Source organism: Liolophura sinensis, chromosome 10, assembly GCF_032854445.1.
Source record: "Liolophura sinensis isolate JHLJ2023 chromosome 10, CUHK_Ljap_v2, whole genome shotgun sequence".
NCBI classification, from domain to species: Eukaryota; Metazoa; Mollusca; class Polyplacophora; order Chitonida; family Chitonidae; genus Liolophura; species Liolophura sinensis.
In genome coordinates, this window is record NC_088304.1 from 33,261,828 (window position 1) to 33,333,916 (window position 72,089).

General features: G+C 41.5%; 1 protein-coding gene across 2 annotated transcripts; it reads left to right on the plus strand.

The window, feature by feature from the left end:
- Positions 1 to 8,537: 8,537 nt before the first annotated feature.
- On the plus strand, positions 8,538 to 49,999 carry LOC135476690 (interferon-induced GTP-binding protein Mx-like). Of its 2 annotated transcripts, none has more exons than XM_064756800.1 (15): positions 8,538 to 8,644; positions 25,596 to 25,771; positions 27,774 to 27,905; positions 28,366 to 28,596; positions 28,691 to 28,846; positions 29,032 to 29,186; positions 29,725 to 29,863; positions 30,529 to 30,727; positions 31,113 to 31,188; positions 42,351 to 42,473; positions 42,656 to 42,797; positions 45,239 to 45,480; positions 45,856 to 45,973; positions 48,971 to 49,098; positions 49,652 to 49,999. In XM_064756800.1, the coding sequence occupies exons 2-15, from the start codon at positions 25,633 to 25,635 to the stop codon at positions 49,871 to 49,873; spliced, it is 2,202 nt and encodes a 733-aa protein (XP_064612870.1). In that variant the 5' UTR covers positions 8,538 to 8,644; positions 25,596 to 25,632; the 3' UTR covers positions 49,874 to 49,999. The 2 variants fall into 2 exon arrangements, with proteins under 2 accessions (XP_064612870.1, XP_064612871.1); XM_064756801.1 differs by having other exon boundaries at positions 27,774 to 27,899.
- The last annotated feature ends 22,090 nt before the right edge of the window (positions 50,000 to 72,089 follow it).

Sequence of the window (72,089 nt, forward strand, 5' to 3'; positions counted from 1 at the left end):
AGCACAGTTGTTAGCTGAACAAAACGGCATTGCTCCACTGTGACGTCATAAACAGTTTAGGGCTACTTTCACAAAAATTTGTAAATCAATTTTTCATAACTTTTCTCGTAAATGACGTCACCTTATGGCAGAATAAACTAGACAACGTCTTTTGCGAAAAAGTTACGAGAAATGTGACTTACCAACTTCAGTAAAAGTGGCCATGTATTTCAATGTTACAGATGTCAGTAAAATGCGTTTCCATACCAAATACGTTACGATCGGCGTATAGAACGTCAATTTATCTTTCATACCACAAGCATTAAGGTGTACAGTGCAGAGCTCAGAACATGATGGCAGCGGACCTGGGTTCCACTCAACATCTTCCTGTAATGAAATAAAGCAGTTTACAACAATATTGCTACACAATAGACACTAGGTTTCAGCGGATGGGCAGACTTTAGCCTAAATTAGTATCAACTAATGTAAGAAATAGTTCGATTATTTTAACTAGGTCATATGAGCTACAATGATTGCCTTTAGTTTGTCAAGTGATGTGTTATAGTACACTAAAAATTAATGTGATAAATTTAACAGAAAGTCTGTTATCGGAGTAATGCTAGAATACATTCTGTTCTTGCAGCAGCTTATTGTGTTAAATATAACACACATATTGTCTTAATTCAACACAACCATTCTATTAGACTAACGGATAATAGGCCTATATTGAATATGGCATACTATTGTGTTAAATCGCGCATTAAATCTTCCCTAGCTTAAATCGATGTCAACCGAGTGGTCCCCATAATCAGCTAACCTGTTCTGAGTCTCGCCCAACCAAAAACGATCCATAACAATTTCACAAATTCACAAAATAAATACATTTTCAGACGCTACACTATTCCGCAACTAGGAGGCACATTACATACACTCTAAAGACTCCTTCGTCGTCCTTAAGACTGAAAAATTATTTATTATTTATTTATTTATTTGATGGGTGTTTTACGCCGTACTTAAGAATATTTCACTTATACGACAGCGGCCAGCATTATGGTGGGGGGGGGGGGAGGGGGGAATTATTATGTACAACGTTAAACCCCACCTCACTAACTCATTTAACCTGTGGGTTTATTTGTGAAATGTGCACATTTGTTGATGTGTATGGTTTATTTTCCCAATAAAAGGTTTTGGTGCACCTTAACCGTCATTCTACCGACTGGATGCCAAAAGTAGGGAGCTTTCCACACACCATGCCAATATCAAACACCAAACAGGGATTGGGTTGCATTTGTTCATTCATAAAAGCCTTATCTAATGCATGAGCATCACTGAAAATCTCAAAATTCCAAATGATATGGAAATATAGTAGCAAGTTTCCTCCTGGGATCAGATCGAACCCCACCTGGAGACAAACAAATAGCCCAGAAGGTAAGGTTTGATGCATATAAGAGGCCTAAACTACTTTATCATTGTAGGAATAGAATGAAAAAGCTATCAATAAGCTTTGAAAACCCTTCATCTTGATGCAATTACACAGGTGAGATGGATCAGAGATATACATGTTGGGCATTTACATTTCTTTCATTTTGCGTTTGGTTTAGCTTTTTACTTTGTCTTTTTCCTGTTGTCACTTGTCTTCACTTTTTAAAACTTTATGGCTTGTGTTCAAAATCCGTTCTTCGCAACTTGCAGATGGTCTTGGGTTTCTCCCGGGCTCTGCCCCGCCGTCGTATAAGTGAAATATTTTTAAGTACGGCGTGAAACACAGTCAAATAAACAACTAATTAAATCCCAACGGTAAAGGGGAGAATACTCTCGCTGCGTTAAACGTTGACGCCATGTCTAGAGCTAGTTTACACACGCCATTTGTGATATAATACCCAAGCATTCCTCTTTACTTTTTTGAATATATAATGTAATAGAGAGGGGCCTTCGTGGCATGTTCGTGTGGTCAAGGTGCTTGCCGTTCAAACGCCAGGACACAAACGGTGCGGGTTCAAACTTGGCGTTGGACAGCAAATTTGTTGATTCGTCCGGTTTACAATCTTCTTGGGGACTTGGTGACAATAAACTGCCGATGCCTTGATGAGACCATTTTCGCAGTCTGTTGTTCATCGAAAACTCACCTGTCTTCAGTCAATGTTGTGTACGTGAGGTTGAATTTTTGTTACTTTACCAATTGAAAGATGCTAAGACACGATCATTATTACCGTAAAGCAGACGTACATGTGTCGTAATATTACCACAAACAATACATTTATCGTGGTTATCTCCCTTATACCGTACACCGACTCATCTCATTACAAGAGATTAAGCAGAGCAACTGTCAATCTATCCCACGCTGCGTTTTTTCAAGCTGTGGGACGTTTTACCCAAATTCTTCGACACAGTCAAAGAAACACGGTTATGAATACAGTGTATACTTTGTATACAACGACTTGTTAAGGAATACAATTCAAAATTACAATAGAAGGGTGTTCACAAATGCAAGCCTACCAAAGCCAATTCTGATGCAACGTATTGCACATAGCATTTTAAGAGGTTGACTGGTACGTACAGTCCATAAAGAACAACCAGTCAAGAGAACATACAAACAACAACCTACGACTTTCAAAAATGGTAAAGCAGAATCCCAGCGTTTTTTCTCCGTTTGCTTTTGACTTTCCTTAGGGAGGCCTGAAACGCAATTTCAAGTTAAGGCTTAAACGAAGGACGTTCTATTAAAAAATAACAATTACACGAATATTTTGATTGCCGTAAACACCAGTGGATGCATGTTATGTCTTCCAAAGGCCTCATCCGGCTTTATTACCAACCAACTACATGTTGTTCGTAAGATATATCAGATCAAAGCCTCCTCTAAGACAGAACTCGCAATTACATGAGATAAATTCAGGATTGGAGTTCTCTTTTATCCAATTTGTGTACTGGCAAATCTGTAATGGTCTTTAAACTTGTTAATAAAATTGTTATTAAAGCGCTTGTTCGTTGTAGCCATACATCAGACCAATAACCAAGATGTCGCGAGCTCGATTCGACCTCTTGTTGCTTAGACATTATCTTATTTATATATTATTCTGAATCATATTTTGTGCCGTTACACGACAGCGTCCAAAATTATGATCGGAGGACACCGGGCAGAGCCCGTTGGGGGAACCCAAGACCTTCCGCAGGTTACTTGCTGACCTTCCCACGTACGACCGGAGAGGAAGCTAGCATGAGCTAGACGAGTATCACATCCTAATTTAGTGCCATTAATATACTCAACAAATCCAATTAAATTCTAGCAAGGATATACCAAGTATTATGCAATACGTCCAGGTAATCACTGAGATACGCGTCTTACTTTACCTTGGGGCGATAAGTCACATGGTAATCACTGAGATACGTGTCGTACGTTACCTTGGAGGAAAAAGTCACATAGTAGCTTGATATACAACAGAGCTGAAGATCTATGCCTTCAAAATGTATCAATAAATAATTAGGAGTTAAGGTGACATTTGCAGAATTTCAGCCATATCGGTGGAAAGAACATGTCAAAACCAAGAAACAATGAGAATGAGAATACTCTAATCGAGAACAAATGAGAGACAGAAACATCTTGAACCTGTTAAAGTAAAATTTGAAAATCACCTTAAATAAATATAGTTGTTATAAAATGAACAGCAATACCAGAACAATGTTAAACAATTAAAATGCGTATATCACGCGACATGTATTTGGCGGCTTAGAACTATTGAGAAATTCTGATCACGCACACAGAAGAGCTCTAAGTTTGTCTCCTTTCACGCCGAGCTTGTCTTGAGTGGGTGTGTGAGTGCTTAGGGTTTAACGTGGTATTTAGCAGTTTTCATCTGATGACGAAAGAGTCCTCAGAGTGCATGTACGTGTAATACCTCCTGGTTTGCAGTACGGATTTCCAACGCTCTTATCCGGTGTTGTTTAACTGAGACGACTTACCGAAGGCAAGTAAGTGGCCCCACCCGTGCCATTATACTGATGCGCGTCAACAAGTTGTTACACTATCCCCTTAATGCTGAACGCCAAGCCAGGAAGTTACAACTACCGCCCCCGAAACGGACGCTCTGTCAACTGTGCCACCTGTGCCGATATAGCTTGCCGTTAGAGCTGAGGCCTCATTTTTATTCTAGACGGTCGGAACTGTAGAAATTAATTGGGAACAACCGATCTTGAATGTATCATTTGACAAGAATGTCCTGAGTGACCTCCCCTTGTAGGGCGACCTCGGGACTGTCACCTCTGGAAAGGCGCCACAACTTTCCTTTGTCGGCAATACCTCGTAATGGCGTGAATCTCAGACTATATTCAATCTTGTAGATAAGCTTTGTTTACATTAGACTCCACTGCAAGTTGTCAGTTAACCAGTTTGTCACGTTAATTGTTATTTTGTCAACACGTTATTTTGTTTAACCTTGTTACTTGCACTAGAGTACTGTTTCGTGTGTGCTTTATTTCTCGGTGGGGTCTGTGGACATCTCTACGGTCATTTGCCACTGTGACATTGTTTTAGTGTGCATACTGTTCTGTTTATACTGTAGTTCTTTAATTATGCCCTAAGGAAGTTGATGTGGCTGTAATAATGGACGGAAGTCATTATTTCAGTTGTACTATTACTGTATTTCTGGAATAAGATCCGGTCGTACCCTGTACACTGCGATGTGTGTAGAGCCACTGCGTTTGTCAGATTTACACATAGTGTGGATTATCTAACATGTACTTACAGATAGGTATATGTGTCTCCCCCATAGGATTTCCTGATTGGCTTGAGGTGGCGGTCGGGCCTTGTCACCGCTGACATACATTGGCACATTCTCCTGAGGTAAATATAACATTACTTAGGTTGAAATGAAGTTAAGGTGTGATATACGATATATAATATTATTCTAGGATATGACATTATACTGCCATCAACTCTGTGCAGTCAATACTCTCGTCTGTTGTGTATAAGATTGTTGGACATAGCATGTTCAAGTGAAATTAGTGGCGTTTGGTAACGAGCTGTTCAGGTGTTTGATTGTACACATCGAATGCTGCACTTTGTATGCCGTAGTTGATTTAATGATCATGTAAGTAATCTCTTCAGTTGAGGTCCTTGGATGTTGTTTTACGAGTTGCTGAACCATGCTTGGGGTCTGACTGAGATGTTTGGTGACCCTCTTCTTATAACGATGGTTACTGGTCATGACTTGTAATGTAACTAGTATTTCTGTTACTAATTAGTAGTAATTAGTGTAATTATTAGTGCTCCCATACACCCACTTGAAGAGTGTCTGACATAGTTACTTTTAGTTCACTTGAAGCTGTAATAATGTACCTATTGTTTTTTACCCACTTAAAGTTATTGTTATTGTTGCATAACAATTATCTATTGTTCTCGTGATATAATTCACAATTCCTCGACATTGATTACGTTGTTCGTAGGCCACCCTTATCATTGATTGTTCGCAGGCCAGCCCTATCAATGATTGTGCGCAGGCCACCCTTATCATTGATTGTTCGCAGGCCAGCCCTATCAATGATTGTGCGCAGGCCAGCCCTATCAATGATTGTTCGCAGGCCACCCTTATCATTGATTGTTCGCAGGCCAGCCCTATCAATGATTGTGCGCAGGCCAACCCTATCAATGATTGTTCGCAGGCCACCCCTATCACTGATTGTTCGCAGGCCAGCCCTATCACTGATTGTTCGCAGGCCACCCCTATCACTGATTGTTCGCAGGCCAGCCCTATCACTGATTGTGCGCAGGCCAGCCTTATCACTGATTGTTCGCAGGCCAGCCCTATCACTGATTGTTCGCAGCCCACCCCTATCACTGATTGTGCGCAGGCCAGCCCTATCACTGATTGTTCGCAGGCCAGCCCTATCAATGATTGTTCGCAGGCCACCCCTATCACTGATTGTTCGCAGGCCAGCCCTATCACTGATTGTGCGCAGGCCAGCCCTATCACTGATTGTGCACAGGCCAGCCCTATCAATGATTGTGCGCAGGCCACCACTATCAATGATTGTTCGCAGGCCAGCCCTATCACTGATTGTGCGCAGGCCACCCCTATCAATGATTGTTCGCAGGCCACCCCTATCACTGATTGTGCGCAGGCCAGCCCTATCAATGATTGTTCGCAGGCCAACCCTATCAATGATTGTGCGCAGGCCAGCCCTATCACTGATTGTTCGCAGGCCAGCCCTATCAATGATTGTTCGCAGGCCAGCCCTATCACTGATTGTGCGCAGGCCACCCCTATCAATGATTGTTCGCAGGCCACCCCTATCACTGATTGTTCGCAGGCCAGCCCTATCAATGATTGTTCGCAGGCCAACCCTATCAATGATTGTGCGCAGGCCAGCCCTATCACTGATTGTTCGCAGGCCAGCCCTATCAATGATTGTTCGCAGGCCAGCCCTATCAATGATTGTGCGCAGGCCACCACTATCAATGATTGTTCGCAGGCCACCCCTATCACTGATTGTGCGCAGGCCAGCCCTATCAATGATTGTGCGCAGGCCAGCCCTATCAATGATTGTTCGCAGGCCAGCCCTATCAATGATTGTTCGCAGGCCAGCCCTATCACTGATTGTTCGCAGGCCACCCCTATCAATGATTGTTCGCAGGCCAGCCCTATCAATGATTGTTCGCAGGCCACCCCTATCAATGATTGTTCGCAGGCCACCCCTATCAATGATTGTGCGCAGGCCACCCCTATCACTGATTGTGCGCAGGCCAGCCCTATCAATGATTGTTCGCAGGCCACCCCTGCCAATGATTGTGCGCAGGCCAGCCCTATCAATGATTGTTGCAATCTCTCACCTCTCTGTTTTAGGCTCTCACCATGTATCACTGCGTGGATCTTGCCATCAAACGTTAAAAAGTCTTGACTGATTCATCAGGAATGTGGATTTCGATAATTGTAATCAACGAGGGATTTAGATTTCGATAACTGTAATCAACCAGGGATGTAGATTTCGATAATTGTAATCAACCATTGATGTAGATTTCGATAAATGTAATCAACCAGCGATGTGGATTTCGAAACTTGTAATCAACCAGGAATGTGGATTTCGATAACTGTGATAAGGAATATTACCAAAGTCAACTTTCTGTATGATGTGTGACGAACGATGTGAATAACTATTGCACAAAAACAGATGCAAGCGTACCTAAACATACAATAGAGGCATAAACTTGATCATATTGAGAGAAACAGTTTATGTCGTTCCAGAAACCTTTACGATTCATATATGCACATTCTTCGCTTGTATGTATATATACCCTGTATATATATATATATACCCTGTATATATATATATATATATATATATATATATATATATATATATATATATATATATATATATATATATATATATATATATATACCCTGTATATATATATATATATAATATACAAGATTATATACAATAAATGTAGACAGTTCAGAAATTATTGTTGCATGAATCATTTCAAATTGCTCTACGTGATTGGTACATGATGTGGGACACTTGTATCCTTTTACATATAGGACACAATATCTTAAAAAAGTGTTGCTATCGGTGGTGGCTATCGCAGTGTTGAGTCCTAGCCAGTCTACAGTGTGACTCTGCATTCCACCGCGTATTGTCTGTGTCACCCAAGCTTCTCTACTTCTCTTATAAGGGCATCCCTCTCTGGAACACACAAAAAAGGAAAACAGACAAAGAGTTTTTTTATAATGTTATTTAAATTGTCTTAGTATCTTAACTTTCATATGCCAACCAACATTCAAAGCATCATTTGCCATTCGGAGTGAGCATACAAAGTAGTATTGCTGACATCGAGGGCCTAAAGTGTTACTTCACCTAATGATGTGTGAAAGTATATAAACTAACAAAGCACATGTATAAAGTTTAGAATGCAAGTTGTAGGAAAGTTTTAACAGATTGAATGCATCACTTGTGTTGCTTACAACTTCTGGCAAATCATCTTTCTTTGATGGCATGGTGATCTCACAGTATGTTCTTTCTGACTCCACATGCATAATTTAATGAAAATTGTTTACATATTAAACATGTGTAACAGCGGAACCAGATATTTTTTTCTTGTAGCTATATCTGAATTTAAAGTGTACACTATGTTAAAACTGTGTGAGGACATTTCCCGTGGCCTAGCCTTATATTATCGTCTCCACCTATACACTTTACCTCGGCCGTGTCGAATATATCTGTAAGTACAAGTTCTTGATTACGGCGTTAAACTCTAATCAAATTCTTAAATTATGGCAAAAATACTCTTATGGGATAAAGCCTCAATTGGCGTTTGTGTTACCCTGAGGAATAAATTAGAACGATTGTCAGGAGAACAGCTCGATTTACATGGCACAGTCGATAAAAGGCAAATAAACCTCACCATGTATATCTGGTATGTTGTCACCTGTATGTAGGTGTAATATGTGCTCATGTACAAACTTGACCAGATCAGTGTTTTAAAGTAAATATCAAGGTAGTGCCGTTCTATTTCCCAGAAGTGAATTTGCTTTCATTTTCGTTTTGCAATTGACTCAACAGAAATATTCCAGGTTCAGTGTATAAACGTGAACGATACGTCCTCAGTGCGGGACGTGTAAGGAGGAGACCAGTCGGTCGGGTGTTGATTTACAGGCAGCGGGCAAACGTAAGTGTTTGATATTTTATTCTATATGTGCAGCATTTCAGCGTCAGCGACGTTTGATGAACTCTATAGAGTTGATAACATAAAGGAATCTATTCATCTGAAGGTCGGAACAACAGACTACTCTTTCTATCCAGGGGCCTCCGTGACTCAGTTGGTTAGTGCGCTAGGGCAGCGTAATGATGCAGCAACCTGCGGATGGTCGTGGGTTGCCCCCGGGTTTTGTCCTGTTTCCTCCCACTATCCGTCGTATAAATGAAATATTTTTGAGTACGGCGTAAAACACCAATCAAATAAATAAATAAATCTTTCCATCCGTCTTAAGTCTTCATTGAGTTGCTGAATGGATGTTAGGTGTATTGAACGTGAACACGAAACACTGAAGCGTTTCACTTGAATGTATGTTTGAACGGTACGACCTTTAATTTCCCCTAATATTGTGGCGTTTGGTTGTTCCCAAGTGACCATGTCCTTAAAACGATAACTGATGTGTTATCAGGTCTCTCCGCCTGTGAGGCTTTTTCTCTTGAATGTATGCTTGAACAGCACAAAGTAGTATACACAATGCCGGTTCTGGCACACCCTCTCCTTGGTAAATAGAGGCCCCTAGCCCCTATTCCCGGCGAGGTCCAGAAGTTCTAGTATACAGAGTATAGGTTCTGGCGCACCCTCCCCTTGGGGCCCTCCCCATAACAAAATAGAGGATCCCACCCCCCTTTCCCTGCTTCCCCCATAACACCCCCCCCCCCCTTAGGCGCCTCCCCAGCCAAGGCGTACACGCTTATCTAGTCTACACATACACATTGATATGAGGCGACCTAGTTGGCATTTAACAGATAAGGCCTATAGCCTATATATAGGCCGGCTGTGTTGCACAACAGGGTGATTCAGCTGATTTTCTCCCAACTATAGGGCTTAAACCACTGATTTTTATGAAAAATAAATGTGACAGCTTTTTTCAGCGTGTCTTGTTTGATAAGATCCAGTATTTTTTTAGGAGGAGTGGAGAAATTTTGTTTATGCGTTTATGACTTTCCAATTTAGCCTATGTTTCGTGGGTCGTGGGATATAGCTCAGTCGGCTGACAGAGGTGGGAAAGGCGCTGTGTGTAAGGGGCGTATTCATGTACTACATGTATAAGGGGATGTTTGCTAGCTCAAATCCGGATTTGGTCTCCTGTATATGTAGTATATGAATGCGTTACCTGCATATGGCGCCGGGCTCTACGCACTTCTAAGGAATCTCTGCAACTTTCGACAGTTTCGGGGGCAGAGAGACCTTACCAAGGGGTGTTGTAGATGGCCCAGAGGTAGTGGGATGTGTCAGCCCCAACTAACCCCCCTAACGGTGGGTCGCTAGCGCAAAAAAATCCGGAGCCAGCCGTTAGGGTGGTGATTAATTGGTAAAAGGCTGAGCTATAAACCAGGCCTTTTGCTTTTTTTGGACCATGGGTTCAAAAATCCACACTGGGCAGAAATTTTTTTACCCCAGGGCACCAGGCTAGCCAGACATCCGCCCAACCTGACGGGCAATCCAGCCAAAGGGGGTATTTTTGACGGGTAAAATTTTGAATCAACAGCCCACAGACCAGTACACTGTTTCAAAGTGTATTAATATTATATGTATGTATACTAGTAGTATACAGAATAGGAGTTCTGGACCACCCTCCCTCTGGGGCCCTCCCCAGAACAAAATAGAGGCCCCAGCCGAGGGTCTGATGGCTATCGAAATTTCTTATTAGTATACAACGAATACAATGAATAATCATGGGATCTCGCACGATGGAAACGACCAGCCAGCCTATTTGGGCGAAGTTAGTCGGCACGATGCAAGACTTGCGAGGCTACAAAGAAGTCACCCACAACATGTTTGAAGACGGACGCGACAACGCGGGCCGGCTGCTTGTGCTGAAGCTCTTCACCAACGACGTGTGCGCTTCGGTAGATCACCCCGAGCCAATCCGGCAGTATTATGAAAACCGGCTGCTGCCCGAGCTAATGAGGCGACAACCCTAACCCCCAGAACATCATTCGGAAAGAGCGTTTTTCAGCTCTTGCCGAGCTAGTTTTCGGCCGCGATCTATAAGCTGTTTTTTCGTGCTTTCATCGATCTCTACGGCGTTGAATATCTTACGAGACTTAGCGCGTATCTCCTGCTTCAGATCAGAGTAGTTCTTGAGCTCCTGAACGACTTGCTTGAACTCTACGTCCGAAATAACACCATCGGATAATGCCGTAGACACCTGCGCACGGATGCTGTTAAGTTTGCCCTCGGCTAACAGCCGTATATCGTTATGTTTCTTAGCCTTTGCGTGAAATCGGCGGCTAACGAATTAACGACTGGAGTACGAACTGACGTTCAACGATTTCAGTCGGGTCATCCAGGCAACAGACGATGCCGACGCGACTTACACCATCGACAACATCAACCTGGAGTTCGATATGGTCACCGAAGAGGAGCTCGCTAGACAGATCCGCACCCAGTTTGCCGGGGGCGTCTCCATTCTGTATGATCGCGTCCTCCACCACCGAAAGTTTGTGAAGGACAAGTCTGATACTCTCTGGACCATAAACCTGAACATTCCCGCGAGAGCAATGAAGGGCATCCTCATGCTGTTCGAGACTAAAGGAACCCCGTGGAAGAGGAGGTCGGAATCCTTCTACAACCCGAAGATCACCAAAGTAGAAGTCACAATAGAAGGGGTCCCAAATCAGCTGTACAGCCAGGGCATGCGGGCATACCAGCAATGGGGCGAGGTCCAGAGGTTCTTCGCCAGCTCACCCCTACGAAAGCGGGACCCTGAGGTGGCCAGGGTCGTTAAAGACTTAGGCCTGGCAGACGTTTCCCTGGAAGAGTTCTTGACGCACAAGCACGCCTTCTGGCTTGACCTTCGGCCAAGCGACGATGACGAGCTGCATGGCAGTGGGAGGCGCGTTCTGAACGCCAGCGAGGGGATCACGATACAGGTGACAAAAGAGAGAGAAGCTCCCGGCGTGTTGAACGTATATCTCTATGTGATCATGGACGCAAAGCTGCACATCCAGAATGGTAGATTCGTTAGCGCGCTTTATTGATGACGCCCACTGCGCGATTATCTGTGGGCAGACGAACTGCGGCAAAACAGTCTTCGTGCTGGACCTGCTTGAGGGCCCTTTCCGCGGTTTCTTTCATCACATTGTGATCCTGTGCCCCACTCTTAAGCATAACGAGGCGTACCGGCGGCGATGGATACTGTCTGACCCTGAGGTCTATTGTTTTGACCCCGGCGAGCGGCTCAACGACTGCCTGGGAGCTTTCTACAGATTGTTCGAGGGGGAGCCCACCCTATACATCATCGATGATTGTAGCGCGTTGGAGGCGATGAAAAAGAAACAAAAAATGCTGTCATTCATGGCTTTCTCGCGCCGTCATGCAAAGCAAAGCGTCTGGGTCCTCACTCAGAAATACAACGCCGTCCTCAAAGACTTTCGCGAGCAGACAAGGTGGGTGGCTTTATTCCACTGCAAAGATCGGCACTCGTTCAACGAATGCCTGGAGGAGAACCACATCATCGAGGCCGAGAGCAAAAAGGCAGAGGTTCGACAGAAGCTCAAGAACAATCCGCATTCTAAGCTCCTGCTAATGACTGATACGCCCGCCACATCTAAGATTATATATTAGACGTAGGCGCCCCTACGTCTAATAAACGTATGAAGCATGGATACCGACGAGCTTATAGACGAGATTCTGGGCGCAGAGGAGGAGCCCGGCCCCAGCCAACAGCCCGGCCCCAGCCAACAGCCCGACCCCAGCCAACAGCCCGTCCCCAGCCAAGAAGATGATGCATGGCGGCACAGGGATAGGCTGGCGGCACTTGCGGCGGGTGGGCAGGTTAAGCGATATCTGGGAAAAGACGTAACAGCCGCTGAGATCGACGCCATGAGCGACGAAGACGTTAAAAGGCTGTACTCCCGGTACGAGACTAAGCTCGGTGCGCGGATGGTTGACGGTCTCGGAGGTATGTTATTGAGATCATATGTAAGGGCGGCCAGCTGGCTCCTACTTATCCCACCCGAGAATCGACCAAAGCTAATGGCACAGCTCGCCACCGACCCATCTGTTGAACAGGCGATTAGCAGTGCCAGCTGCTGGCTGCACTACTGCTATGGAAAGTACTTAGCTCCCTTAACCATGGCGTTGATCACTGCTGAGGACTGCTCATTTAAACACAACTGCAGTCCTAGAAATGAGCCGAATGATCCAGAAAAACATGAGCACAACGAATCCGGAATGCCCGAAGGAAGAGGAGAGGGTGACAGCGGATTCTACGAATGACGGCCCTGCGAAGAATCCCCAAAAAATCGCTGCGGGTCGAGCGGGTGCTGCAGCGAGAAAGGCCAAGGCTGAAAAGCTCAAGGACGAGCTTCGCGAGGCAAACGCTGCTTTGCTTGGCGCAGCTGATTCCACCAAGAAACAGCCGAAGGAACCGGATTCTACGAAGGAGGGGGGAGCCACAGATTTTGCGAAGGAACCTGATTCTACGAAGGCACACCAAATCACCCACTGGAGGGCGCCCCTGGCGTTATTAGGCGTTGGCAGCCTTGCAGTGCTGGTGTTGCTACGCGTGTGGCGCAGCCGCTATACAGCACATGCACGAGGTGCAGATATTACGCCGCATGCACGAGGTGCAGATATCACGCCGCAAGAAAAGAACCTCCATTTGAATACACGTCGCGGCCCTTTCTATATAGAGCAGCATGTCTACTCCACCCAGTGACGGAAAAGTGCTAGTCAAAGCGGCCTACCACGCCGCTGTGGTCTCTCTCCTGGCTACTGGCTACTCGTCTCGGCCAGACGTTCCTGAAAGGAGCCCTCCCGAAGCTGGACTTAACTCCCCGTGACGCCGGCATGGTCATTGCAGATGTAGGCCTGGCCATGTTTTCGATGGAACTGCTAATTAAACAAGGGCTCATTCTTCCCAATGTAATCCAGTAGTAATGGCCTCCATCGCAATGATGATGGGCGGCGCCCTCGTAAACGCTTTGGCCTTCAGTGGGAGCAGCTATATGTTTTCGATGCTGAGGAGGTCCGGTGTCGACGAAGAGCGGAGGCGCCATGACCGCGCTGTAGAGCAGCTCCAAGCCGCCCAGGAAAAATGGGCCCGAAAGCGCACTGAGCGCTTGGACTGGATCAACGATGAACTCCGCCGCCAGGGCCACGCTGTCCAGGATGTCGACGCTGCAATCCGCGAGTATTCTAGGGTCACGGGCAAAACTCTTACACGCGATGCACGCGAGGCGCTGCTGGGCTCAGAGCCACAGCTCTCCGATTTCTATGTGCCTAGTGAAGATCAAAAACACCGCGAGATGACCTTCGTCATCCTGGGGATGTGTGTGGTTGGGGGTGTGAGTTACGGGATCGCAAAACTCACCAAGTAATCCGAACTGACTGTGCCGGACTCGCCATCGAGCTCCTCGCCGTATGATCTTAGGCACGATCTTAGTAGTGAGGTGGTTGTGCGCGCGCAAATACGCCGCGACGATTAACATCTTTTTCGTCTACAGCCCTCGTTCATGGGTGCGGTGAGCCAACTGCTGGCCAAACACGATGTCACAGTCCTCCGAGACCGCGTGAATATCCACCGAGACCAAGGCATAGTGGAGCGTTTCAACCGTACTCTGGCTGAGCGGCTCTTTGGACATCAGTACGCCCAGGAGATGCGCCCCCCCCCCCCCCCACCCCTCCCCGAACATCGGTCTACTGAATGGGTGGCTCGGCTGCCCTCTGTTGTGGCCCCTCTGAATAACGAGACAACGAGACTGGTCGGTAAAAAGCCGAAAGACGCAATCAAGACACAAGAGGTGCCACATAAGCTTTCCTCGACGGTTCCAGGTCGCCCCGTTGGACTTAATGAGCGGAAGATCCCCGAGGGTGTTGGCGTTCGTTATCTCTATCAGCCTGGAGAGCTGGAGGGCGGTCGCCGTCGCGCAACTGATCCTGTGTGGTCTCTAGAGATATATCGGCTGGGGCGCTCTGTCACAAAGCCTAATGAGACCGTGCTGTACTATCTAGGACGATACGTCGGATGGCCCGCGACGGGGCTTCGGTCGTGAAGAGTTGCTTATAGTGCCCTCTCGATACTCAGCTTCCCCGGATGGGGTTCTACGGCGTCAGTAGTTCCTCGATGAGGACGTCCATCCCAGCCCACCCTGCGGGCGCCGCATCTCTATGGCCATAAGCCAAGGTGTGAACACCATCTTCGGCGGTCCAGCGCTTACTATCGAAGGGGGGACAGTGAGACCTTATTCAGGTGCTGTCCGTAGATATGGTGGCGCTCTGATCGCAGCACGTCCATACCGTGACGGAAGATCTTTTTCTCGAAGAGGGCCTCTTTGTACTGCTTATGGCGGATGTGCTTTTCCACAACACCCTTTTTCACGCCCTTGGCCTTCTTAATGTTGGCTCCACCGGCCTCCAGAAAGGAGTACATCTTGGGGCGCACACCATTTTCCCCCAAGACCTTCATATTTGCTACGCTGTGCAGGGGGTGGTCTTGTGGGGTAATCTGAGGTGTCGTACAGGTTTGCATTCTCAGCCATATCCCTATAAACATCCTCAGTCTGAATCTCGAGGTAGCAGATTATCCGTGTCAGTGTAGAGGAGCTGGCAGCGCTCTCCGTACTGGGCCTTCATGTGATTGTAGTAGAAGTCGTACATCAGGTGCTTTCAGAGATCTAGAATGCTCATGCCAACATAGATAGGTCGGTTCAGGACTAGACGGGTGTTGTGCATCTGAATCGCTGCGAGGTCATCATCAAATATGTTTGCCCGTGCGTCAGATCTTGTCGTCTTCTCCAGAGCAAACCAGCTTGACGTCCACACGCGTCGAAGGTTCTCCATAGTTTTTTCCGAAGACCGAGATGTTCATTAGCTTGTACAGGTCCTTCTCGAATTTATTCGCGGCCGTTTTTCGGAACTCGGTGTTCATCCTGATATAGGGGCTCTATCCAAGGGCTCTGGGCGAATCTCAGGGCCCGGTGAACCTTTGTCAGGCGCATTCCCAGAGATAGATACAGCTGTAGGTTCCGGTAGTGCAGGACGTACCGTTCCTTGTTGCGGAAGTTGGGGACCAATTTTTCGACCTCGGTGGGCGCTTTCTTGCTGAGAAGACCGTGCTGATAGTTCGACATCCACTCCTTCTGGACCACCAGACGCTCCGGGGCTAATGGGTAGCCGTTATGTGCGTTATGTAGGCCGGCCGGATACTCTAAGTCGACCTCGAGGATGTAACTGGAAGGACTGTCGTGGGGGTGGGTAGCAATCGTTTCACCGAGACGCCGTGCGTCATCTACCCCGCCCGTTGAAGGAACTGACTCATAGCTCAGCCATATAGATTATTGGCGTCTAGGTATTGGATGTAGCTGTTTGGACTTTCGGGGTTGTATCCCTCCACCTGCGGATTATTGGCTTTGGCGTATCGCTTACTTACAATGGAGATACCCCCTCGCAACCCCTTCTCAATGAAGAGATGTTGGTCATAGTCCGTCAACAGCTCCAGCTCTACCCAGGTCTTCTTGAACAGCGCATCTCACGAGAGACCTGGGCTCGTAGTGAGCTGGGCCCAATCCATACTGCTCTAAACAAGTCTTCCGGAAGGCCTCAAACATATCAGCCAATAGGAGCACGTCTGTGCGGCAGTAAAGGTCTGTGTCTTTACTTTTTCTTCTGCAAAGTCTCCCAGATTGGTGCAGTCAAATACCTCCCATACCTGTTGAGCGTGGATGTAGTCCTCATCGCTAATGCCTCCGGCTTTGAGCTTACTGTAGAAAGCCTCTTTGGGTGGGAGGCTGGACTCGTCGAAGCGCTCCCAGGAGTCCATATACTCATAGGGGTAGACACCCTTGCGCATGAGTAGCTTTCGTTTTTCTTCGGCGGGCTCATACCGGGCTGTGATGTGGAAAGCCTCAGGTTTGTTGGCCTCAACCAGATTGTCAAGGGAAGTCGGTAAGAATTGAACGCTGTCGATGAAGCGGAGCTGCCCCAGCGAGAAGATGTACTTTTCCGTGTTGTTGGGGATGCAGGAGATGCGGCTCTCCACCTTACTTATGGCTTGCATCAGGAGGTGCCCGTCGTAGCCCCGTAGGTATGGAAGACTACTGGTATGGCTGTCTTGGGACCCAGCCGCAAATTTAGGTTGCATACGTTATGGGCCGCGCCTCTGTACTTGCCGGTGATATGGCAGTGATCGCGCACAGAATCGACGCCTAGAGGCATCTCACACACGTGACAGGTTGTGGCGTTGTTGTGGGCCTGCCAGTCCTGGGGAGTCATCCTCATGGCTATAGGGTTAGCTAGAACATTTTGATTTCCCGCTCCTCCTGTTGGAGAGCTCTGAGGAAGTGTTCCGTCACGTTAGGGCCTCTGTATTCCACGGGGCGTTTTGTGCGGCCGTCGCAACGCACCACAACATAGCAGTAACTGCAGGGCTCGTGGTGCTGAGTATTTTGAGTGCTGCTCTCTGTGGGGCTGTGCGGCGGGCCTTCAACCTTTTTGGTCAGAGCCTCGAAGTCGGCATATATGATGAACGGAGCCGGTAGCTGTTTTGTGATGGTTCTGGAAGGAGAACTTGTTTCCCCCCTCCTGGGGCATTTCCACCCTCACCGCCGTCTGGCCAATCCCTCGGCATTCCGGCTTATGCGCCTCGAGCAGGTCCTCCCTTGTGTAACCGTGTAGACCACGCTCGCAGAAGTGTTTACGATGTTGTGTCTTACTTTCTTGGGACAGGAAACGATCGAGGTCTTTTATCCACGTATAATTTAATTTGCCTCAATCATTTGTCTCAATCAGCAGCAGATTGATTCGGGGCGTGTCGCCGGCTGCTTGCTGAGACGATGCACGATCACACCCTTCTCCCACCCGAGACACGTTGATGGCGAGGCCGTTATTTCCCTCCGCTTTAGGGATCTGAGAGATGGGCGCGGAGGCTATTGTCTGAGCAGCTGGATTATTTTTTCAAGAATTCAACACTTAAGAGTTTATGGTTTAAAATGGTGACGATTTTTACCACATACAGTAAAGCGGGATCCGAATCCACCGCGCATAAGGCTCTAAAACATTCCTATATCCCCACTGAGCTATCAGGGAATACCATACAACCCTCTTCTTTTAGACGTTTGTTGTGACGTCAGTCCTTTGCTTAACACCAAACTGCATACTGCCCCAATCTTTGCAAGGGACAAACAGCCATCAGGCACCACCTACAATTCAAACCCCTACAGAACATGTATTAACAACAGAGTGAAAACAAGAACAGTTATGAATCCGTGGTTGCCACCGTACGAAAGATAATACAACGTATTTCTCACTTATTTGTGCCAGTACGCCAACAGGTTGTATCAGTCAATTGCTTTGCTCAGCATTGTTGTCAATACTGTCATAACTGTTTCTACCAATTCCTGATCGTGTATGGATACAGAGTAAGAGCATACATTCCAACGCCATGTAATAAACGACCGTTGTAGAATTATGACCAGTCGAAACAAATCCGCTGACGCACAGATGAGTTGTACTTCTTTGCGTGCTAAAGATCATTCGCATTTTTAAGAAATGAAGAATGTATTATTCCCCGTCCAAGTCACTGTACATAATCTTACACACCCAGTGTTTGCTCATGTAGTACCTTTGTACGGTGCAACCGACTGGACCTCCACTGGCTGAAAACTGCTATTGCACTAAAACTTCATGTAACACCGTCACGAAAGATCAACCATGGTTATACATGCCACTGAGCCGGCACGAAAGAGCATTCATTGACGCTAATTTTGATGCAACTTTTTTTTTATTTGTTTGAAATGATCCAGTGCGATTCTTGAAAAAAAAACCCGATAGTTGCTACATGACTATAAACACGTTTAAGTTGGAGGAACAACTCGGGGCAGTTGATTCTTGAAAAAGAATCGACGCGGCGCGACTGTTCCTCGTTGTTTCTCCACTACATAAACATTACACGGGCTTTTCTCTGGCCCAAAAGCAGGCGTTGCTGTTAAATTCGTCTTCGTGCACTCTACACATTACATGAGTAAAGCTCCAAAGAGATTTATGTAAACATATTCAACATAACGGTGCGTTCACACCATGCGATTCGTGGTACAGACATGAAAATATTCATTCAATTATTTGACTGGTGTTTAACACTGTACTCAACAATGTTTCACTTATACGGAGGGGGGCAGCAATGGTGGGAGGAAACTCGGCAGAGACCGGGAGAAACAGAATAAAAATGTAGGGCAAGTCTATTTCATAAACCGCACCCAGGAGACACAATTTGTATTTTCGACTCGACGAATTCGACAAGTGGAGTGAAATAGAGTCTGTCATATGCCGCATCCCGGCGATACAATTTGCATTATCGAATCGTCCAATTCGACAAGAGATATAAAAAAGACGAGTCTATTTTACCACAATACGAATGGCCATATTGGTATATCATCGTATAGTCCATATTTTTGTCTTACGCGATCGATATACAACCATATAATAATTGTGTATTTTAATAACCTCGTGTAATTTGGAAAATATATATGTCATATTGTTTACACTTTCTGTGCAGGCTACTTCTGCAGTTGAAACACACCAGTCCAAATGTGTTTTGTGCAAACACGACAGAGAATGTACACGTGCAGTAACCCAATATTATACATCACATCCGGGGCATTCAACTGTGTTATACACTTGCATTTATTTTACATTTACACGGCCATTAACACCGAATAACCGCATGCTGTACCACGTGACTCCTTTTATTAGTCAACCATTATACGGCAATAACAAATATCCAACTTGCTGGTTTCTCAGTATTTTTGAAACCTATATGCGCATTTCATTTAAATTACAACTCTTTAATATAGCCTTGCGCCTGTGCCTTATAAGATATCCTTTATGGAGATCTATGAGAAGTAAATGTAACTGTCACAATTCAGCCAGAACACAACACATTTTGACAAATTTCCCGGTACTGTTTTAAGTCAGAAATGACTTTGTGGAATCGGCTTTTATTTCATTCTTCCCAGCTTACCTTAGCTAAGCCAACCGATCTCAGGACTGAGTAACTCTGACATGCCATGGCTCAATTCTAGAGGTAGGGTTATCCCATTCCATTATCTTTTCAAGTCGACAAGCAGCACCTATAAGAAGCAAAGGTGCATATGTATGTCATACAGAGTAACAGCAGGGCCCCGTTTCACAAAACACATGTAGTGCAATGTTCACGCAAATACCATGGCGACCTAATAATACCCACAATATTGCTCGCCGCCATGGAACTTACGTGCAGGTAGCACTATGTGGACTTTGTGAAACGGGCCCGGATCGTGGGCCTACAGCGTACGTGTACCAGGCAGTGTAACCCTTTCCCGCGTCCTATGTATCATTCAACAAAACAAGCTAGGGCCTGTTGTTCGGTGAGTAATTACCTCTCACTCTTCAAATAAACAACCGGATTCTTTCGCAGTTTCTGTCCCCATTTTTAACGACCACTATGCAGTATAAATATCTCCATGGGCAATCTTTCGGAGAAAAACAAATGGTATTGTACCACCATATTTTTGGAGAAAAACAGGCAGAGTCGTACCACCGTAGAATGAGGTAGTACTCACTGCGTGCACATTTGACAGTCAGTTATACGCACTGTTTGCTAGACGACGGTCCGTTGAGCGCATTAATATACAATGTTAAGTTTATCCGCCAGCCCAGAATTGCCGCTTAAGAAGGAGTGTCTTATCATAGCAAACTGAATCTCTTCGTGTAAGCAGACGTAACATGGAGAAGAGTAGTGTTCTGTTTCTATGTCTATATGTTGTAATTCTCCTATACCCGAATCCCGTACAAGCTGGTGCAGGTAGGTCTGACATTTCTAATGAAGCTATAGATAACCAACATAGTTGCTTTAAGCAAGGGCTTCTGTGTTTGTCAGTTGAAACATAATCCTTGAAAATACACTGTGTAATTCTGAAATCACCCAAAACTGAACGCCGACCATGAGTCTCATCGAGACCATGCACCGACCACATTGTGATGTATTGTTTCGTTTCTTCTGGACAAGGGATGAAATGTTATCTTCATGGGGTAGTTGTCACTGATGATGTGTTAAGTGAGTGACGGTTGGCGTGAACACGGGTATACACGGGAACATCGGGAACAAAGGGGAAAACAAACGCTGTAGACATCGGGATTCGATTCCACATATGGCGAATTTTGACCTATATATATCAAAACTACAGGTCAAAACTCAAGACCTTGACGAACTATACACTTCCTGTCCCCAAAGGCTAAGTATTAGACACATTTGTCTCAATGTAACACTGTTAAGTTTTTCTAATTTTAATTGATATGATTTAGAAATAAGCGTTTAATTCACATTTCAAATTTTGACTTCAGCAGTACGCTTACACTAAGAAACACTTAAGGCATAATTTTTTGCTTCTTCCAGAGTTGTTCTGTAGATAATACTTTAACACTGCCACACAAAGAAGTTTTATTACAGCTTGAGCTGTGTTCGACCAATGTTTTCTAATTCTGTGAGAACCCATTTGTCTGGAGTACCATCCTGCCGTTCAAGATCACGTGCCTATTTATGTGATCTTACGATACCGAGACAAGGCTGGTGTAGAGATGGGCGCCATCAGCACAGTGATTTCCCACAAAATTTAGGAATAAATGTTCATAGAGGAACATCAGCGAATTAATATGTATTTTGACATCCCTTGGGCCTAAATCTCTACTAATTGCATAAATATTAAGTTATTTAACATGGTGGCGCCCACAGAAGACGCCATGAAAGGAGAGTTCGAAAAAATAATCGCGTATGTCAAGAGAAGCGGTAGCCTTTCTGTAGAATTGAAGGCATAGCAGATCACCGATGTTCGTGCAACATATGACAAAAAAAAAGATGTGACAGCAGTCTAATTGACTGGGTTTGGTGAAAGTCTTGTATATCAGGTTATGTCTTGGGTCATTCAGCGTCGAGAACACAGTTTGGAACCCACGATAACTATTGTGGTATCCCCTGTGAATTCTGTTTTGTAAAACAAGTGGTAAGTGTGTAAATATATTTAAATTGCCATGGTTCAGCTTGAGCACGGACGGAGATGAGAATAATACCCACGAACGCCTGTAAATAGCGCACTGCTCAACAGTTCGGTACGTTCACCATCACGTGCAGTTGTTTGCATTTTTTGCGTTGAATGAGGCAATGCCTTCTACTAAGGGATATCGTTTATACATAGTGTGAAATGATCTGAAAACTTAAATACATCTTTTCTGGGCAGAGTTTAAACTTTTCATATTAGAAGATTGATTGGTCATTTTCTGTGTTCCTTAATTCATATATTCTTTATTATAGTAGTGCCCCTAGGTTTTCTTTTTACATTGCAAACTTTCTAACACTGGATTCTTCAGTGGCATTTGTAAGACCACGCAGGCAGCGTATGACAGGCGTCCCTGATGACGTCAAGGCCCTATCGTGAAAGCTGGGAAGAGCTGGGGCTTTTATTATTCTTTGTCATTGTAAACTGACAGATCCGTGTCGTAGCAGTAAAGTTCAAACAAGGTTTTAAAAAGAATCAGGCGACAGCTTTGATCTACATTACGTAACCTGGTGTGTTTATATTAGCTGCTGTGCGTGTTTTTCTACTTATACATATATTAATATTACGATATTGATAATACGATCTCAGTCTCCTTCAGTCTTCACGTAGGGCATAAATCCATTTGGATTCCATTTTGCTATTGACGTATATGTATGTATGGACAAGCTTTTGCCAATCGGAGTTTAACTGATATGATTAAAGATCGACATGAAATGTCGTGTAAATCTTCCATATATACCGAGGCCAACAAGAAGACGTTTTGACATCAGAGAGCTCGCCGTAACATCAACTTGTAACATAACATTGTAATTGAAATCGATTGATTTACCTTTGGTATAACCCCACAAACCTGTTCTTCATGGTTATGTTGATATTTTTTGTCTGCTATCTAAAATAATATAATTATTAATTTATGTATTTATTTATTTTTGTCATTGATGTTTTACGGCGCACTCAAGAGTATTTCACTCATTATGAATTATAGTGGTAGGAAAAAGGGGAAAACAACGACCATCTTCAGGCTGCTAACAGACCTTCCCGCGACCGGTGGGGAAGCGAAAGCCTTCTCTGAAGGTTTCTGGCGGCTGGAAATAAGGTAGACCGGAGTGCCCATCGGAGGCAGTCGTCGTCTTTGTTCTTCACATTGATGACTGCTTTCTTATCACTCACAGGTAGGGGGATGTAGGACCCGCCTCTCAGTGGCTGATACCTTGCAATGTCAAGCCAGAGTGTTTGCACGCCATTTACAGACTACCCTGACCCTCGCTGCGTCCATTTTTCTAGCACCTCCTAGATGGTGGGGAAGGCCTTATCTAGAGCCCCGTCAATGTCACCGACCTCTAGGAGGGCCTCCTGTTTGCTGCGGAGTACTGGGCTGGTATACTCTTCACTGCCATCGGCGTGGGCCTTTCGCAGCTGAACCCTGAGGCCTAGTTGGAACTTAACCCCGTTGAGTGCCAGGATCTCTTCTTCTAGCTTCTGGCGAATACTAGCTCGAATTTCTTCTAAGAAGGCTACGGGGTCCGTCCAAACACCTTCGGGTACGCCCATCTGCCAGGCCCGGAGGAGATTTCTTATGGCCCTGCGGGTGTTAATGAATTCTAGTTTCTTTTCACCCTGTATTCCACCTAGCAATTCATCCAACTCCTCGTTACTGAGGAAGTTCTTGTTGTCTTGCTTCAACTCGTTACTTCGGGAGTTCTTGCTGTCTTGCAGCCGCTTCCACTCAGCCACAGCCGTTTTATACCTGTCGAGGATCCCCTGCAGTTCTTCCAAGGCAATGCGGGACCGTGGGTACTTGGGCCGCACACCTAGGAACGCCTCAAACTCCTCTCTTAGTGCTCGCGCTTTTTGATGGTGGTTCATTGTACGCGTCGTATACCTGGTGGTGCTGTTTCTCTAACTCTAAATTTCGAGCGCCGATATCTGCCTGGTGGTGCTGTTTCTCTAATTGTAAATTTCTATAGCCGCCAGCCGGTTGAACTCCTCCAAGAAAGCCTTGCGCCTCTGTCGCCTTTCCCGCATCTGGGCATTATGATATCCACAGGCCATGCAAAGCCGAAGTCGGTTTTTAACACCCCGACCACAGCTAATACATGACTGGGTGCCAAGACCCTTCCGCAGACTGGCTAAATGAATCCCTCAATACTCCCCCAGACAGCTCTTACCACAGAGCTCCGTTCAGCCGATGGGTAGCCACCGGCACTTATTGTAACCCCTTGGCATGTTGTATACACAGTTGGTGTAAAAGCATACCTGGTGCAATTGGTATGTCTAATAGAACCCGAGAAGGGGCTGGGAGCCTCTATTTTGTTATGGAGAGGGCCCCAAGGGGAGGGTGCGCCAGAACCTATACTCTGTATACTAGAACTTCTGGACCTCGCCGGGAATAGGGGCTGGGGGCCTCTATTTACCAAGGGGAGGGTGTGCCAGAACCGGCATTGTGTATACTACTGCACAACCTTTAACTCCCCGTAATATTGTGGCGTTTTATTGTTGCACAACTGAAAAGATTAACATGTTCTGTCGTTTCTGATAAGTAAAGCTGGTTTCGTTTTTGATTTGCACGAGACTCAGTAAATATACTGCAGATCAATTTGAATGAACTGCCGTGTAAGGCGCGGTTCAGTGAGAAGTAGTCAGTCTAGATTTGCGCAAATAGATGGAGAGTTTTTATTCACTTGGTATATATAATGAGGGGAATATAACGATTAGCTTCCTCTGTTCGTCTGTCAGTCCGTCCTTCCGTCTGGATGATCATTTTACCTTGGCAACATACTGGCAATTCCTCTCAGATCTCCAATCGGATTTTTATGAACTTTGCATTGTACTGGGGACAATATTTAGATTTGCGGGTGGATGAATTACCCCCCAAGCTATGGCCATTTGAAAATAGAAATTTACGAACTTGACGTAAACCCAGGACAACGTAACTACTCATAAAGTTAAAACCGTGCCATTCATTTCGTATTAGAAGGTGAAGACAGTGTATCTATTTTCTTGTCTAATGATTGTTATGGCAATGCTACACCTATCATTACTTAGATCTAAATACACTCATACACACATAATTTGCTCAAAATAATAATGATGTTTTTTCATCTACGTTTATAAAATATACCAATATAAGTTATTTCTCTTCTGCTTCTTGTGCCTGACAGCTCTAACACTAGATTTTTACATTTTTGATGTATGAAAATGACACATAATAGTAACATTTATACATTGACTCGAACTCTAGAGGAATCCATGTTTTCATAAGCACACCGGACACCGGAAGAGCTCATTTGTGTGTTCGCAAACCATGGCGTTCAATTGGAAAGTGTCGTGTATTTCACCAGGCAAGCTTCATCACACTACTTTATATGATAAATTAAACTAAAACTTCCATTTTTGTATAGATTTCGCAATATGCATGAGCTCATCGAAGTGAATAAATATCACAATCTTCCTCATTTCATGAGGACTATTCCGTAGACCTCATTATGTCGGCTTCTACAACCGTGAGCCTAATCATTGATCAGAACACGTTTAGCAACACAGAGAAAATTAGCTAGCAGACACGCACACAACCACATGGCCAAACTAGCCTTCATTATATAGCGAGCTAAATGCTGCAATATTCAATTTCAATTTCCCTGAATATAAAAAAATATACTTTCAATGTGAACGCTTCAGTGTTCGAAAATCTTTTTCAAATTCAGTACATTATAAAATGTAATCAGTGACTGAATAGAAAAACATTTTATACCATTCGTCGGACTGTCAGGGGACAGTTTGGAGGTGATATCATTATATGATAAAGTTTTAAAGTCGTTTATTATTTACAGCTCAAGCTTCGAATACAGGGATCGACGTTTCCGTCAGATGATGGGGCGATCCAAACAAAGTAAAGGTGATGACAAGGCAAAGAAAGTGTCCTCCTCTCCATGGGCTCAGCTGAAGGAAGAACAAAAGCAGCCAAAGCTTGCAAAACCGGTCCAAAATCCACAAGGAACCTTTGAAAGTAAGATTATTTTTTCAATAGAATTTACGCAACGCAAGTAGTGAATGAAGTTTGATTATGATCAAAATTCAGATTGAACACACTTGTTAGTTGAAAAGATCAAATTCTAGTGTGAATATATTTATTAAACAGGTGTTTCATCCTTATTTATAACATTATTACACAAAGAAAAAATAAACCAAAAGGTGTTCAAATATCCACCATACAGACATTATTTCCAAGTGTATTTTTTCTCTTTACAGAAAATTAGCAAACAAAATACTGAAGACTTGACTTACTTTTCACACACTTTCTGAACTGTATGTAATTTTTATGTTTTTTTTCACTCTTTAAGCATTTGCCTGATAGTTGTAATTTAACTGTGCAGCTGCTGGCTGTAGTTAAAGTAAAATTGTACAGCTATAGGTCAAACCGAGGTTGGTTATATATGCTGTAGAGCTATGAGTGAAACCGAGATCCGACAGTGGTTGTAACTGCTGTAGAACTATGGATCAAACCGAGGTCTGACAGTGGTTATACTTACTATAGAGGTATGGATCACACAGAAGTCTGACAGTGGTTATAGTTGTGGTAGAGCTATGGATCAAACCAAGACCTGACAGTGGTTATAGTGCTGTAGAGCTATGGGTCAAACGTGGATCGGACAGTGGTTGTAACTGCTGTAGAGCTAAGGATGAAACCAAGGTCTGACAGTGGTTATAGTGCTGTAGAGCTATTGGTTAAACGGAGATCGGACAGTGGTTGTAACTGCTGTAGAGCTATGAGATAAACCGAGGCCCAGCAGTGGTTATAATTGCTGTAGAGCTATGAGTCAAACAGAGGTCTGGCGGTGGTTGTAACTGCTGTAGAGCTATGTATCAAGACGAAATCTCACAATGATTATAGTTGCTGTAGAGCTATAGGTCAAACCGGGGTCTGACAGTGGTTGTAGTTACTAGAACTATGGATCAAACCGAGGTCTGACAGTGGTTATAGCTGCTGTACAGCTATGGATCAAACCGAGGTCTGACAGTGGTTATAGTTACTGTGGAGCTATGGATCAAACCGAGGTCTGACAGTGGTTATAGCTGGTGTACAGCTATGGAACAAACCGAGGTCTGACAGTGGTTATGGATCAAACCGAGGTCTAACAGTGGTTATAGCTGGTGTACAGCTATGGAACAAACCGAGGTCTAACAGTGGTTATAATTTTGCTTTAAAACTACGGATCAAACCAAGGTCTGACAGCTGGACAGCTATTGGTTAATCAAGCACTGGTCATAATTTTCGTGTTGTGTTCTTGGGGTAGGCCTGCAATGTCTTCGTGAAACTATCGGTCGTCATATTGCTGAAATACTGTTCAACTCGTTTGCAGTCGACCTAAACATGTTCTTGCGTTGCAAAACCATATCCTAATGGATACTGGGATCGTTGCTGATTGGCTGGAGTAAGACACAGGTAAATCAAGGCTATAGGCTGATTGGCTGGAGTAAGACACAGGTAAATCAAGGTTATAGGCTGATTGGCTGGAGCTAGACACAGGTAAATCAAGGCTATAGGCTGATTGGCTGGAGTAAGACACAGGTAAATCAAGGCTATAGGCTGATTGGCTGGAGCAAGACACAGGTAAATCAAGGTTATAGGCTGATTGGCTGGAGCAAGACACAGGTAAATCAAGGCTATAGGCTGATTGGCTGGAGCAAGACACAGGTAAATCAAGGCTATAGGCTGATTGGCTGGAGCAAGACACAGGTAAATCAAGGTTATAGGCTGATTGGCTGGAGCAAGACACAGGTAAATCAAAGCTATAGGCTGATTGGCTGAAGTAAGACACAGGTAAATCAAGGTTATAGGCTCAGCTGAATTTTATGTATTTTATGAATTTATCAAATGTGACCAATGCTGTAATATTGCACCCAAGGATCAGATCTCAACTCTCAGCCTATAAGAGTCGATTCAGTATACCTTAGAATGAGGAAAGTGTGACTGTACTTGTCAGATCTTGTTTCGTGTGTTATTTCAGCTGCACGTGGTGCCTCAGCATTGCAGAACAACGACCAGTCTGAGGAAGTATATGATGTACACGATAACGAGGGGCCCGTGGTCCATGGAGCAGCGTCAGAAACGCAGAGTGAACTGGACAAACTCAGTACTAGTAATATGTCATCTTCGAACTATGGTCGCTACGATATGGCTGAAAATTGCCAATGTGGCGTTAAGCCATTATCATTCGTTCATTCATTCATTCCATTTAAATCTGCTTTCATGTCTCAGAATAAACAGTGGTCACATTTTCATTTCACTAAAATTTTAGAAAAAGCAATATATAGTTAACGACGCAGTTAATGATGAGCCATCGTGGCAAGTATGAACATGGTCATCAGAAAAGAAGATATACATCGATTGTAACTCGTTTATCAAGATGAAAATGTTTCGGAAAGAATGTCTAAAGTTACAACGCAAAGCCCTTTACCTTCCCTTTAGGTCAAACAAAGGTGTAAGTTTGGCCTCCAAGAATAAAAAGTGATGCCTATTATATAAAATGAAACCAGTGACGAATAGTGCCCTATCACTTGAAGTCAGTCTCCTGTAAAAACATCTACAATTCATTATAGGCAGAGAGTCGATTGACTCTACTGATCAACATGAACAGGGAATTTCGCCATCACTGACGAAAGAATTTGATGCCCAAGTCCGTCCATACATTGACCTTATTGACAACCTGCGGGCCTATGGTTTGGACAGAGATGTGGGACTGCCGGCGGTGGCAGTGATCGGGGACCAGAGCTCGGGGAAAAGTTCTACCCTAGAGGCCATATGTGGAATTCAGCTGCCGCGGGGCTCCGGTGAGTACAGTTGCAATCAGCCATTGGTATTACTAGCTTAAAATGGGTTATAAACTGCTTATATATAACCTTCTTTTCCATCCCAATACCACAGGTATCGTCACCCGATGTCCTCTAGAGTTAAGAATGAAATGCCAGCGGGAAAAGTATCTTAACTGGGGTGGGAAGATCTCTTACAAGGACAAACATGGAAACAAGCAATCTAAAGACATCGACACCTCTGAGTCTGTAGAAGAAGCTGTCAAAGAAGGTAACTGTATAGACTCTCCTAGGAAGTGCGTGGTTGCTACTGGACGTTAACAGTCATTTACCATTATAATACCTGCACAACCAAAACGAGGCCGCAAAATCATCCTTTATATCGTTCTCCAAGCACCATCTTTTGTTAACATTACTTTCAAGTTTCTAATTGCAAATTTTGTGATGATATAATAGCCCAGGATGCCATGACCGAGGGTGAAGTAGGAATAAGTGAGGAACTGATCACTTTGGAGGTGACGTCGCCTAATGTCCCCGATCTTACACTCATTGATCTGCCTGGGATAGCCCGTGTGGCTGTGGAGGGACAACCCGCGGATATAGGCCGACAGGTAGACAAGCTGGTTTTATGCATCGGTTTTTTTTTCAATGATTACATGTTGATAACGGGATCAAGCCCAACAAAGCAGGAAAGGCTTGTTCAGTGAGTGTACAATTTATAAGAATTACAATGAGATACAAGATGTTATATAAGTGCAGGGGGGAAAAGAATGGAATGTAGATAAGCTGTATAGATATTGTCATATTTAAAAAATAACTATGATATTTTTATCAGCATCGCCTGCTATATCAGGTAGCACTCGATCAGTAATGGGGTATTTATTTGTTGTGTTTCTTGTTTTTTTTCAGTATTATTGCTGCTTATTAGGACGTGCACATAACAGAGACACTTTCATACGTGTTACGCTCTTGTTAATTATTTCAGAAAACAGCATTGTAAATATAATAGTATTTTTAAAATGAAAGGCTGAGGTTGTTTAAAACCAGTCTTGCTGAAAACGGTGGAAAGCAAACAAAAGCTGACATGGGCCACGTCTTTACATCGTATGGTTTCATTGATCATAATCCACAGCACATTTGATTTTACAGATTAAAAAGCTGATTAAGCATTACATCCAGAAGCAGGAGACGATCATCCTGGTGGTGATTCCCAGTAATGTGGATATCGCCACCACAGAGGCCTTACAACTCTCACAAGAGTTTGATCCGGATGGTAAACGAAGTCTAGGTAAGAAAACGTGATACAAAGATTGTCAGGCTAAATGCTAGGACACTTTAGAACCAGTGTTAGGCTCATCTTTGTTTGTGTGTCATTCTCAGTTAGGCCAGACTATTTATTTGAAGATATGTAGCTTAACTGAGCTCGAAATCAAGCACTGAAGACATTTGACATCTTGTTTACAAAAATTTATTTGTTCTGTATACGTAAACACTGGTCATATTCTTCAGTTGCCATTCACACGTAAACACTGATCATGCTGTCCAGTTGTTGTCGTCTCTGTTGAGGTTACCCGGTTGCTATCTTCCCTAGTGAGATTGTCTGCAAGGTTGTAACCGTTTTTAATGAGGTTGTCCGTTTACTATCATCCCTTGTGAGATTGTCAGCATGGTTGTTCTTCTCTCTGATGAGATTGTCTCTTTATTGTCCTCTCTGTTAAGGTTGGCTGAGTGTTAATGCCTGTGGTGAGGTTGTCTGGTAGTTATTCTCTCTGATGAGGTTGTTTGGTTATTATTCTCTCTGATGAAGTTATTTGTCCGGTTTTTATCGTCTCTGATGAGATTTTGCTGTAGTTATCCTCTGTGATAAGGTGTGGTTGTTATCCTCTCTGATGAGAATGTCTGGTTCTTATCCTCTCTGATGAGGTTGTGGGTTTTTTTGTTTTTTTTTAACAGGAGTCCTCACCAAGCCAGACCTCATCGACAAGGGCGCTGAAGCTCAGGTGCTCAAAGCTGTTAACAATCAGGTGATACCCTTAAGGAAGGGCTACACCATGGTTAAGTGCCGTGGACAGGCGGCCGTGGACGAAAAACAAACCTTAAAGGAGGCAATCCAAGATGAGAAGGATTTCTTTGAAAATCACGACAAATTCAGGTAACTCGTTAACGATGTAATCATATTCAGCTGCCTATCTAGCAAATGATCAGCTGCCTATCTAGCAAATGATCAGCTGCCTATCTAGCAAATGATCAGCTGCCTATCTAGCAAATGATCAGCTGCCTATCTAGCAAATGATCAGCTGCCTATCTAGCAAATGATCAGCTGCCTATCTAGACAAGCTAATGAACTTTACCTGTAAGCAATTCTGCAACAGGATTTATTTTGAAACTTCTTAATCGGTGATTCTCTGGGAAATTTAACAGACATCGTGGTGGAGTTGGTTCATTGATGCCCTTGGGATTTTATCATGTCGCTACCACTTAGATACCACTTAGTTTATCCGAGAATTAATAACAAAAATTTTTCTCCTTTCTAAAAGAGTCCTTCCTCAGGACCAGCGAGGGATTCCTAGTCTGGCAAAAAGGCTGACAGTGGAACTGGTGGAGCAAATCAAGGTTCGGCTTTTACATTATTCAAAGTCTCTAATTAACACGTCAGAAAATAGGCTTGTAAAGGATTAAAGCATGGAGAATAAATTCAGAGCAGCGAAAACAGAGTGATGGTTTGCAAATGGTTGGACGTAATGGCAGTCACATGTATATTCAGTGCTTCGCACTCGTGAAATATTAATTCTCTCGAACTGGCCATTCCTGTAAAGTTGTGCACTGCCAGATTATTTTTTCACATTTTGTAGTGGGCGTATGGTATGATTATGTCAGATAAAGGCTTCCGTAGGATGAAGCAACTTATAGATGCTCTGAGTGGTCTCCATGGTTACACTGCGTACCTTGAGTTTCTACTCTTCCGAAATCTGTAGATTTTTCTGAGTATAGTCTGTAGCTATTATTTGCTTTCATAAGCAATAGCTGACTGATGTTGCGCCCTGTTCCTGTGTTGCGTTGTTACGCTGAAATGGTTATAAAACTTTGATACCCATGACGCTCCGAGTGGTTGATAAGCGGCCATATTGTTTTTACTGGCAAGAGTCTCTCCTCATCCGAGAAAAATTTTGAAAGCTTTCACTGTGAGTATTACTCTTCATATATTGTGATTTCTACCACAATCTGTTACTAGCACAGTTTACTTCTGTTAGATGCTACACATGCCGTTTCAAAGCTATGAGTGGTGATAGTTCAATTCTGAATTTACGGTGGGCAGTTTGTGTCATTACTGTGGGTAAGCATCATAACTTTGATGAGTTGTTATAGTCTAGAATACCACCCAAGTACTGTAAAACTCTTTACTTTGTTTTGTTTCATCTATAGTTCATAGCTCATGATGTACTTCAAACCTTATAATATTTCAATGTTCATCGTTTGGTTACATAACAAACTGAGGGATATCTTTCCTTGAGGTGAACTTCTGAGAGCTTCTGCCTCTTGCCATTGTTATGTATGACTATTTAACGTTTTCATGTACTGTTAGTCTGCGGACCTTTGTGAAAGCATAACAGGCCCTGTTATATATGTACAGTGCGGACCTGGCCGAAAGCACCTTGTTCAAGGCTCTGTTTATTTAACTGGCTGTTCATTGGCTGTTAAACTCTGTGTTTAAAAATAGTTGAATCCACCTGGCACGTATATAAGCCGTGTTTTCTGTGCAGAGGGGAGGTATTTTTGCTGCATCCACTGGGAGCCAGGAGAGAGTGCGACGCTCTCGTATCGAGTCCATTGTGTTTATATGAGCTGGTGATGCCAGTTTCATTTGGGAGGACATATTTTTATGCCGGCACCGTTTGTGTACCACAGTAGTACTGATGTCTGGTTTATGTGAATTTCTGCGGAAGTCACGTTTATTGGTGTTCGGATCTTTATTATGATTATACAGTGTTGACTGTGTAGTTTGTTTAACACGCTGACCTCACCTGACCGACAAGGTCGTCAAGGACTCTAAACTGAAGTTTTCAGTTTTGCAAAGGACGTTCGTTCTGCCACAAGGTGACATTACTCTACGTCTCTGAACGGCTCGTTTGTGAGCTTCTGCGGGAGCTGTGACTGATCTGAAGTGGATTATACCTCCATGCCTGTATTTACCCTGTGTTGTGCTCTGCGGGTGTGACGTCATTCAAAGGCTTGACTGTTCCAGTTCTGTGTAACCTGTGTACTGTGTTCGTGTTCGCTAACCTGGCGAAGTACCTGTCTAGGACAATTTGTGACTTGTGTGAATTGTGTGTTTATCCCATGGCCTTTACGTTGGATTTCCTGGAATACATTCCTTGGGATGCAAAGGTGAACTGGAAACTTGTAAAGACCGGTAATACTGATGTGTATGTTGTTGTTGTTGTTGAACTGTCTGTAAAACTGTACGTCTCATTTTTATATATATATAAAGCATTGTTTACACTGTAATATTGAGTCACTGAGTCTGTTTTCTGTTGCCGTTTTCAATACCGTAACAGAAATTGGGGGCTTGTCCGGGAACTGATTGTTTCCCTTTGTTTTGCACCAAATATTTGAAGTTAAACATATGTGAGAAGCGATTGCTTAATTTTAACGGTGAATGATTCAGTGGCTGAATATTTACAATGGGAGATTTTGATCCTAAACAGTTTGTTAATGCGCCCGATCAGGATGTTTTTGAGAGTTTAAAGAAGGAAGACTTGGTTAAGTTAGGGACATTTTTAGGTTTGTCCATAAAGTCTTCATGGAGGAAAAGAGATATGCAGCATACTTTGTTGAAACATTTAGTGGAGATAGGGAAGTTTGATAGTTCTGCATTATCTGATTATGAGTTCGAGGGTCAGTCTGATGTCGAGCTTAAGTTTAAGCAGTTAGAGTTAGAAAAGTTGAGATTGGAGGAAAAAGAGAAAGAGAGGGAACATGAGATACAGTTAGAAAAGTTGAAAATGCAGAGAGAGAGAGAGGAGAGAGAGAGGGAAATGCAGAGAGAGGAAAGAGAGAGGGAAGTGCAGAGAGAGAGAGAGGAGAGAGAAATGCAAGAAAGAGAGAGGGAAAGAGAATTGGAGTTTCAAATGAAAAAGTTAGAATTAGAGAGAGATGAGAAACCGGGTCCTTCCGGTAGACAGGGTACAGGATTTGATGTGACCAAATACATTCGGTTAGTTCCATCCTTTCAGGAAAAAGAGGTGGATAAATATTTTCTGCATTTTGAGAAAATTGCATATAGTTTGAAGTGGCCTAAAGAGTTCTGGACTGTGTTATTACAGAGTGTGCTAATTGGAAAGGCCAGGGAAATTTACACTCAGTTAAGTGTAGAGAATGCTTCCAATTATGACTATGTGAAAGAGGTAGTTTTGAAGGGTTATGAATTGGTGCCTGAAGCTTACCGCCAGAAATTTCGTAACTGTGAAAAAGGTAGAGATCAGACATATGTTGAGTTTGGTCGAGCTAAGGAGCAGTTGTTTGATCGCTGGTGTATAGCCAAGAAAATAGGCAGGGATTTTGAAAGTTTGCGTCAGCTTGTGCTGGTAGAAGAGTTCAAGCGTTGTATTCATAATGATGTAAAGGTGTTCGTTGATGAGCAGAAGGCGAGTACACTTGAAGAGGCAGCCAGTTTAGCTGATGATTATTCCTTGACACATAAGGTTACATACACGGGTAAGCCATTTAATTCATTTACACGTAGAAATACCCAGTCACATGCAACAGGTAGAGGTAGCTCTACACAGAAGAGCTCTACACCAGGCTCCAATGGTTCTACAGCTCATGGTTCACGTAGTTCAGATTGGAATAGTAGTCCTCGAAATAGGGTCACTTGTAATTTTTGCAAGCGGGTAGGTCACGTGATGAGTGAATGTTACAAGTTGAAAAGGATACGGGAAGCTCAGAATGAGTCTAAGCCCACAGGTCTTTGTGTTGCAATGCACAAAACATTGCCGGAGGTTACATCAGCAGTTAAAAGCAGATCTGAGTTAGCTGATATGGGATTGGATAGGATTCCCAAATGCTCTATGGATAGCTTCGCTCCGTTTATCAATTCTGGTTCAGTGTCGCTTAGAAGCGACATGTCTTGTGCTACCCCTATAAAGATATTAAGGGATACTGGGGCATCTCAGTCTCTGTTGTTGATGAATACTCTGCCCTTATCTGAAGAGTCATACTCTGGGGTTCGTGCCCTTATTAGAGGTGTAGAGTCTAGTGACTTTGTCAGTGTTCCCCTTCATGATATTTATTTGTCATCAGATTTGATATCTGGACCTGTCAGGGTAGGCATTAAGCCTTCATTACCTTTTGAGGGTATTCATTTGTTGTTGGGAAATGACTTAGCACATGATAAAGTTACTGTTGATCCCTTAATGGTTGATAAGCCTTCTCTGAATTCAGTCACAGAGCCAGTTGAAAGCGAGATAGCGGGTTTATATCCGTCCTGTGTTGTTACAAGAGCTATGTCTAGAAAAGTCAGTACAGACCAGGGTAGTTCTGTTGATTTGAGCGAGACTTTTCTCAACAACATGTTGGATGGTGATTCTTCCAAATTAGACAGCCAGCAGGAAGTAGATACTAATTTTGTTAGTGGTGATCAGCCATTTTGTAGGACTGAGTTGATTGCTGAACAACACAGTGATCCAAGTATTTCTTGCTTGTTTAATGATGCAGCTAAAGATGGTGAATCTTTACCTGACCCATGCTACTACTATGTCAAGTCTGGCATATTGATGCGGCAGTGGAGGCCTCCCGATGTTTCTTTGGAGGATGAATGGGCAGTTAAGCATCAGGTAGTTGTGCCCAAGTCTTATCGAAAAGACATACTGACCATAGCGCATGAAACGCCGTTAGCAGGTCATTTAGGTGTTAATAAGACCTATCATAAGATTCTCAGTCATTTTTATTGGCCAGGAATAAGGAAAGATGTTACTGAATTTTGCAGGTCTTGTCATACATGTCAGTTAGTGGGGAAACCTAACCAGACAATCCCCAAGGCAGCCTTGAGGCCTATTCCTGCAATTGGTGAGCCATTCAGTAGAATCTTAATAGATTGTGTTGGTCCGCTACCTAAGACAAAGTCTGGAAATCAGTATATGTTAACCATAATGTGTACTTCAACTCGTTTCCCTGAGGCAATTCCACTAAGGAATATTACTGCCAAGACTGTAATTAAGGCTTTAGTTAAGTTCTTCACCATGTTTGGTCTGCCTAAGTCAGTACAGTCAGACCAGGGTTCAAATTTCATGTCTGGTGTGTTCCAACAAGTTATGCATGAGCTAGGTATTAGGCAGTATAAATCCTCAGCTTATCACCCACAAAGTCAAGGAGCACTAGAGAGATTCCATCAGACACTGAAAAGTATGATAAGAACTTACTGCTTTGAGACAGGGAAAGATTGGGACGAGGGTGTACCTTTGTTAATGTTTGCTGTAAGAGAGTCTGTACAAGAGTCACTTGGATTTAGTCCATTTGAGCTTGTGTTTGGCCATACTGTGCGTGGTCCACTACAGTTGTTCAAGGAAAAGTTTGTGTCTGGTGATAGTGACAATGTTAACCTATTACAGTATGTGTCAAGTTTTCGTACTAAGCTCAACAGAGTATGTGAGTTAGCCAGAGAGAATCTTACAGCTTCTCAGAAGAGTATGAAAACTAAGTATGACAAAGAGACAGTAAGACGCAGATTTGAAGTTGGTCAGAAGGTATTGGCCTTACTTCCAGTTAGTGGTAAGCCACTTGAGGCTCGTTATTTTGGACCTTATGTAGTAGACAAGAGGCTAAGTGATCTTAATTATATTATTTTCACTCCTGATCGGCGCAAATCTAGACAACTTTGTCACATTAACATGTTAAAGCCATATGTAGACAGAGATAGCACTGATCTCAATGTTGTACATCCTAGTGGAGTTGTTACCTCTAACTTATGCCCTGATTCAGCTGTTAGGGATGATCAAGATTTTGACTTAAGGTTCCGGTCAGCCAAACTCCAGAATTCAAGTATTCTTGAGGACATTGATTCTGTGTTGGGTCATCTGGAATATCAGCAACGCCAGCAGTTGAAGGATTTGGTTCGTCGATATGAACATTTGTTCCCTGATGTTCCAACCAGGACTGAGTCCATCTATCATGATGTTGAAGTTGGAGATTCCAAGCCGATTAAACAACACCCATACAGACTGAACCCAACTAAAACTGAATACTTGAGAAAAGAAGTTCAGTATTTACTGGAAAATGATCTGGTCGAGCCCAGTAACAGTAACTGGAGTTCACCTTGTATTCTTGTGCCAAAACCAGATGGGACGTACCGTATGTGTACAGACTATCGCAAAGTGAATGCCGTCACTAAAGCAGACAACTTTCCCATTCCTAGGATCGACGACTGTATCGATGCCGTGGGAAAGTCCAACGTTGTCTCCAAGTTTGACCTATTGAAAGGATTTTGGCAAGTACCGCTCACGCAGCGCGCTCGTGAGGTGTCAGCGTTTGCTACCCCGGATGGTTTATACCAGTACAAAGTCATGCCCTTTGCGATGAAGAACAGCCCTGCCACCTTTCAAGGACTTGTGAACAACGTTACATCAGGCCTTAAAGGGTGTCGTGTTTACATCGACGATGTAATTATATTCAGTGACACTTGGGAGGAACATTTAAATATCATGGAGGCATTATTTGCGAGACTGTCCCAAGCCAATCTTACAGTAAATTTGGCCAAGTGTGAGTTTGGTTGTGCTTTTGTCACATATCTAGGGCATGTTGTCGGACAGGGTCAGGTAAAACCTGTTAATTCTAAAATCAGTGCTATCTCTTGTTTTCCAGTGCCAAGTTGTAAGAGAGAGTTAAAGCGTTTTTTGGGCATGGCAGGTTATTATCGTAAGTTCTGTAGGAACTTTTCATTTGTTAGTGAGCCATTAACTCAGCTGTTAAAGAAAGGTGCTAAATTCTTGTGGTCCATTGAGTGTCAGAGATCTTTTGATAGATTAAAGGCCATGCTAAGCAGCGGCCCCATACTTGTAGCACCTGATTTTAATTTACCATTTAAGCTAGCTGTTGATGCTAGTGATATATCTGCTGGGGCAGTTTTGTTACAAGAAAATGAAACAGATCACGTTGATCACCCTGTATGTTTTTTCTCTCGCAAATTTGACAAGTGCCAGAGAAATTATTCGACCATAGAAAAGGAGTGTCTGTCCTTGATTCTAGCATTACAGCATTTTGAAGTATATGTGACTTCGTCAAGTTACCCCATTGTTGTGTATACAGATCACAATCCCTTAACCTTCTTGCACAAACTAAAAGGTAAAAACCGAAGATTGTTACGGTGGAGTTTGCTTTTGCAAGAATTTAATCTAGAGATTAGACACATAAAAGGGAAAGATAATGTGATTGCTGATTGTTTGTCACGTGTCTAGTTGGTTTTCTGCAGCTTTGTTTTTAAAGACTGTGGTAAACGTTATTATTATTATTCATGGTTATGAATATGTTAAAGAAAGTTTTATGCAAAACTTTCTTTCCCTGAAGGGTGGGGGTGTTATGTATGACTATTTAACGTTTTCATGTACTGTTAGTCTGCGGACCTTTGTGAAAGCATAACAGGCCCTGTTATATATGTACAGTGCGGACCTGGCCGAAAGCACCTTGTTCAAGGCTCTGTTTATTTAACTGGCTGTTCATTGGCTGTTAAACTCTGTGTTTAAAAATAGTTGAATCCACCTGGCACGTATATAAGCCGTGTTTTCTGTGCAGAGGGGAGGTATTTTTGCTGCATCCACTGGGAGCCAGGAGAGAGTGCGACGCTCTCGTATCGAGTCCATTGTGTTTATATGAGCTGGTGATGCCAGTTTCATTTGGGAGGACAGATTTTTATGCCGGCACCGTTTGTGTACCACAGTAGTACTGATGTCTGGTTTATGTGAATTTCTGCGGAAGTCACGTTTATTGGTGTTCGGATCTTTATTATGATTATACAGTGTTGACTGTGTAGTTTGTTTAACACGCTGACCTCACCTGACCGACAAGGTCGTCAAGGACTCTAAACTGAAGTTTTCAGTTTTGCAAAGGACGTTCGTTCTGCCACAAGGTGACATTACTCTACGTCTCTGAACGGCTCGTTTGTGAGCTTCTGCGGGAGCTGTGACTGATCTGAAGTGGATTATACCTCCATGCCTGTATTTACCCTGTGTTGTGCTCTGCGGGTGTGACGTCATTCAAAGGCTTGACTGTTCCAGTTCTGTGTAACCTGTGTACTGTGTTCGTGTTCGCTAACCTGGCGAAGTACCTGTCTAGGACAATTTGTGACTTGTGTGAATTGTGTGTTTATCCCATGGCCTTTACGTTGGATTTCCTGGAATACATTCCTTGGGATGCAAAGGTGAACTGGAAACTTGTAAAGACCGGTAATACTGATGTGTATGTTGTTGTTGTTGTTGAACTGTCTGTAAAACTGTACGTCTCATTTTTATATATATATAAAGCATTGTTTACACTGTAATATTGAGTCACTGAGTCTGTTTTCTGTTGCCGTTTTCAATACCGTAACACCATCCAGGCACCTTTTTATGATAAGTATAACAAACACATGATACTTTCACTTTGTTATATTTATACGGTTCACCTCTGTGCTCTTTACATGGTGTCAAAAGTTTGATTGTGTCAAGACCATGCCCATCGATGATGGAAGTTCAAGTCGTTATTCCGGTGATGTGCTGGTTCCTGCCTTCTGGTACAACCATAGGTACAACCATAGCGCCAGGCAGCATCCTTTGCAGATAGACAGAGTGTTCTTGAGAAACAGGGTTGTTGGACGACAAGATCACTGGCACTCGGAACCCCACAAGGTCATTGGCAAATCCAGTCATAACGTATATGTCGTTGAACCTCAAAGTGGGCCAAGGGAACCAAAGGCTTGTTATAGACAAGATTTATTGGATGCAAGGGATCTTCTGAGAGACACCATCCCCGCTGAAGAAGACTCACAGTAGGCCACAATAGGAGCCCTTGCAAAACCAACCTATGGAGGAAGATTGAGTGAGTGAGTGAGTGAGTGCTTGGGGTTTAACGTCTATGGAGGAAGATGATTCAACGGAGTATCAGATGATCATAGATGTACCACCATCGCAAACATTTGTGTCTGCGGATGCCTCCAGTCCTTCAGAGCCGGGTGGTACGGCTGATAGTGCAGGAGGGGAGGATGAGACCTTAAATAATGATCCATAACTTAGACGAAGTCAGAGATCTAATGGTGGACAGCACGCCAATCCAAATGTACTTCCCAAGTCAGCGATTGCCCAGGAATGCGGAGTGGGAAAGAGAGCAGATCATCAAACCTTGGATAGTATGGTGGATACACAGCTAGCTAAAATGTTAACCAGACACATTGTAACCCAAAACATTAATGGGTGATTTTATGAATATTATACCTTGCAAACTGCTGAGACAGCAAGTTTTTAGTAGGGGAGTGCTTAGGGCGTATGGTATGGTCATGTCAGATACAGGCTTCCCTAGGATGAAGCAAGTTACAGATTCTCCGAGTGGTCTCCATGGTTACACGCCATACCTAGAGTTTCTACTTTTTCGAAATCTGTATTTTTTTTCTGAGTATGGTCTGTAGCTATTATTTACTTCTTATAGCAATACGTTGTAACTGTGTTGCGTTGTTACGCTGAAATGGTTGTAAAACCGTGATACCCATGATGCCCCGAGACTGTGATTGATTGTATAAGCTGCCATATTGTTTTTACCGGCAACAGATTCTCGCCATCCGAGAAACATTTTGAATGTGAGTTTTACTCTTCATTACTCTTCATCAGTTATTGTGATTTCTGCTACACTCCGTTACTAGTCATCTGTAGCAGTTTATTTGAGTGAAAAAAGCGTTATGTTTTGTAACTTCAAATTTATTGTGACACGTTCGTGAGGCATTGCTGATTCGTAAAAATGCGCCATTCCCTACACGTTTATAGTTTGTACTGTAAATAGTCAAGTTTCTACAGCACTTAGTTACTATCGCTCTATGAAGATAGGGAGCTGTTTCATTCCCTTACTTGTGTTTTGTAACCAAAGGTTATTGCTGATCTGACAAACGCAAATAGCCTTCTACCGTGTACATTCCAATGTATGGGAGCCCGTTAAAGGCATTGTCCTCTTGTCCCTTTTGGTAGGTTGAGTGTATACGTGATAATTACTCAATTGTATTTGTATTGTTCACATCACATGTAATGTGTTAATGTATGATAGGCCTTATGCACAACCTCAAAACAGATACCTGACTTAGGATAGTCGTAATCTTTACAATATTGTTGTTGTTTTGTTGATTAAATATGAGTAATTAACTAGTGATGTGTTAAGTTCAAGCAATGGATGTTTGCTCGTATTCCACAGTACATGCATGTTATTAATACATGTATTTGAAAAGTGTGAAAGAACAGTTTGTTACTTTTGCAAAATATGCATTAAGCATTGGAACTGTATAGCAATTGGTTTCTCGTAGTACAGAAGGTTCACTTTACTTCTGTTAGATGTTACACATGTAATTTCAAAGCATTGAGTGGTGATAGTTTCATTCTGATTTCACGGTGGGCAGTTTGTGTCATTACTGGGGGTAAGCATCATAACTTTGATGTGTTGTTGTAGTCTAGAATACCTCCCAAGTACTGACAAACTCTTAACTTTGTTTTGTTTCATCTATAGTTCATGCTTCATAGTTCACAATGTATTTCAAACCTTATAATCTTACTATGTTCATCGTTTGGTTACATAACACACTAAGGAATATCTTTCCTTGAGGTGAACTTCGCAGAGCGTCTGCATGCGTAACTTTAAAGCCAAGTACATTAACTGCATGAATAGCTATAAAGTGTGTTGGCCTTGTCTCTTGCCAGTCATACATCTTTTTATGATAAGTATAACAAACACATGATACTTTCACTTTGTGTATCTATTAGAAACATAATCCATGATGAAATTGTGTATTTCACAGGATTTACGGGATACCGGGTGTTCCCTTTGGTCACAAAATAAGGGGCACATCTGAAAAACCTCACAAATGGGCGTTGGTGTTCGTTATTAGAACCGTTGACCTCTGCCCTCTTTACATTTTAGACCTGTTTTAGGAGTTGCCCTTGATATGTCAGAGGAAATTGGTGCGAGTCATATCTCAGCTATTACTTGGCAAAAGATTCATTCATTCATTTCAATCTGTTTAGGATTAGCGCATATATTTTCCATTCCACCGAGTAGCAATCTTGTGCCGGACACATTTTAACGATTCTATGGGGCATAACTGGCGATATAAGGCGATTGCTGTAACCTCCCACCAATGAGGTCAAAGCTACTTGCACACAAGTACACTCAATCTCTTAAAAATATATTAAAACTCTACAATGGCTAATTGTGTTTATAGTTTTGTGGAGGGGAGGAAGGACATACGTCTTTGAAATCTCTGCACTCAGAAACTTAATCTGTTAATTTTAAAAGAAATTCTGCTACTTTAGTGATGCTAGAATGCATTTTATTATTATTACAAAACTTTGTCATATCCAACATAATAAGCTGAGTCTAATAGAATATTTAGGCCTATGTTGAATTAATAGAATATCCGTGTTATATGTAACAAAACAATCCGCACATTCTAGCATCACTCAGACAACTGACTTTCTGGTAACAGATTAATGTTTTGAGTGTGAATGCTTTCTTGTTTCATTTTTTTTTCAACGTTCAACATTATTCCGCTCGTACAGAATGTGGTGCCAGATTTGAAAACCGACGTCAGAAAAAAACTTGAAGATACACGAGAGGAACTGCGGAATCTTGGAGACGGCTTACCTCTTACGGAGGAGGGGCGCCAAGGCGTCTTGCTGGATGTGAGTATGTATGTTGGATTCTAATGCTGTGAAAATAAAATTTTAAAAAAGATTTCTGATGAAGTGCAACAACAATACTTAAAACCCCTTTATTTTATGCCTTTGTGTATTGTAGAATATTTTCCGTAACCAAACATTTATTTAATATCTCATATTACATTTCTATACCGTTTAATACAAAGATCGTGTCAAGATTCAAAGATGAGCTGAAAGGCTTGGCCAAAGGAGAGTATACTACAAACCTGGGACAGGAACTGAGACTGCTAACAGAAGTTCGAAGAAGGTTTGACACATTCGGGACTGCTGTGGAAGGAATGGCCCCCAGTGAGTATTGGAAAGAACCGATTTTAAACGAGAAATAAGTTTACATTCAAACAGTAACGTGCGGACAGCATTGTTTGTAAACGATCATGCGATAAAAGGAACGTACCAGTACATGCATAGGTTTTAGATGCGGGCTGTAAGATACGATAAATTCATTGAACGCGGGCTGTAGTATTCTATACAGGTAGTTCCTGTAATCTATTAGATAATGAAACACTTCATTCTATATTTGTGTAACCGATTATCTATCATAATGTAGGCCTATATAGCATACAAACAATACATATGGCATAGTTATTAGTGTATGTAAAAATTAATAAGCGTTCATCAGAAGGATGGCTCCATAGAAATGCATTTACACCTGTCACTGACATTTCCCCGACATTATCGACCTAGATAAATCGATGTTATTTCAAAATAAAGTTTAAGCTACCCGTCAGCGAGCAATGAGAACGATTTGTGCGCGTGAGGCATGCGCATTCGTGTCGTTGAGATGGAAAACTGTAAGTTACTTGAATTACAAGAGCTGGGCCCGTCAGGTAAATAAGACAATTGATATAATAAGACAATTATATTCTCATTATTCGCTGGTGATATAAATACTTCTTGGCTTGTAAAAGCGAGATGTGGCGAGACCTAGATTTACCAAGCGCTACATTAAACACAAATAATGATGACGTTACCCGTTACTCGTAGGTGGTTCACGAGTTGCTTAACCTGTCTGATAAGGGGATGCATACTATGGCAGTGCCTACATGTATGACGTCACTCATTCGTGTTATGCACTCTTCGGTCAAGAAGATACCGACAGTATCATAGCGCGGGAGATCTTCCGACAACTCAAACATTGCATGTTCATAGCTTGAACTTCACGAGCTTGTTTTAAGCTGCCGCATTTTATCTGCAACTTACTCATTTTCCCGAAAAGAGGTTGTAGAAACGTGACAAGTGAATACGAGTTAAAGGTAATGCACCGACCAACACATTGGTTAGATAGGGGTCAGTGGGTTTAGACAGTGTCTGAATTGAACGATGCACTTACCGCGGTTATACCGCAGCTCACGGGTACGTTAGATATGGAGCAGTGAGTCCATGTTCTTCAAATATTTAGTGACAAAAGTGGTACCTGAACCTACTGGTAACATAGAGAGGGACCTTGGGTTAGTGATGTGTCTGTATTGGGTGATTGTAGAGTTATATGTTTGAAAGGAGGCAGTGGGTTTACGCTATGTCTGTATTAAGTCGCTGTATTTGCCGTGTTCTTGGGAAGTAAATTTATATAGGCTGTTAAAAACCCTCAGTGGGAATCCACTGGGGGTATTGTGGAGAAAAAGTGAGTTCATGTAGAGGTGTACTGTGCTATGTCAGCATTAAAACATGAACCCACTGGGCTATTACGGAGTGACATGCAGCTACCCAATGTAGAGATGTACTGTGCCTTGTCAGTATTAAATGTAACCCAAGGGGTATTAAGGAGTGAGAGCTGGTGAGACCATGTAGAGGTCTACTGTATTATGTCAGGTTAAGCATAAATTCCAACATTAATTGGGTGTCAGAAAGCCACTAAAATGCTTCTTGCAACTGACAAACCATTCCTTGTGTATGAATGATTTTACCTGTGCGGTGCTGTAAAAGAATGTCAGTAGTACCGCACCGCAGTGATATTCTACTGATAAACACGATACTTGCTAGTGGTGAAAAGTTTAAACAATACAATGATGTAACGCAGGCTGACCAGTACACACCAGTAATTTATTCCTATTCAACATCGAGAGGGGAATGTATGGTGTAGTCTCCAGCCCAACGTGATTCAGGGAGTACGTCACCGCCAAGGCAAGCCCCTTGACAGATCTACTCTCCTGGTTTTTATGTGGAATCCTGACGAGGACATCTCGCCCCGCGCGCCGAGGACGCTCGAATGGTATATCGTTCTCATTGAGGCGCGAGGCGAACGAAGGAGCACGGTCACATTTCGCGCTCGTCCTCGTCCCCTTACCTCGCGCCTCGAGCCCGCGATTTACCCCATGCTCGTAAGTCGTGTGTGTAGCTGTTTCGAACGAACCACCACATATTTTGGAGCGACTATAATAGAATTATTAAAGGAATCATCACTGTGCGAGCTACATCCATTTGTAAGTCCATTTCTTAAGATAATGCCTGAACTTTGGTTGAAGGTTTAACCAACAGCTAATAACACGAGTCCGTTCATAAGCTCATAGAGGATGCCGTCCTCGAATCATTCGCGCACAGCTGCGGTGATATCAGTACGTTAAACGGCATATGCTCCTGACGTATATGTCTGTAACAGAACACACTTTTCGTGAGAAGTAGCTCGTCACACAGCGATTAATTAAATTTCAAAACGAAAAATTAAATCAACCAGCACATCTCGCACTTCTATGTTAGCAACGTTAAATCACAGATATTAACTTGCATTATAGGTGAAGATGACCGCTATTTGATGATCGACATAAAAAAACAGGTTGCTAATCATCGGGGGCGAGAACTTCCCAACTTCATCATGTACCCTGTGTTTGAAGCACTTGTACGGAAGGTGATTCGAAATATGAAGGATCCTGGTGAGTTGTGTTTGAAGGACGTGGACAGGAGTATCGACATCGTCCTGGACAAACTGTGTAATAAATGGTTTTCCCGATTTCCTCAGATCATGGGTGACGTTAAGGTATGTATATAACATGCTATAGTCTTATTGTTTATTCATTGTAAGTGGGATAAGTCTCTCAATGATTTGTGTTCTACCGTCTAGCTTTAGGCTAATGCAAACATCCTTATTCCGTGTCGTTCCGTGACCACTTCAGGTTATCAGAATATTTCAGATAGAATCATTGTAAGTTTCCTCTGCTCCTAAATCTGACAGACGTCGACTAAATTTTGTATGTGGGGAATTCTTTCAAATGTGCTTTGTTCTCTGTGTGTTTCTATATCTTGTTGTAAATGCAGCTGTTATTATTTCTTCTGGGTGATTAAATTATTTAATGTTTGTTGTGACTGAAGTGAGAATCTTATAAATTCTGTTCATTTTGTCGTCTAAATGTAGACCATTGTGTCTGCTCTGAGAGTGGCCGCTAAAGCTACGTGCGAGACAAAACTCGACGAACAGTTTGATATGGAGGACCTGATTTACACCCAGGACAAAACCTACCTGAGAGAAATTGGTAAGAGATCGGTGAAAAAGTCTTTTATTTTTATATAGTTCTTAATGAGTCCCCTGTTGGTACTCGGGGCGGTGAGATAGATTTGCATTCCGTTTGTCAGTCCGTCATTCCATCTCAAAACAATTTTCAGGACATTTTTTGAGAACGGTTCTCCGCTTTGTATTGGAACTTGGTACTGACTCAATATGACGAGTTATCTCCCAGCCTACATACCGCGCAGAAGACAAAGGACTGGAGGGGAAAGTTATATTAGGTTGGTTCGCAGTGTCTGCCAGAAACTTTTCTTCCAAACCAAAATGAAAGTGGAGAGTTGGTCGAGCCCGGGTGGTGATAAGTGGCCTGCCTTACAATCGCTTTGATGTAGGTTAAAACTATCCTCGGTGATATAATTATCTAGAATTCTCTGCTCCCGTACATTGCTCTTCCATGAGGGTCTCTCACACCCATTTTCTCGTGTTTAATCTTGCATGGTCTGTGGAACCCACTCTCACATGTAAAATCTTGCAAAAGGGTCAGTGGAACCCATTCTCTTGCATGAAGGTTTGTGGAAACCACTCTCACCTGTATAATCTGGCATGAAGATCTATGGAACCCACTCCCACGTGTATAATCGTGCATGAAGATCTGTGGAACCCACTCTCACGTGTATAATCTTGCATGAAGGTCTGTGGAACCCACTGACTTGCATAATCTTGCGGGGGTCCTCCGTGGCTCAGTCGGTTAGCGCGCTAGCGCAGCGTAATGACCCAGGAGTCTCTCACCAATGCGGTCGCTGCGAGTTCAAGTCCAGCTCATGCTGGCTTCCTCTTCGGCCGTAGGTGGGAAGGTCTTCCAGCAACTTGCACATGGTCGTGGGTTTCCCCCGGGTTCAGCCCGGTGTCTTCCCACCATAATGCCGGCCGCCGTCGTATAAGTGAAGTATTCTTGAGTACGGCGTAAAACACCAATAAAATAATAAATATAATCTTGCATGAAGGTCTGTTGAACCCACTGACGTGTGTAATCTTCATGAAAGTTTGTGGAACCCACTCTCACGTGTGTAATCTTGTATGAAGATCCGTGGAACCCATTCTCACGTGTATAATCTGGCATGAAGTTCTCTGAATAACTCTTGCCCTCCAACAGTATGAGTACGACGTTAAACCCTAAGCACTCACTCCAACAGTATGACATAATGTCACACTCATAAAACGTCGCCGAACTCGCCAAAGGTCGTTGGTTTATTAGTGAAATTCTGGTTTCTTCTATCCATAATATACTGGTCGCCATTGTATAATTGAAAAGTTCTTGAATAGGACGTAAAACAAATATTTAAAAATATATCTGATTTGTCGTCTGCAATAAAGTCAATGTCTTAGGCAAATGAAAACATTTATATTGTCATTTTGGGTAGCAATGAGTCCTTCAAAGATATTTTCCCTTTCAAAAAAACGACTCCTCGCACTTTGATATGCACGTATAGTCTCAAATCGTCAGGTAATAATTTTTATCTTGTTTATCATGTTATATAAAGTAACTTTCCCTTGTATTAATTAGCGGTGTTCCGCCAGCATTACTCTATAGAAGTTGGTAGAGCGTCCGCTTCGGGAGCGGTAGATTTAGGGTCAATTCTGGGCCGAGTCACACCTAAGACTTTAAAAGACTAAGTTATAACTTCCTCACTTGGCGTTCAGCATGAAGGGAATAGTGCAACGACTGGTTGACCCGTATCAGTATAATGGCTCGGGCGGAGCGGCTTACTTGCCTTCGGTAAGTCGTCTCAGTGAAGCAGCACTGGATAAAAGAGCGGTGAAAATTCGTCCTGCAACATGCACTCTGAGGATTCCTTCGTCGTTCATATGGCTGAAAAATTGTTAAGTACGACGTTAAGCACTCACACTCGCACAGTCTATAGAAACACCTACTTGGCCCTATTAACTGCATTGCACTTCTCTGTCATTAGGCTGTATCACACGTATTCTTTACCAAGAACCCATCTAATATAGTGATTTGATCCGAAAGTGTTCAAACCGAAAAACTATTTATATATTCTGTTTATAATCATGCAAGCCTCTTGAAAAGAAGGGTAATAAAGCGTTCGCCTTTTCCCTTGGCTCGTGGGGCCATGGGCCAAAAACGACCCGAGGAAAGTTATGAAACTCACTGGCTACATTGAGAACATGTTTGTGAGCCCTAAGGTCAAGTTCAGAAACCAGTCCAATCCGTGCATGAGTTATGCATATTTAATGAATTCCACGATTTTTATTTGGTTGTTGGTTTTTGTGGAATAACTTCTGTAAAAAGTGTTCAATTTGTACAAAATTTTGTGTGCCGGCTGCCTTCATCGGATGAAGGTTGAAATTTGTGTAATAAGTTATGTTTTGGATTGGCTGTTGATTTCTGTGCTATAACTGCTCAAAATAATGTCCGTTTCTGATGTAAAACTTTAAATGGCGGTTCATTTCGTGTAATTTCAAATTTTCTTAAAATATGTATGTATGTATGTATGTATGTATGTGTGTATGTATGTATGTATGTGTATGCGTGTGTGTGCGTGTATGCGTGTATGTAGGTATGTGTGTGCATGTGTGTGCGTATATGCGTGTATGCATGTATGTATGTGTGTGTGTGTGCGTGCGCGTGTATGTATGTATGTATGTATGTATTTATGTTTTGTATATATTTAGCGTGCTTGGAATATAAAATCTTTGAACATAAAGGTTGCAAGCACGGATATTTAGAATCTTTGATTGTAGCTCATGTTTTTTTATTTCAAATAGTTACATACAGTTTATCAAAACTATGCTCAATTTTTCAAGTTTCAGAGTCACTGTGCACAATTATTTTTGTATTATATTCGGACAGTTCTGTTTCAGTTAATAATTCCAAAGCTCACCCATGACAGCCCATTTCTTTAAAGGCATTTATAAAGTGGCCAATATTAGATTGTGGGAAAGATCCAACACCACTATGGAACTAATTTTATTGATTCCTACATTCCTACAATTCTATTTACAGATATTTTAAAAGAGAAGCATAAAAAGGACGAAAAGAAAAGGTCGTATATGTCACAAGAATATGGAAAAGAAGATAAAGAACAACAAGAAGCCGAACATATACTTGATGCGCTGAATTGTTACTTTACCGTAAGTTGTTATACCTCCGCATGTAAATACTCTTAACAGATCTGCTGGTTTGTTTGCTGGTTGAACGCTTGTTTACTCGGTGTAATCCACGTAACATTTAACACGTTGGTGTTGCATTATAGTCATGTGCAGACCTCGAATCTGACCCAGTACATCGGTCAAGTCTGAATGTTGATAATAATACTTGTGCATGCACATATACCAGTCTTGATGCCCCACCTGTAGTAACAGCACTGGGCAGTGGGTCAACTCTTCCTTGACACATCGCCTCATATATATCACACGCCAATCAACAATTTGCCTATAGATTGCTCAAGGCTTAGGTTTGACCCCTATGGGAACGGGTTTTCCACTTAAGAGAAGGACGTTCTGCCGACTAGGTCATCTCTGCACAGTAGAGTTCGTAATGTATTTGCGAGATTAAAAGCATAGGTTTTTCAAGAAAAAAAAATCGTGTATTGAAATTCTTCTGTTTAGATGAATGTATTTTTACTATTTTTTTTTTGTTACTTTTATGCGGGCACTGTGAATAACTTGATTGTTTCTGGTACAGGTGTGTTATCGACGGGTTATAGACATGGTTCCGATGATCATCCGTCATCAGATGCTCGGTGTTCTCGTGAACAGGATTGGCATCGAGCTGACGAAGTTTGCGGCTAACCTGGCGAACGCGAACCACGTGGTGGAGGATCTCGGCGTGATGCAAAAGAGAGCAGAGCTGCGCGACAGAAAGAATCGTCTTCTACGGGCTGAGACAGACCTTAGTCGCTTCTAAATCTGGCACGAGGGAAGTGAAATCAGCATTGCAGATTTTGGTCACTTGGAATTTGCCATTATTTTTTAAAACAAGAGTCTTCTTACGAAATAATCGTTAAGACAATATTTTGACAAGATGTATTAGCAGTTTCTAAATCTGGCACGAGGGAAATGAAATCAGCATTGCAGATTTTGGTCACTTGGAAATTGCCATTATTTTTTAAAACAAGAGTCTTCTTACGAAATAATCGTTAAGACAATATTTTGACAAGATGTATTAGCAGTTTAATTTTCACAATTTGCTCTGAAATAGCTCTTTATTTTTTTTTTTTGACTGAGTAAAACCTGCCCTTCTACCCAAATTTGAGTGATAGCGATATAGTACGCTGATATGGCCAATATGGTATAGGCTTTGGGTTATGGTGAAGATGAAACATTGACTACAGTGAGATATATGTTCAATTCATCGACATTTGAAACTAATGTTTTCTTTGTTAATGAATCAGTATACCTTTATCTTAACACAGTTTTACTATTGTAAGATCCGTGACGTGAAGAACGGATCAATATTTATTTAATATTAGATTCGATGGTTTATAACTTTATAGACAAGCGTTTTGTCTTACAATTGTGTGTGCTTCATTTTAAAATATTTTAATAGTAAAAATATATGTTGTTTTTCAGCTTTATCTGTGTTACATAAAGGGTCTGTGATTTGACTATCTATGCGTAGAGTTCAGCCTTGCAGTGCTGTAGCGTGTAGTGTCTATTCGGCTGTAATCAGATTTGTGGTATTTGATGTTTCATGCCCATGTTCTCTGTATGGATGCCACAATATATAACCCGATTTTCATATTTATCTATTTGATGTATTTCTTTGTTAGTTTATTTGATTTTAGTGCGCCACGCATGGTGTGGGAGTCAAGATTCTGGGGCCGGCATAATCAAGCTTGCTTAGTGTTAAGTTGCCCTCAGCTAAGTGCACTTTACATACATCATACGTTGCCATGGTAGTTAAGGGCTTACTTATCTAAGTGAGCCTCATGAAACCGGCCCCAGGGTGAATGAAAGTCAGGGTACCACCACATCTCCCCAAACAATGGCATAAGAATAATTTATTTATTCGGTTGATGTTTTTTCACGGATCAAAATGTTTCACATATACGACGGCAGTCAGGAAAACAACCCACGGGCGTCCGCAGTTGGCTCGCAGGCCTTCCCACGTAGGCTTCGACCCGAGATGAAGCCAACATGAGCTGAACTCACAGCAGTCGCATTGAGTGGTGAGAATTTTTTGCTTAACGTGCTACACCAGCACATTAAGCACTTTGCCACGGAGGTCCCACTTGTAACAGTTTTACACATTTATATGTTTCCAAATAGGTCGATAGGTATATTTAAATTCATGAGGTCTTGACAGGCAATAACCAAACCAAACAGTATGAATCTAGTGTTCAAATCCCAATTCATGCAAAAAATCAAGATAATCATATAGTTTTATTATAAACGGAAATAACTAAATAGAAAGTAGCGCAGCGCAATCACCCAGGAGCGTCTCATCAATGCCATCGCTGACTAGCTATGTCAGCTTCCCCTCCGGTCATATGTGGCTGTAGTCCACAACTGATTTTCCATTTACTTAGACTTACCGGTACAAATAAACGTTTTGCCTCACAGCACTGTGCCTAAATCTCCGAACCCCAAACCCTACGAGCTTGTCATCTGCCTCCACTTCCTGAAAAACAAGTTATAGTTTTAGATCAGAAAAGTTAGTCGGCGTTTCGCGGTAGGCCGTAGGCGATTCAAAGGGATTAGTCATTACTTTTTCAAATATCTCTCATCTTTGAAATATACAACAACTAATTTTACACAATATACACCTTCTGTGGCCCTCTTTCATCTGACACCAAAGGTAACACCATTTGACTCCAGAGGGCGCCAGAATCGAATCGCCGTCGAATCGCCTACTGGCTGACACAGACAATGCTAAAATGCCTAGAGCAACCAAACTTACAGAATATACATCTGTTGTACCCTCTTTCGCCTCACACCAAAGTTGACACCCTCTGATGCCATCTGACTCCATGCAGGAGCCCTACATTCGAATCACTGTCGAATCGCCTTCTGACTTACACAGGCAGTAATAAATGGTCTAAAGCAACCAAACTTACACAATATACATTACTTTTGAATTTCTTTCACATGACACCAAAGTCGACCCCATCTGACCCCAGGGGGGTGTCAATATTGTGTAAGTTTGGCTGCTTTAAACCATTTACTATTGCCTGTGTGAGCCAGAAGGCGATTCGACGGCGATTCGACTGCAGCGTCCCCTGGAGACAGATGGTGTTAACTTTGGTGTCAGGTGAAAGTGGAGGAATAGAGATCTCTCTTGTGAGTAAAGTTTGGTTGCTTTAGGTTGTCATGTAAAAAAAAAAACAGTAGTGACGCTTATTGTGTAAGTTTGGCTGCTTTAGACCATTTACTATTGCCTGTGTGAGTCAGAAGGCGATTCGTCGGCGATTCGATTGTAGCCCCCCCACCCCCTGGAGTCAGATTTGGTGTCATGTGAAAAAGATCAGAAGTGCTGTTACTGTGTGAATTTGGTTGCTCTAGACCATTCAGTATTGTGTAAAGGGGGGGTGGGGGTGCGATTCAAACTATCAAAGTAGGGCGATTCGATTGTAGCGCCCTCTGTGTGTCGGATGGTGGCAACTTTGGTGTCAGGTGAAAGAGAATCAAGAGACGTGCATATCGTGTAAAACTGGTTGTATATTTCAAAGGATAAGAAATATTTGAATGTAAAAGTTCCGAAAATGTATACAATGACTGGTCCCTTTGATCACCTGCCGCTACCGCCTACCGCGGCCCGACGACTAACTTTTCTGATCTCAAAGTTATTCGTAGAATGAAATGTGAAGCTTCTGTTACAAAAATGATGCCAACTTAACAATCAGATGGAAGAAAACGAAAAAAGGCAGCCCAAAGGAACAAAAGAAAATACATGTAAAATACCGGTGATTGTGTGTGAAGCAGATGGCACAACTGCATGTGTGACGTCATTGGGGACTTATCTCGCTTTTAAGTTTATAGATGTGTATTTTATTGAAAAATCTAATGTTATATGCCATTGCTTCGACACCAGTTCGAACTCAAGTTATCTATGCAATTCAAAAACACAGCTGGCGCTCTGACTTTGTTTTTTGGAGTCATAGTCGCGTTACAAGTCAATAGGTCTTGCATCAGAATAAAACCAAATGAAACTCAATGAACTTTCAACAGATTTATTTGCGGTATGGACAGTGTTACGACCCAAACTGCCTGTATTACAAAGAGATGGCTTGTTCGAAATACACGACAGTTTAGCCGCACAAAAAAAGTAACCAAAACCAGCAGATTTTATTTTACAAACAATTTATTAGCTTTAACAAGAACAGATAATAAGACTTATACAAATACTAAAAGTACTTAAGCTTAACAAGAAAGGATAGCAGTATCTATACAAATACTGAAGTACTTACATGTACAACGGTGTCAAGTCCAAATGGACGCATATATTCCACAATGCGGAAAACCATACAGTCATAAATGCACAAATAAGAGGGAAAATCCACAGTATAACTGAGTGTATGTCGAAATATACACAAAATTCCACAGACAGGGTCCGTGTACTAATAAGCACTGTGTACACAAGAGCACAAATTAAATATACAAGTTCAGACTGAACAAGTGCTCGGTGGAGATAGGATATAACAAAGCCAGAGGCTATAAAGACACTAAAATTCAGCACAAAAGGCCTACTAAAGTAACACACAGCGAAAGCATCCAAACTCTCAATAATTCTCCTTTCTCCCTTTTTGACCTGCTTTCATAGGTCTTATATAGCCTGGTGGAATTGTCTAGAATAAGAAAATTCCTGAACACTTGATGTAAACAAAAAGGCTCCGAATTGAGCGTATTCTGGAACATTCTAAAGTAGAGGCAGACAGCAGGCCCTAAACTTTTTTAGAAATTTAGAAGCTGACGGCAGTTGTGCACATATCAACAGTGAGTGAATTGTTTGGACAAGATCCTGGGTGTCAGCATGAATCACACAACATGTTCTCGCCATGATGTGACTGCTATACATTGTCGTAGTGCCGTTAAGCCATAAACATTCATTCATTCACAACATTATAATGCTATATGTAATGTGTTCCAATGTAATGTGTTCCACCTATCGATCAGTTAGCGAGGGTGAAGGGCATGTAGCTCAGTCAGCAACGATGTGCCACTCCTAACCACAAGGTACAGGGTTCGGGTTCAAACCCAGTCCTGGTTTACAGTGGACAGAGGATTTGAAGTATTTGCCAACTTTCATTATTTGTGAAGATTGATAACAGTATACTGTTCGATGTAATGTATAACGTTCATTAAGACCATTTGTCGTCCATCAATATGGCTGTCTACACCATACATGGTTTCCACGGGGCGCTCTGTTTTGCATGAAATAATAATAAGATAGATAAACAACATAAATAAATAAAATGATATACGCCACGCAGTGATGTTCGACTTATGGTATTTCGACTGTGGTATTTCCGTCTATCTGGGGGGCGTAGCTGGCTAACTACCAACCTGTGCATATACACATCTGTCTCCGTGCAGTTATGATACAGCTTTCATAGCTATATACAATATATATATATATATATATATATATTATATATATATATATATATATATATATATATATATATATATATATATATATATATATATATATATATATACATATATATTTATATATATATATATATATATATATATATATATATATATATATATATATATTTATATACACTTTTTTTTAATAGTCAGTGTCTCACCGACATTTTCCCCTCTGTGTATGTTATAGCCTGCACAGTAATTCAGGCGGGTCCGGGCATTCTCGAGGCTTGTAAACATGTTTACGACAAAACCATCTGAGTTCTGGAGCTCACAGTCACTCACTCAAGTCCACTTGTAAGCAGTCAGTTACTCAAGCCCATTTTAGGGCAGTCATGTTTACTGCCATTTACTGTGCAGGATTTTACCGGGTTTGGAGATATCGGCGTTCAGGCCATTCGACATTCGTCATGTGTACTCTATTTTCTATTCAGAGCACTTTGTGAGCTTATGTTTTGCCACTTGCTATTTTTTGGAGACGTTATTTTCTAGCTTGAATCGCTCATTGTCTCTTTGTGCGATTACGTACATTTCATCCAAGTTTATCCTGAAAGTGACGCCAAGGAAACATACATCGACAGCTAGGCATCACGGATGCTACACGTACGCCCTGATCAGTTACACATTCACAGGCAGTTGGGGAAAAAACACCTATCGGACTGTCATCCGTGGATTGAGGAATTCATCGTAAGTGTGGATTCTATATTTACCAGGACTGACTCGCCTTTGGAAGCCGGAATATCCCATTGTAGCATACTACATGTATATATTTGTAATTATTTGTTTTGTTTTGTATATTATTGTCAGTTTATTATTTGTCTATTTTATTAAAATATATGTATTGAAGTTATTAAAGCGTCTTCGGGTTTTTTTGTTTGATCTTGTGTAAGGCCTATCGCTGATCTGAGAGTTAAACAAGCCAGTTGTTTCTCAATTTTTCTCTCCGATAGTGGTGCCCTTACAGCATATACATATAAGCTGTCTTGCTGTGAACGCTTGTTAAATGCGACGGCAACACAGCATTTTGAGGAACTCTTGACCAATGATGATGGCTCTGGTTTGACTCTCATATCATGGCGTTTTAAAAGACCAATGTAAACAAATGGATTCCTAGGAGCCTTCCAAAGTTCTGTTGCCATGTTGTAAAGCCCCGTCGTCTTAAGACTCGTCAAGGTGCCTCCTTGCTGACGACAAAACAGCTCTGCTTTTTCAGCCGTGTTAAAGTGGGGATCATGACGAAAACTGACGTAACACATCTGCTTGTGTTTGATCCAACCGTGGAGACAATAACCTGGTAAAAATATGAACGACAAATTGGTTGGTTTACCCTGAGAATGAACGCCATGTAAACTGAAGGACAATAACCTGGTAAAAATATGGAGGACAAATTGGTTGATTTTTAGGTTTACCCTGAGAATGAAGGTTATGTAAACGACAACAGTGTCCATGTATCAGACTACATGTATTTAGTCACCATGGGATTCACCTGTAATGGTTTTATATTGTTGGGATCAGTAGTCTTAATACCAAATTCAGGTTCACTGAAATACCATCGAGAAGAACGATAGGCCTACATGAAAGTTCGTCCAAATGTCTTTAGGATGAGAAGCAATCGAGAACACCAGATAATAACGCTCGACGAAATGCCAGCAGGTTGACCACGAAGCAAGTATAATATTCAGTGACGTTCGACGAAATGTGAACAAGATGAGTCCGAAGCGAAAACATCATAGGCTGACATTCAACGAAATATCATGATGAGCACGAAGCAAAAACACTATTGAATGACGTTGGACGAAGTGTCAACATGATGAGCACCAAGGGAAAACACCTTGGAATGAAGTTGGACGAAATGTCAACATAACGAACACCAAGGGAAAACACCACAGAATGACGTTTGACTGAATGTCAACATGATGAGCATCAAGCGAGTACAAACACAACGACGTTTGGCGAAATGTCAACATGATGAGCACCAAGCAAAAACACCATAGAATGACGTTTGACGAAATGTCAACATCATTAGCACCAAGCGAAAACACCATAGAAAGACGTTTGACGAAATGTCAACATGATCAGCACAGTGCACGGAAGGAACAACATTGGCAAATTTATCTATTCATACATGATCTGAACAGCTAGAGCCTGCAACTAGTTTTAAGCTCACTCATTCCTCAAGATGTATTAGGATGTGACTATAAAACCAAAGGAATGACTCATTCATAGGATTGTCAATGTTGAAAAACTGAATCAACTACCAAGTGACTGCTGATACCGCGTTATTATTGGATATGTCCGGAGGAATATCTTATCGGTGTGGTGATTTTCCCCGCACCCCCCATTTTCAAAGTCGAATATCTTCTTAGTTACTATTTATTTATTTATTAATTCATTATAATTTTCATATTTATTTATTTATTTATTTATTTATTTATTTATTTGCGTTATTCACTTAAACGATGATGATCAGTCTGATGGGTGGAGGAAATAGGAATGGTCGGGGAAAGGCATCTACCTTCGACAAGTTAATCGCCAGTTGCAAAATGGTCGGCTGCAAATATGGTCGGCTGCAATCATGGCCGGCTGCAAACATGGTCGGCTAAAAACACGGGCAACTGCAAACGTGGGTGTCTTACATATAGTATGTATAATATATATGTCGACAATGACATCAAAGCAGGTAATTTTTTGTGTGTGTTATGCTTTGGCACACATTGCATGAGACCATTTGACAACACTCTATTTAACTAAGTGAAACAATCCAATAAGAAACAAGTAAAATGATTCAGATGTATTATGCATTCGTGTTTACACTGATTCTTCATGTTTTCAGTTTTTTCTCTTAGATGGTACTGTTCACAAATATAATCATGCAGCGTTCATGACACATGGGAAGACACTTTACGGCAACTCACCGAATGCAGCATTCACAAATGCAGAAAACCCACGGATGAACATGCTCCTTGATTCTACCCCTTTTGCTGTAAACGGACAGACGCATTCAGCCAGACAGCGAAAAATGCAATGATCATTTACATCACAAATCCAACGTGTTTAGGCAACGAGGAACATGATGCTTATCTTTAGTGAATATCGGTTATTTGAAAACTTCAGTGGCATGGTAGATTTTCTTTTCGCCAAAGATAAACAACTTTAATAATTCCAGAATTATGTTAAGAAGACGCTGTTTTAGGAAGCATGCGATGTATACATGTATACCCTTTGATCGGGAAGTGGGTCAACCTATGGCGCTCTCACCGGCCTGTTAATAGGTTTGGTCTGCTGGTAACATAGATGTATATTTGTGGCACTTGGGTTTCAGGTGACATATCGGCATAAATCGAAGTTGATTGTTTTTTGTTTATTGATTGATCTGATCACAGTTTTATGCCACACTCAAGAATATTTCACTTATATGACGGTCAGCATTAAGGCCCACGTGCGGTCAGACAGAAATCCAGCATGACTTGAACTCACAACGACCGCATTGGTGGGAGGCTCCTGGGTTATTGAGTGAGTGAGTGCTTGGGGTTTCACGTCGTACTCAACAACTATTCAGTCATATGACAACGAAGGAATCTTTAGGGTGCATGTACGTGTAATGTGCCTCCTTGTTGCAGGACGGATTTCCACCGCTCTTTAATTTAGTGCTGCTTCACTGAGACGACTTACCGAAGGCAAGTAAGCCGCCCCGCCCGAGCCATTAAACTGATACTGGTCAACCAGTCGTTGCACTATCCCCTTCATGCTGAACGCCAAGCGAGGAAGTTACAACTTCCTCTTTTAAAGTCTTAGGTGTGACTCGATCAAGGATTGATCCTGGATCTACCGGTCCCGACCTGGGTTATTGTGCTGCACTACCTAAGTAAACCCTCGGCCAGCGAGTCCCTAATTTGATTGATGTATGCGTATCAAAGATGACTGTTGTCTAACATCTCAAATTTACCTGCTGTACCAATATTGAAACTGAATGCTTTTTTACGATCCCGTAGCGCTAAATACAATCAGATGTATACTCAGAGAAAGATGACCTTTGACCATATTTTTTTCATGGATAAAATTTGAATATATCAGGGTAATTATAAAAATAATTACACGACTGTAACGATTGAAATCCTAACACTTGAATTAACAAATCAAAACTCAGGTCGTTAATGTGAGGTCGATATATTTTACCAGTTGCTTTAGAGAACTGAATTAGTTCTCCGTTACCTGTGTGCGAGCTGTACGACTTTTGGGGTAAATTGATACGCCAAATTGGGGTATGTGCATATCAATTAGAATGCAATAATACAAGCAATTTTGGAGAAGTAAAATCGTCTATATCTCGGTATATCTGCAGTAAGTGGGCGTAGGTGTTGATTTTATTCCTTGTTTTATTTGACATATCGGATACCTGTGCAATGCTGTAGTAATGTATTTATGCACTCCTTTTCACCTAAGGTGTTTTTTAGACATTAGGAACCTGCTGGTTCGTGGACTAGACTCAGAACTCGCTCACGAAATGGTGTATAAATACTCTTGGATAACCGGCATCACGTGGGGAAGGTCGAAGTGTAGAGTATAAAAAATCACAAGTTGAAGTTTTCAAACGGGATAAATGGAAGAGCCTCATGCTCTACTTTAGGAATAATATGGTCGTGAGTGACAAAGGTTGCGATTTGGACCAGTTTCGAAGTCTAGATTACCTGTCGGCCTTGATGTTCTTTCTACCATAAGCTACAGCCATACTTCATTAAGGCAGTCCAATCGTGTACCTAAGTGTTTTTCACTGAGAAACAAACCCTTTACTGGTATATAGGTGGCATATACAACAGATGCAGCGGGCACGAAGGCCTAAATTGTTTCCATTCATAGACTACATTGTGTTTCTCAGTTCCAGCAACAGGCCGGTATTGGTTAGAATCTTTAACGCTAGGCATCAAAACAGATATTGGTATACCACTGTAAATCAACATGGACGTTCCAGGTCAACAGTCGCAAGGCCAATTCACAAAACATCGTTGAACACGAATCAAGAAAGAACTAAGAGAGTACATAAAGTACGAAATTTTGACGAAAAGAAGCTGTTAAAAGCTTCCAATGATGTTGGAAAGAGGAATGTTATAGGCGAATGAATAAGATCGGTATTCAAATCGTGTACCATGCTAGTTCATACGTTGTCCTTCGACTGCAAGGACCATATATCCAAGAGAATTCTACTCACTGTAAAACTTAAGAAACTTAGAGTGAAAGCTTTTGATGGATTACTATTAATCTACACATTCTGGATTTTGCAGTTATATTAACTTCTGACGTTGATTAAAATCGTCACATAACACACAAATGCTACAATGTACACGCCATATTGCTGTCCAAGTAAGGATAATTCACTGTCAAAATTGAAACTATCCCTCTTGATGCAATGTCGTTGAGACAGGAAACCGTTTTGGTTTGTAGCATGAGATCTTAACGGGAAAGACGTAATCGTCCGTTACTTTTGAATCATAATCTGATCGGTTAGGGTCTGTAACGTTCGTCATTTTCAAACTGTATCTAATACCGCTTAACCTGGGGCTAGGGGCCGTAAAGGTAGCCATGCTAATTACATCAGCATGATGTCTTTATGAACAGTTGCAATGAAAGCGCGACTGAGATACTTGTTTAGCTGTTATTTGACATGGAACTCATTCACGGACTACGAATTTGAACTTTGATATGGAATTCATGCCTGGAATATTCATTGTCTGCCCGGCATCATTGAAAACTGATGACCGCTTCTCTCTTGTGTGTTACCGGTTTTATTTCTTATTTGTATAATTTCGTACATACCTTTGTCCTCGGGAGTTAGTGTTAAACGTTGTTGTGGAAATGGATCTTGCGATTATCGACTTGGAACGCCCTTTACGGACTACGAATGGTATAGGAATGTCGGACTTGACGCTTATATTTAGTAGAAATACACGTCCAGATAAGATGTGCCATATGAAAAGTATGTAGTGTCCTTTAAACTTTTAGAAGATGGATACATATCTTTGGTATGTGGATTGTTTAAATTAGCAGATCATCAATACATTGTTTAGTAAATGGGATACAATACATTGTTTAGCAAATGGTATACAATACATTGTTTAGCAAATGGGATACAATACATTGTTTAGCAAATAGGATGCAATACATCGTTTAGCAAATGGGATACAATACATTGTTTAGCAAATGGGATACAATACATTGTTTAGCAAATGGGATACAATACATCGTTTAGCAAATGGGATACAATACATCGTTTAGCAAATGGGATACAATACATTATTTTGCAAATGGGATACAATACATTGTTTAGCAAATGGGAAAGAACGACCCTGATGAAGATTAGCTTTTAATAATTTATGCATATATAATCGTATTCCTATATCATCTGTATGTCGGCCGAAAGTCGGGGGGGGGGGGGGATGCACAATTTGAATGGATCGCTGTACACTGTGCACTGTTCATATAAGATTTCTCCGAATTTCACACAGATGTTATTAATGAGAAATTCAAACTACTCAGTGAAGAAGGAGACGTCTTACGAATGGTAGCCCTTTCACGTAGTGGAACGGAAAGGGACTGTCAGAGAAAGATACTGTATAACTCTTTCTTACTACACCATTGCTTTCTTTTGAAATTAACACACCGCCGATAACATAAATGGACACATTATATAGTCTGTAGTGTTATTGCAAGTCAGGATATGCCAACACTACATTACTATATAAAGTTTCTTTGATTCTGTCAATAGATTCTTGACGCTTCTGACCCAGAGTGAGTGCTGTATGCTTACGTGTGAGCCCAACTACATGTTCTGTATATGTTGATCGTAATTAGCATAAGATGCCCTATAATAAGCAAATACAATGAGCGAATCTCGCTATTATTCTCCGGGATTACATACCCTTAATGATTTCAGCGTTTTGTTCTTGTACTGAAACACCGCCACTAGAGGCATGATACTCTATAGGCGACCGTGCAACCATAGGCCTTAGTTTTATAATTCGGCTCTAAATGCTCTCAGTTTTCTGGAATGTGTCTAGAGTATATATACAGCTACAAACTGATGGAGTAACAATGTGCTCCTCACTTGACCCTGACCTTGCTAATATTATTCTCTGCTGAACTGGAAAAGCAGATAACAGATAAGCTCATTGCCAAGGTTCTAAGTTAGATATGAAGATGTTAGTCCTCGCTAAACCAAAGGATTTTAATAAGATCCAGAGGAATTCAACTCCTACCAGGAATCGATTGTTTTCACAAAGGAAGAATTTGTAGACAATAATTCTGTTCATTTCTTAGACATTTCATTAGACTCGCCGTCCACGACTGTGTTCAGGAAACATACCAACACTGGTCAAAATGTTCACTCTGGTAGTTTTGAACCATGGTGTAGAAAGGTGGCATGGGTGAGATCTCTTGTGTTGAGGGCTATTAAACATTTGCTCAGATCAAACACCTTTTTGGGCCAAATTGAATAAAATTGCCCAATTCCTATCCTGGAATGATTGCACAAAAATACAGGAAAACGTCTGATAGATAAGTTTACCCTAAAATTTGTGCCTAAAAATAGACCATCTGAAGAAGAGCCCGTCAAAATATGGAGGCGTCTCCCTTACACTGGTAAATAAGTGGAGTACCTTGCTAGAAAATGTATTTCTAAAATACACACTCTCTTGAACAAACCTGTTACGTTTGTCTTTCTCTCCCAGACCACCATATCCAGTTTCTACCTGAACACAAAAGATCTGACTCATAAAGGATAAAGGACTCATGTCCAGGATGGCTTTCTGAATACATAGGCAAAACCGACAGATATCTCCTCTCTAGAATCAAGGAAAACGGCAGTGGTCTCAGGCACAGTGAAGTATTTTACCACATATCGCTATCCTATATCCTATCGCTGGTCAGACATCCTATTTAAAGAAGCTTTGTGGGTACGTAGGTATAGGCCTGTTTTAAATCACGGTTTAAAAGCCTCAAAAGAATTAGTCCTTGTCCGATAATGATTACCCTGATCTTCTTTATAGTTCTTTATTAGAATGACTTAAAAGATTTTTTGAAAGAATGACACCATACATAAAACTGAAGTAAAGTATATGATGTTTATCTTTTTGATCGCAATCATCTTGTGAGTAGTGATTTACGAGTGAGTCCATGCGAGATTTGTAATGGATCACTACGACTGCTAAAACTAGTTCATACTTCATTTCCCATAACAAGTTAAAAGATGGACATATATCTTTAGTGTCTTCCATGAAAGTTTTCCTTGTTGTGGGGGTCATTTGCCAGTGAAAAATTGTCTGCCACCCAGTGCTTTTGAAAACCAAATTGACACTTTGACGTTGACACGCCGTGCAACAACAACAACGCGATATTGCAATATTAATTTCATGTACAGAAGTGGTAAAAATGAAAACATGATACAGGACAAGTTAGATTTTGACTATATGACTGTGGACGATTTGTAGTCTGTACGAAACGGTGTAGGAAAAGCACCCACATAGCAAACGCAAAAAGGGAAAAATTATTCGTTTGAAAGCTTTTTCTCACAGAAAAAGTAACCCGGGAATAATTGCCCATTTGCACCAATATACTTTATTCGAAGTTTTGACTTACCAGACACAGTGGACCTTTTCTTTTCGGACTCTGTGACTACAAAATGTCCTCCTGGAATTCATTCCACTCTGTTAATTTATGCATAACAATACATGATTTGAGCCAACACCCAGATGAAACCAGAATAGGCCTGTCAAATTTAATTTGTGAACTTGAATAAAATTTGGGGAAAATGTATGTGAATACCTTATACGTGTATCAGTAAACATATGATTAAGATTTTTTTTCAGCTTGGACAGTAATGTTTTGGTGTTCACTGTACTTGTGTGAAAAAATATCATGGGTGTTTAATAAGCAGCAACAGCAAAGCGGATTATTGTAGGATTAATCTTGGGACATATCTCATATCGGGACCTGGAGGAATCGTAGACTGGAAGCGCGCGTTATTGCACGTGCTGTATTCACGAGAGAGCCGCGTTGGGTTGTGAAATTTATGGGATGACTTGGCCGGTTTACTATAAAATATCTGTCGCATGGTTTTATATGGCATAATATAGATGTATATCAAAATTAGTGTACCGACTTTGTTAACATATTTACAACCTTAATCAATTTGATGAACTGATTTTGTAGTGCAGAGGTAGGTTTTGCAAGATTGTAAGATAAATTTTCCACTTTTCACGGCTAGTATATGTTCAAAGAGCTAAAACACGGAACTGCAACTTCGCTTGCCAACTAGGATAGGCCTATGTCTGTAGACGGAAAGATAGTTACACCTTCCGACGATAATCCTGCGTGCCTCAGCAGGTCTCCAACACGGCCCAGTGGAGAGTTTGCCACGCTCCAGTGGAGCGTTATTGAGTATCGGAGCTCGATACGAGCGGTAAACAACTGACTTTTCACCTGAGCTGTACATGTATGATTGCATCACCGACCTAAAGCAAGAAAACCTCACCTTTCTCATTTTTAAATATACAACTTTGACATATATGCAACACCCTCCTCACTTTTAATATACAACTTTAACATATATGCCAGCTGATTATAACAGCCAGAAGGCATTCCAGCTCATTTCAATAGCCTAAAACCAATTGTGAAGGCTGTTCAATATCAGCGTTAGCCAGAGAGATTTGTCATCTGAATTTCAAAACAAAACAATCTAAAATGTCGCCAATCAATAGCAAATAATAATTGTCAACTTCCCTCGATGTAAAATCTAGTTGTCTTCTAAAAACCTCCATGACTCCTCTCTTTGACAGGATACCACCCTCCCGTAAAGGAGAGTGCGCAATTCCCATAACAAACAACATATCGTTAGGAAGCATACCATGGGCATGTTGGAGGCTGGAGTCATTAGGTCATCACTGACGTCACCTTAGTGCCAAACAAATAACTAATGTATCAAAAATAACAAATAAATAAAATAAACAAATAACAATGTAGTGACGGACCTTCACCTTACCTCTCCTTGGCTGATAGATTATGGAAATCTTTGTATAAACCAAACATTTATAAATTCTTGGAATCTTGTCAATCATGAACTTTTGAAACACACCAGAAATGTCGACATGACATATGCCAGGTTAGACATAAATTTCAGCTACAGGTTTTAATTAACGAATTAAACTCAGTATAACCTCTGAAACACCTAACGGGAGAAATTCGACCTCTTGTCAGTCAACCTCAGTGGGTTTTTACTCTGTTGTTGTTAAGGTTTACATAGTGGTGACTTCTACACAGCACCAAGGTATAACCCATTCGCACAATTCCTGTCATAGGCGTTTTTTGGTATGTTCTAACCACTGGGCTATTTTACCGGTGGCTTTAAGTTAGAGGGTTTGTCAGGTGCCTGCTAAAAGTCGGTGGTTTTCTCGAGCCTCCTTATCTTTCTCCGTTTTTGTATGTAATGAAATATTTAAATTATAAGTTGATAAATTATTTATTCCTTTAAAAGATAAAAAATGTTCTTTCAATGACGAACGGAACATTTCAGTACTTCGATGTGATAATATTCAATAATCAAAATACTCTGTGCCATGCTCTGGCCTCTCTGAATTATCATTGCAGTGGATTTTGCTTTTAATCCCTTCAAATCGTTTCGATCACATAAGTTTAGCAATTTTCTCATACCGTGTAGCCAGTAATATCTGGGCATTTTCACAATACTCATCATGAAAACGATACCCAAAAACTGTTCCAACTCGTCTTTGTTTAACTGGAGTGGCTTTGTCACGTCTTGTTGAACACTATATCTATTCGACGGTAATACCAGATTATTTGAAATGTCATCATCAATTATTGGACAGGCTCCTTTGAGTCCACTCCTTGTCTCAACTGGCCAGTGAATATGGGCTCTTTCGTCACAACATCATTTGCATTTCTCTGTCGCCATATAATATTGCTGTTGGTGCTTGCTTGTTAGGCTCTGATTCACTAGCTGAGCTCCCTTCTTCATCTGACTGCGAGGAACCTAATTTATCAAAATGTCAGAAAGAAATATTAGAAAATCCCTACTTAATATTATTTGTTTTATACAGCATGCGCTATTTATTTAATTGTATCTATCACCTATGGTACGGTAATTATATTTTGTATTTACTTGGTGTTGTTGAAGAATCATTCAGGGTCAGTATAATTGTGTTCGTTTAGCTGGGAAGAACAGAGAAAGCAACCTCACTGCTGAGAGACGTAATGGCGTCAGTTGACTGAGCCATCACACTGGCGTCAGTTGACTAAGCCATCGCACTGGCGTCAGTTGACTGAGCCATCGCACTGGCGTCAGTTGACTGAGCCATCGCACTGGCGTCAGTTGACTGAGCCATCGCACTGGCGTCAGTTGACTAAGCGGAATGAAAGACCGTATAAGCATGTGTTTTTATTTGTTGACATGAAATGCAGCTTACTATCAGAATCCTCACTGCTACTGTCAGGTTGCCAGTTTTCATTCAGATCAACATCATCGTCTTCCGTGGACAGTTCACTGTCATATGAGTCTTCGGGGATCTCCCGCGCCTGCGCTCTACGCTTACCATAAAATGTTTTGGGATCCATTAGTACACTAAAGAGATTCTAAAATAATTAAATACAACATTACGTGACACATTGTTGGTACCAAAATGTGATTTATTCAATTTTAAAGTCTTTAAAAGGTTGAAAGCTACCGCAATCGTAAGTGTATCACAGTAACATTCAAAGGCATAGCTCATGTGTGCAATTGGCAACACTAACAGAACCATTAATCCCCCATGTTGCCACATGGCAACATATCAAAATCAGTAGCATAATCTGTATACCAGTGATAAACTTCCAAAATATGACTACATTACATACATTTTCTTCACATTTGACCATTTTACACCAAAAATATTTTAAGTACTTTATTTTTACAAAAAAAAAGAAACAGAGATGGTAATGGATTGTTACTTACATATGATCTCTCTATTTTCGTTTACTTTTCTCTTTGCAGGACTACTTTATACCTCCTTACATTGAAGAGCACCAGTTGAACTTGTCAAAGGGATAGGCAAATGTCAAGTGAGACAATGAAGACAATACATTATCTGTACATAGATTCCTCTGACAGAACAAATAGATGTGTTGCCAAATGGCAACACGGTGAAATATAGGGGTAAAATGTTTATAACCTCTGTTGAACGCAAAATATCATTTACCTTTGTCACAACAAAGACGGCACCGAGTATCTGTTTAGAAACGCATTCATCCTTTGAAGAACGGCATTGTGTTATACTTCATTTTGGGAGTTTGACCTTGCGATGACTGATCTGGAAGGTCCTAATTGGCTGACGGCAGTATACCAGTGTCTGTTTCCACACATAGATTCATAGCTTAATTGGTGAAACATCTCTATGCAACAGTATTCTAACAAGAAACATTACACCACCGATGTTTTTATTTTCTGATTCATCATTGAAATAAGTATGTATTCAATATATTTTGCAAATTTACCTACGTTAGGATTATATTCCAACTGCCCTTATATCTCTGTTCAACCACAGAGATTCACAAAATCCGGGTCAATGTCCATCGTTATAAATACTGACACCTATGCTAACATGGCAGCAAAGTAAATAGGGTTTTGATGCTATGATCTTTACCACGGTTACACATACACACGTCCATGATGTGAATTAGGTTTATACATACAGATCGTAAATCGATCTCTCATCTTTCATATCTGCTCTCTTGCTTAGCATTTTAAGTCCAAATGTATGTACAAGCCTGAATTAAACAAATATACTCATGTATCAGATAAAACTAGACAAGAGAAACAGATCCTTCTGTTAAAAAAAGAAAACGTTTGTATTTCACTAATCAGCTCGATTATTTGTAATACCACACACTCACTTAAACACGTACCCTTAGTATGGTTGATTTATTTTATTCTTTATGATACGGGTATAAAATTCCGCTTTTAGTATTATCCACATATGTTAAGGATACTGACCTCCGTTTCACCAAAGTTCTCAAGTCACAATTTCACAAAGGCGGCAGTTTGCGTAGCAAGCCTTTGTAATTTTGATTTACTTGTTTTGATTAATGTTTTACGGCGTACTCAAGGATATTTCACTGATACCACGGTGGCCAGCAGGGCTGGTATGCGAATGTCTGATTCTACGCATAGATTCATATTGCACAGAATTTAACATGTTATTTCATCGTAACACCTTAAGAATGTTATCATTAAGTCATTTGCGTTTTTAGATACATGTTTCCCCAGGATACACCCCATACAGACTTAGTCACATGCATCATAATTTATCATGCTAACGCCGGGTACGACGTAACATAACAATCAAAAAAACAAAATTGCCTTGCAGATAAAATACGTCTGTACAGTAACCTCTTATGCAGCAGGTCTGTTTTGAACATGGTGTCCTCTGGATAAGATCATGCACCTTTTTCGAAAAAGTTATTATGTTTTTTAGTTATTGCTACTTAACTCTGCATTAAAAGTCAGTTTGTCCATGTCATATGTGAAAAACATTACAATTTTTTTGTAAGAAAAGCAGCATTTGTCCCTTTCAGAGAACTGCATGATTAATAATACAAAGGGCCATGCAGGGAAACTCCATTGCCTCCAGTGTCAGGCTTTATTTACCATCATGTAAACATGTCATAACGGACAACCTTAGCATGGTAAATAATGATCATCTTCAAGGTCTGCTTGTGAGGGTCCGAAGTGCAGAGAGAGCCGAGAAACATAAATATGAAAGCCAATAAGAAAATTGTCCTTTCGGCGCTTGAAAACTTTGCCACGTGCAATACACCATATGAAGACAAATGCTCATGTGGCCAGCCAGGCAAGTTCTAAAGGATCCTAACGTGCGAAAAGACCATATACCTGATGACTTTCAGAGAAAACACGTCATTGTTCCTGCAGGCAAAGTACTCAATAATACAATATTTGTCTGTAAAAATTATTACTATCAGGGTCTTGTAGAGGAGCTAAATATCAGTACAACAACTGCTGCAACATCAACGTATAACGACATGTACTCTTGAGGATCAGTCCTTTCTCAAACAAAGGAGTATATCCATACCTTCCTGTCAAACTGAAATACCACAAATGTACTGGATTCCAAAAAGGCATAAATTCTCATACAAATCTCGCTTTCTTGCGGGATCAAGATGGTGTGCCACCCAACTTGCATCAACTCCCTTCAGGAAGACACTTCAAGAAGTACAGCCATTTTGGAATAAGTACTGTTGTACAATTGCAAAAAAATCAGGCGTCAACTGTGTGAGGATTCTTAAAAACTCAACACGGCTCACTGAATAACCAGACGCTCAAATACATGTACCGTATAAGGACACATTTACTTGGGATTTCTCTACTCTCTATACTACTATTCCTCACCAGAATCTAATTGCTAGATTTACATCACTAGTTGTATCGGTGTTTAATAAAAGCTATCACCGATACTTAATGTCAAATGCTAATTTCATTTCCACTGCATTACAAGGGAATTTCTCATTGATAACATCTGTGTAAAATTCGGGGAAGTATATATCAAGGGTGTATACGTGTTTCGATGGGTACAAAACCTCCTTTATCGTGTTGAATTAGAGTTATTTAGTTATTTGATAGGTGTTTTACGCCGTACTCAAAAATTTATACGACGTCGGCCAGCATTATGTTGAGAGGAAATCAAAGTTGCAATCAAAACACATTTGAAATGCATATTTTATTATCGACAACTTACGTAATATCATGATTCACGATTTGAGTACTGATTCCACTCATTCGCCTAGAACATTTCTCTCCGGCATTACTGAAAACTGCTGGCCGCTTCTCTTTGCGTGAATCCGTCCTAATTACATAATTTATACACTTTCTTAGTTCTTTGGTGGTTTGTGTTAAACGTTGTTTTGTTAATCGACCTTGTGATTATTGACCATGAAGACTTACCTTTGTCTTGAAAGGCATGTTTAATTACTTTGGCCCCTTATATATATATAATTTTTTTTCAACATTTTGAATCGCAAGAGTGTTTTCGACACGCCGTGCTTCGACTGCAGAAAAATAAGAAGCAGTCAGTTGTTGACACGATGCGTAAGGCATTGGAAGTTGCGAGTGATGCACGAGTGATGCGTGTTTAAATAAAGGTGGCGCAAACCCAAAAAAAATTGACTATATGATATGGTGTGAAAAATAATTCTAAGTTAGGTCTCCAATATATTCTCTAATAAATTAAAATAAACAAATAAATAAAAATAGAATAATAAAATAAATTTCTAATTATATTGTCTAATAAATATATATATATCACAGAATAACGCATTTGTTTCGATATTAGCAGCCAGTTTACTTTCAAATACATTTACTCGACATGCATCACATTTAGAACATCATTATGCAAAGCTGATGCATATCCCATAGGTGATCCCAAATGCTCACTGTGCAAAAATTATTTCCCAGTTTCCCTTTCTCCTTATTTTCAAAATAACTGTTCGCACCTGTACATCGGAAGTTTGCTTTAACTTTTTATGTTTTATTCTCCAATTCGTTTAATTTATACCTGTGGAGTATTAGTATCGCTGTGAGAAATGATACTAAGGCAATGATAGTGAGACAATGACAATAAGGTAGATAATGCCTAATGAGAGTAAGGCGATAACACGGAATGATTGTAAGAGACATAACTCGTAATGAGTGTAAGAGAGTTAATACACAATATTACGAGAGATAACCAGGTAGAGTATATGTATTAAGTGAGAGAGATAACATGCAATAATTGTAAGGGAGCTAAGACGTAATGATAGTAAGAGAGTTAATACACAATGATATTACGGGAGACAACATGCAGCGATAGTAAGGGGAATCATAAGGCAACGATAACAAGGGAGACAACACGCATTAACAGTAAGGGAGATAACATGCAATAATTGTAAGGGACATCACACGTAATAATTGTAAGAGACCTAATACACAATGATATTACGGGAGACAACATGCAGCGATAGTAAGGGGAATCATAAGGCAACGATAACAAGGGAGACAACACGCATTAACAGTAAGGGAGATAACATGCAATAATTGTAAGGGACATCACACGTAATGATTGTAAGAGACCTAATACACAATGATATTACGGAGATAACATTCAGTGGTAGTAAGGGGGGGGGGGGGGTCGTAAAGCAATGATAGTAAAAGAGACAGGCATTAACAGTAAGGGAGATAACATGTATTGATTGTAAGGGGGATAACACGTGATGATAGTAAAAGAGTTAATACACAATCGTATTATGTGAATGAATGAATGAATTTCGTTATTGCTGTTCTGTCATGTGTCAGCGCATGCATTCGAAGGTTTAATCTTTGTAAAGCTGTGAAACGTCTTCTGGGTATGTAGCGCTCAATATCCACGTGGAGAAACTACACGGACTTCCCCAATCACCGGGGCCGTTGTGTTCGTAAATTTGTGTTATTATATTATATAATCGTGTCATTTTTGACCAATGAACTTTAAAATGGATCATTCTGTTGGCAGAAAGCTCCGGCGTCATGCAGGCATCTAAATGTGTCTTCATGTCAGAATTATCTAAACCGATTGTAAATATCACACCTGTCATATTTATCAATTTCTTTTATCAACTTTGGATGAAGATGAGCTTCTTCTCTCTAGGTTCTCTCTGCAGGAATTGATGGTCTAATTTAATCTGTTTTGTGTTTAATTTTAGATCCTCATATTAAATTAACCCCTCTCCCCTTTGTTATGCCATATTGTAGGTATTCACTTAACTCATGCTGTGTATAGAATTATGTTTTTATTTTGTGTTACTTTGTTTTGTAAGGGAACAATCAGTTGGATCATTTGAGTTAATTTCGTCAAGAAATAATGGTATTTTGGGTCAACAGTTACAGTTACATTTAATAATCTTGAAAAAGTTCATTATGTGTTTCTCTGAAGAACTGGGTATTTGCGTGAAGGTTTTAGTGCATGTGCTATCACTCGCTATCTTTCTTGTTTATTACCGGTACATCATGGATAACATAAGTCAGTACAGAGTGGCAATTGGGGCATGGCATAATTATATGTCTTATAAAGTGAGTCTTCATCTTCGAAAATTATTTACATTATTTGAAGACTTGCGAATTATATTTCTGGGAATTGAATCCCTTACTGGTATATTTATTTTTTCTATTCTGAGAACATTATGCAATTTGCATTACTCATTAGTTATACATATGGCAAGCTTAATGAGGTGTGGTGATGTACATAGAAACCCGAGACCCCCAAATCAGCACAATTTATCTTGTTGTCATGTTAATGCCAGGAGTTTATTGGCTCATGGTGATGATCAGCTGTCGTCTTATTTTAAGTTAGATGAAATGTCCACTGTATTATCAAAGGAATGTAATCATGATGCTATATGTGTGAGCGAAACCTGGCTTAGTGGTGATATTCCTGATGATACTGTTAATCTAGATGGGTATT

What these genes read in the sequence shown, in the direction of transcription:
- LOC135476690 (XM_064756800.1), top strand. Translation starts at nt 25,633, where the DNA reads ATGATGGGGCGATCCAAACAAAGTAAAGGTGATGACAAGGCAAAGAAA. An exon ending in GGATGGTAAACGAAGTCTAG is followed by an intron (nt 29,864 to 30,528) that starts GTAAGAAAACGT and finishes TTTTTTTAACAG; the next exon opens with GAGTCCTCACCAAGCCAGAC. An exon ending in GCCAAGGCGTCTTGCTGGAT is followed by an intron (nt 42,474 to 42,655) that starts GTGAGTATGTAT and finishes TTTAATACAAAG; the next exon opens with ATCGTGTCAAGATTCAAAGA.